We start from the raw sequence: 64690 nt of genomic DNA, 5'->3' as shown, positions 1-64690 counted from the left end.
GCGATCGCCACCCCGCCGTCATGCTCTCCACGCACGAATTCCACCCCCGCGATCGCGGAAGCAAGGCGAGCATTGCGGCTACGCCAGCAGCTGCACCTACGCAGATTTGGAAGGAAATCAATGGATATTTGATCGCAGATTTGAAGGAGAAAGAAAGGAAACCTACGCAGATTTAAATTTCATATTGTAATTTCCAAAATACCCTTGGCCTATTTTATATAATTAAAATAAATAATATTTGTTCCATTAAGATGTGTGGCTGAGATTTGTTCTCTAGTTATACACTTAAGATTAGTTATATCTTGATCACTACCCTATATATATATATATATTTACATCACATAATATAAAGATTCCATAAGATTATTAAAAATTTGATGTTCACCTTTTAATAATGTTACAAGTATTGAAATAATGAGAAAACCCTAGGGGCAAAAAAGTAATCACACAGTATGTCACTATATAATTCAATCAATCACACAGTATGTCACTATATGATTATAAACCAAATGGTGGCCCGAACATCTTCGTAACCCATGTTAACAACCAAACGACTCCTTAGAGTCTAATATAACAAAAAAGGGGATGAGTTCTGTGACAATAGAGACAGAGGTGGAGGAGAGGGAATTGGGATAGGCCTAGCCTAGGCTTACTAAACAAATGGTAATGGATTCTATTTTTATTTTTTATTTTTTATTAAGATTCAAAGTGTTAGTTATTTGGTTTACTAAACAAATGAATTCTGTTTTTTATTTATTAAAAGATGCAAAATGCTAGTTATTAAACAATTAAAGCAATTTGAGTATAAATAAAAAAATTTAAAAATAGGGTTACGTTTTGATCGAAAAGAATCTTGATATTACCAGTAGTATTCCTACTGATGGAAATTGCCTTTTGCGTAGAAAAGTTTATAAATAAATTATTTGCAATAAAAAATTCCAATAGAAAATAAGTTTAAACTTTAGGGCAAGATTAAATATAAGCCCAATTAGTATCTTGGCCCAAGTATGGTATCCCACCGAAGGTACATCTGTATAAAATTGGGCCATTGTAACGAAATACATTTTCTTAAAATGCTTTTTTGTCTTTTTATTGTTCCGATTTTGTTTTTGTGGATACTAGTTGTTCATGGGCATAATTCATTCACCATTTCTCTATAATAATATATTGGTTAGGTTAGCTTGAGTAATTATTGATAAACATAGAAAACCATATAAAAAAATATTAAAATAGATTCCACACAACATATACTAAAATTATTTTGGACTGAAACTCAACAAAGAGTAAATTTGGTATTAGGAATTAAGAATTAGGAAGTAAAATATATGCTTTAAAATACTATATCCGTCCAAAAAATAAGATAAAGTTGTAAATGACACAAGTTTTAATACACAATTGATAGTAAAGTAATAAAGAGGAAGGGAAAAGGTGGTGGAAGTAGTGTTAGTAGAAGTAGTGTTAGTAGATTTTGAAGTTCATATTTAGAATGATATATAAAATTAGTATTTGTTTAAAACTTTCTATATTTAGAATAGTTCTAGTTTTGATGGACGGTCTAAATGATAAAATTAATCTATTTTTTTGGACGAACGGAGTACTAGATTTTACTTTTAAACATTATACAATTTTATTCCATCTTAGAAGTATTCGATTAAATATATACAACAATTTTCAAATTTTGATAATAATTTATTAATAAGAAAGCTATGGAGGTTTAATTTTCTTAAACAAAACTAAATTTGGTTAATAAGATCAAAAATACAGATTTTAATAAATTTTGCAACTTAAAATTAAATAATTAAAATAAAAACTAATACTCCCTCCATACCATCGAAAATGACTCACTTTCCTTTTTAATTTGTCCCAATCAAGATGAATCATTACTAAAAATGAAAACATCATTATCTTTATTCTTTACTTTATTTCCTCTTACTTTATTTTCTCAACTTAACACACAAAAAAAGTTTCATAAAATCCCATGCCACCTAAGGAAAAAGTCATCTTCCTTAAAACTAAAGGAGTAATAAATAATTATTAATATATTTTAACATATTTTTATTATTTAAAATATAAATTAATATACACAAATATTCTTTAAAATGTAGTTTCATTGAACTATATTATTTGTACCTAAACTTTGTCATAATATCAAAAGATTATTCTAGACAAAAAAAACGACTCTCTCTATGCCTGTTAGATAGAACTCTTTCATTTTTAGTCCGTCTTGAAAAGTAAACATAGAATGTTGAAAACTCATTTCTCTCTAATAAAGTGAGACCATTCTCCATTAGCAATACTTCACAAATTTTTTCTTTCTATATTTGTCTTACTTTTCAATTATGCATTAAAATCCGCGCACAACCAAATGTTCATATTTTTCAGAGACGGATGAAATAAAATATTCTTTAGGAGCTTGATGGTATTTTGGATAAAAAAGAGTCTAATAAGTGCAAAACCTTCAAGCAATATTACATCAAAATCTAGAGACGTGTCTGCATTTTGTTTGTCAGGATATTGTCCGTAAAAGTAGTTTTATTCCTTAATTTTCAAATTTTGATGCTTGCTTGATTCTTAATTAAACTGGAAAAGTGATTAAAATTCTAAAAACAATTAAAGTTATACAACTTTATAGGATTATGAATAATAATAATAATAATAATAATAATAGTAAATAACTATAATTATAACATTTATAATTGTTGCTCCCTCCATCCCACTCTAAGTTAACCTTTTTTCCTTTTGAGATGTCACACTCTAAATGACATATTTCTAAAATTAGAAACATTACTCTTCTTTCCATAACTCTTAGTTTATTCTCTCACTTAACTAACAAAACAACACTAAATAAAATTCCTTGTTGGAATAGAAATGCTCCACTTAGAGCATCTCCAAATGGAGAGGTAAATGGAGAGATAAAGTCATATAACTACCATATTTGTCTTTTATTCATGAAAAAAATGTTCCAATGAGAAGGTATTACACTTTATGTTTTTGAATGCATTTTGGACTATTATTTTATTTTTTAAAAAATAATTTATTTTTTTATATACTACCTTTTTTTTCTTTGGATTATGTTACTTTTTAGAAAGGTATTTTTCATTTTTGAGTAGGTGAATAGATTATATACCTTTTCTTCTTGAGATGCTCTTAGACTGGGATGGAGGCAGTATTATTATCATTATTAAAGTATTAATTAATACTTCCTCCGTCCACGAAAAATAGGACACATTGTGAATGACACGAGTTTTAATGTGGAATTGGTAAAGTAAGAGAGAATGAAAAAAGTAAGAGATAAATAGTGTTAGTTGAATGTGTGATCCATATTATTAGTAAGAGAGAAGTAGTGTTAATGGAATGTGGGGTCCATAATATCAGTAAGAGAGGGAAAAAAGTAGAAAACTTTCCTTTTATAAATGTGCTCTATTTTTTGTGGACAACCAAAAATGGCAAATGTGCTCTATTTTTCATGAACGGAGGGAGTAATTTATAAATATTTATGATATAATTATTGAAATTATGAATCCTATTAGTATTATCATTATACTTTTAATTACATATTTTTATCAAAATATCTTAATATATTTTAAAATTATTAAATTTATTATTATTATTATTATTATTATTATTATATTAATAAAAATTTTAATTATTATGTAAACTAGTTAATTGAGTCATTAATTCAATTACTTAATTGAATTTAATTGTTTATGAGTTTACTTGATATTTTCAAACAAATGATAAGTAATTTATTAGAATGAAATCAATTTTAACTTTATCTATTGTTATTTCTTTTTAGTGATTATTCGTAGCTTATTTTGATATCTATATTAATTAAATGCAATCGATAATATTGTGTTTGTACATTTTCTAATTTATTAGATTATCATGAATAAATAAAATTATAATTTTATATTAACAAAATATATTGAAGTTATCATAATAAAATTAGCATTATTGTTAGTATAAAGGTGATAATATGGCATATGTTTCAACACTTGTATATAATAAATCAATTATTGTATTTTTTTAGTATTTAAATCAAATATAGAATTTAAATTTTGATATTTTTTCCGAACAGAAGAGAAGAGTATTTTTCCGTATCTCTTAAAATATTTAAGTTCACATAAAAGATAGACTGGGTTTTACTGAAGTCGGGAGAACCAAAATATGGTAATTTGACCCAACTATTTTATTTTTAGGAATCATATTACTTTTTCTACTTTTTATCATTGAACCAAAACCATGATTTTAATAATTGGAATCAGATTATTTTCGTATATCACAATTCATATCAATTAAACAGGATTAATTGTAGGGATATTTTTTAGAAAACAGAAATTGCGTTTGATATTATGATAAAGTTTAGATATCAAAACAGGGACGCGGTTATCTCTTAATAAAAATTGGCTGTCTAAAACGCGCTGTTGATAATTTTGATGCCTTAATTGAGATATATACATTGTTGAAGGACTGAACTGCTATTCGACCTCTATTTTTTTTTTTCTAATTATCAGTCCAAAACAAAAACCCCAAATCACAATCATAGCAAATTCACAGCTCACCTGGTATAGTTGAATCGCTTCCCCAATTCGAACATGGCGATTCCCAGGCGATCGCTTGCTCTGCTCGTAGCTGTATTCAGCACAATCTGGCTGTGCGAATCGAGTAGCGACACGAACCGCGTGTTCTCACCGTGCGGCGATGCGGCGGTGCAGAGATCCGATGGCTTCACCTTCGGAATCGCCTTCTCCTCCAGAAACTCCTTCTTCTTCAACACCTCTGTCCAGTTGTCTCCCTGCGACCGCCGCCTCGGGCTTTCCTCCAGCGCTCAGCTCGCGGTTTTCCGCCCGAAAGTGGATGAGATCTCGCTCCTCACAGTCAACACCTCCAGCTTCTTCCCGGTACTATTAACTCACTTGTGATTTGGATGTAGAATTAGTCGAATCATAGCACGATTTTATCTCGCCCAATTATTTCGATTTTCCTTGTTTGGTTTACTCTTCTGGCTTGGGAAATTGGTCTTATATCATCTCTTTTACTCGCATTACCGTTGGGGAATTGGAAGTTGTTAGATTGATGATGATAATTGAAAAAAAGCGGATTCTTCGTTATTGGCATTTGTGTATCCATCTAGGCCTTCATCACGGAAAAAAATATACATTACTGATTGGAATATAAAATTGATGATGGTTTAGAGAAACTCTACCCTATGACAGCGGGTAATATGTCACATACATGTCTTCTTTAGAGAAACTTTGCAGTAATAACATACAAGATGGGTTTTATGTGGGTGTAATCAGATTTGGAACCGATGCCTTGTAAAAACTATGTATGCTTTGGTCGGAGGAAGGAAATGTTCAGTGTGACCTAATTAATGAGACATGGAGTGCTACTGTGTCGGATATTTGTATATGCATATGCCTTTATACATATAATAGGATTTTGATATCTCACTCGTATGTAAAATTTGGTGAGTATACTTGATATGATTTTTGGTACTATTAAAGGGGACTGGAACTGATGTTTATTTCCGACTCATGTTTATTTTGTTTATCTGAATGGTAGAGGTAGAAAAAGAATTCATACTAAACCTGTAACAAATTTCCCCGAGTTTTGAACACTTATCTTATGATCTTTAACTTGTCGTAAGAGATGGTCGAGTGACTATGTAGTGCTAGAAATCTAATTTGGTTTTAGGAGTCCAATATTAGCCCTCAACTTTTTTCATACCTCGGACTTTGTATTAATTGGTCATTTTACCGTGTAAAGGAAAAACCTAGTTTTGTGGGCCCTGACCTTCATAGCTCCAAATATTTTGATTTACTTGGTAGTAGTTTTTGATTTTTTTTCGTATCCTCTAGAAACAGTTCGTTACCTACCTAGTGCCTACATGGTGCAGTTTGTGTTGCATCCAACTTTAGTGGTTTGAGTGATTTACTATGACTAAGACCATCAATTATCTGCTACTTGTTAGTTTCTTTTACATCATCTGCATTAGCTCCACTATGTTGAGAAGCCTACTTTATGTCTACAACTTATAATACTGCAGTTTCTGAAATTGATGAAGCCATGAGGTCAAGATATGGTTGTGCACTTCGTAATGAACCTAGTTTCAGAATTTTATAGTACCTACCTGGTTTCATGTAAAATTTAATCAGAAAGATGGCAGTACAAAGGCTTCTTAAGTATGCGCTTGCAACTGTGTATTAATTATTGAGTTTCTGTTACAGAAAACTACACTACTGCACCTAATCAAGATAGGAACCATTAGGTTACCATCTTCCCAATGATCCTAAAACTGCTAGTTTTCAGTTAGGTAACTGAATTCTGATTTATGCATCATATTAACGTATTTCTGATTATATCGATAGATTGATCGAGTAAATGAAAGATAAAGTTGTCTCAGTACTATCATATTCATCAATTTTTTATGCTCGTATGTTACTTATGAACAGCATACCAAAGGGTATTTTGTACAATATAAGTTTACTCAGAGTACATTCTTATTTAGGTTTTTTGTGATGCTGTTGAATTAACTGCATCTAAAATGAACGTACTTCTTAAAGCTTTCACCAAAGCTTTTCTATAATCTTGTTCCCAAGCAATGGTGTTTAAGATATCTGGAGTGTGCTTTTTAAAATAAATTATTACGATATTGGAGTATTTTTATTAATCTAATCTGCCATAGATCTTTCGATACTGGACTTCTAGCAGGTTAGCGTGATTTAAAATCTGTTATAATATTTTTGTTCTATCCTCACCAGGATTCTGTAGGTGGTTATATGGTAGCATTTGCTGGCCGAAAGTATGCTGCAAGGTCCATTCCTGCCTTTGTTGCGAATACTTCATATATCGTGACCAGTTTCACTCTGGTAAGAAGTTAACTTTTGCAGCACAGTTGCCTTCCCTTAGGATTGTATATCCCCATGTCTAAGCTGGCTATAATCGTGACACTGCAGGTTCACGAATTTAAAAAGGGGAGGCTTCAAAACTTGTACTGGAAAAGAGATGGCTGCGCTTCATGCTCAGTAAAATCGAACTTCGTCTGCCTCAACAATCAAGACTGTGCCATCAGAACTAACAGCTGCAAGAACAGAGGAGGAGCTGTAGATTGCAGCATCGGGATTCAAGTGGCGTTCTCTGGCACAGACAAGCACGAATCAGTTTTCAACTCGTGGTATGAGGTTAAGAACCTCCGTCAATATTCTCTGTTCGGCCTCTATTCCAATCTAAAGGACTCTCTCACTAGTCAATACAACAGTTTCTTCTAATTGCGGCGCTTCAAATGCTTGTACATTTTCTTGTTGTAATTCTGCGTTTAAGTGTGTCGATTGAACTTTGCGGCTCTCTTCTCCCCCTGGACTGCGTGTTTGTAAATCTAGTATTGTCTTCTGGTAAAATTATTCATTTTGATTTTCATCTAAGAATATATATTACTTGAGACTTATAATGTATAACAGTTGAAGAATTCTTCATATTTTATGTTACTATTTTGGTTAACCAAAGTTCTCCTATTCTAAACGGAAAAACTCCATGAATATTTGAAACCGCTGTATCTTCTTCAGGCCATCCACAGTGGGGCGGATGATAGATCGGGCGCGCTATCGTCCGCCATTATGGCTCCGCAGACTACAGATGATGCGTCGTCCGCGCCCGACGCTTAGTCCGCGGACGAAGCGCGGACGATAGGGCATCGTCTGCCCACTGTGGGCGACGCGGACGATGGTGCGGACGATGCAACGCGTTTTAGTTTTTTTTTTTTTTTTTTAATTCGAAAATTTTGTTATATATATACTCCAACTTCACTTTTCATTTGTAACTTTTCGATTAACTTTTAAACTCTCAAATTACGCTATAAAATGGATTCCGGTGGATACTCAAGTCCTAGTAGCCCATTGTTGGATACGCACAACGCCCTTATGAAGTGTACGGATCCGGCCAGAGCCGAATTCCTCCAGAGGTTGATCGATGAGTTGAGCCGGAAGTTGGGGCTTTTTAGGATAGTCAATTTTTTTTTTATTTCTAACCCGTGTAACTTTTTTTTATAATCAATGAATTTTTTGTCGTTCTTAGTTAATCGTTGTGTGTTTTCTAAGTTTGAATTTATATATTTGAAAACATTTAAATTAATTAACAAAACAATAATAAAATGCTTAGGGCGCGCCTTAGGACGCCCCACTGCAGGTGGAAGAGGAGAAGGATAAAATGCTGACATGTCGGTATATAGGGCGAGCTTTAGAGCGCCCCACTGTGGATGCTCTCAAAGCCTTTGGTGCAACTCAGCCCGAATCATCATAGTCTACTGCGAAGATCTGCCACTAAATCACCTCTACTCATAAAAATTCCTTTAAACACAAGCATGTTTTTTATCACAACTTTCCCGATAAGTTATTTCGGTTAGTTTCTAATATTTAAAGCTGTAGGTTGGGTCGGATAATAATACAAATGCGCGGTACTCTTAGCACCATCTCCAATGGTACACTAAAACTTAAAATAAGATAGGTAATTAGTTACAATAGTACTCAAAAATCAATCCCATTTTTGGATTTTAAGTGAAAAATACATATCTTTAGGTTTACACTAAACCAAAATAAAAAACTTTTTCAAATTTTGTGAGTAAAAAAGGCATAATGTAAAGAATATTCTTTTAAGTTTCAATTTAGTGTAAATAATTGGAGTAAAATCATATTTGGTGTAACATTTACACTAAAATAGGTTTGAGTTTAGTGTAAATGGTTAGATGCTCTAGTCCTATTGTATTTATAATAACTAGTTTTACCACCCGTGCTATGCACGGGCCAAATTATCTTCAGGAAAAAATAAAATATGTTTTTTTTAAAATAAAATATTGTTGAATTTTTTGAAATTCATCAATAAAAACTATTGAAGTATTGTATAAATATGATTATTAACATTTCAAAATCATACTCTTATTACTACATCTATTAATCTATCGATCCACTATAACAGAAAGATACGAGGGAAAGAAATAGAAATATAATAGGATATACAAACAACAGATAGATAAATACTAAACACTAAACTAAATTAAATACTTCATTATAAATTCAAACAACAACACATAGAATTCAAACATCTTCTTAACAAAAACGTTACAAATATCTCTCTAACACAAGTAATTCATACATTTTGAAAGACTTCTTTGTATACAACATTAAGAGTAGAATCACTTCTACTGTCAATCTCATCCCCACAAACTAAAATTTTCAATCCTTCACGACTTGTGACTCTAGATATAGCAACATAAAGTTATCCATGACTGAAGACCGATTTTTTCAAAAATAATCCAACATGGGACAATGAATGGCCTTGACTTTTATTAATGGTCATTGCATATGACACAGCCAGAGGAAATTGGCGTCGTTGGAATTTGAAAGGTAGCCTTGGATCAGACGGTATCAATGACATGCGCAGAATCAGAACCTTATCACCAATATTATGACCCCCCAAGACACGCGCCTCCAAAACATAATCACCTAAAAGGGTAATGATCAATCTAGTGCCATTTCACAAACCATTAGAATGATCTATGTTTCTTAACAACACCACAAGAGTTCCAACTTTCAACATCAATTCATGATTAGGGGTACTCGAACATTTCAAACTATTCAGAAATTCAACAAAATGAATCTCAACAGAACCATTCGAAGTGGAATCTGAATTTGAAATGCTATCAGAGCTCAAATATACCAGCCCTGGAGACTGGTCCACCGAAATCATGAATTGGTTAACCTCATCAACAACATCAAGCGTGGGAGAAAGTATAGCACGATCATGCAAACAATTGCTCAACTCTTCTGGATCCATATAGGAAGGGTATATTCTTTCAACAATGGTTTTAAAAGGATCTCCAGAATTTGACAGAACAATGTCAGAAGGAAGATCTATAACGACTTCACCATCATTCGGACCACCAACAACTCCATCACCTACAGAAGCAACCCAAGATGAAAATTCCTTCAACTTAGAAGCTTCAACAGAAGATTCGACACTCAACAGTCTCATGTTCCTAGTCAACCTCAAAACTGTACAACTACTCCAAAGATATGATGAGTTAATGGTGACATTCACAACATTCTGCCGACTTCCTTCAAGCACAACATGCAAAATTTATATAAAATCACCACCAAAAACTATAGTTTTTCCACAAAATGGTTTGTGCATACTGGACTCACTACACACACGAAGAATATCTCTAAAATTCCTATCAACGGCTTTTATGCAATGCTTATGAATCATCAGTGCTTCATCCCATATGACAAGTTTCAACCTTATGATAAGCTCAGCAATATCAGATCCTTGTTTTATATTGCACATAGAATCTTTATTAACATTGATAGGAATCTTAAAGCGTGAGTGAGCTATTCTACCCCCAGGTAACAATAAAGAAGCTATGCCACTGGACGCCACATTTAACACAATACCTCATGTCGAACGAATCCCTGCTGAAAAAGACCTCCAAATGAATGCTTTTCCAGTACCTTCATAACCATAAATAAAAAACATTTTTCCTTCAGTCGAATTCACAGACGATATTATGGTATCATGAACATTAAGTTGCTTATCCGTGAACTTTGATAGAAATTCCAAGTGTTCTCTCCCTAAAGCTTCACGATCATAAGACAACTCATCGCTAATCAAAGTTTTCTAAAATGATTCAAAATACTGCAGTTCTGGATACGACATACCATGGTAGTCATGAAAACTTTTACCAACGTTCAGTAGCAATTTCTCAATGTCGGCCAACACAATATTATGAACTTCATCATCACTCAGCACCAAATCTGGAGAACAAAAAATATGTATGTAATATTTTGTATATAAAACAAAAATGTTTAAAAAATACAACAAAAATATTTTAGTTCAGAAATACATGGTAGATTCCTTAACTTTCTTTGATTATAAACAACATCATCACATAAATGTTTCCAACACTTTTGCCATAAAACATCCGGTCGAGATACAGATTCTGATGACAACAGACTTACAAATAGCAATCTCAGTGAATGCGCAGATGACCAAAAAGAAGCCTCAACAATTCCATCAATATATTCCTTATCGTCATCCAACAATCCTAAAGCATAGCATGCATCTCTAAATGTGTCATACTGAACATCATTAACACATCTAAGATCCTCATAATATGTAGCTCCCTTAACGACATTCAACGGTAATACATATCACCAGATCCAGGAGCAACATAAAACAACCTCCCAACCGAATAACATTGTTTTCAAGGTTGCCAATGATCCTTCCTCCACACAAACTTGGTTGGAAATTCACCATATGTCAAATTTCTCCCTTCAGAATATACCTTATTTGGCTCCATCCAACCTAAGAACTTACTCTCATGAATAGTCCTACGATTGAAGATGTTATCCAAAGAATCGGCTTCATAAAAAATGACATGCTGTTCATTAGGGAGATGAAAACTCAACCGTTCAACCGAAGGATCCTTGTATTGAATTTCAAATCCAAAAATTCTCCAAGCAGCTTCACGTGCAGATACATATCTACAATCATAATACAAACTAACTTCATCCAGATTCCTCTCAGCACCATCAACACCAGATTGGAAAAAAGATGTCGTCACCCTATCATAACCCTTATGTACCTATTTGAACAAATACTTGATTGAACGCGACTGATTGCACCACTCAACATTAATATGACCACCATATTTCACAAGGAGAAAATGATTGTGAGGCATAACATATCTGTTATCCAAACAAACACCATCCTTCAACACAACCCGACCATTATCCCTACGACTGTAAATGGGATAACCATCATCATCAAATACTGTATCAGAAACAAATTTCTTCGGATAATACTTAGTACAACGTCCATCACACATGCAATGAGATGATTTTCGAACCACACCACACGGACCATGCATCATAAGTTCTTTAACGCACTCATAATAATAAGGATCAATCAATGGATCATGAATTTTAGCAGATATACTTTCATCAATGCATCGTGGATGAGGTTGCTTATCCTCATTGCTTAAAAAAAGCAAAATATATGCTTGAGGAAATCCATACTCAATGGTGTAAATAACTCCATCACAAAAAATATAAAGAATATAGTTAAATTATAAAATAAAATCCATAAATTCATCTTTAAAGTGAAATTAAAAAATATAAAAATGAACATGCTTTAACGGTTCTAAATATTTTCCTAGTCTGAACATCCCTTATGAAACCATCCAACTTCACTTTAAACATCCTACTGACGATATCAGGGCGATCATCTGATTTTAGACCCCTCGACCCAACAAAGCTTTGAATCTCAGGCCACTTAGGATTGCAGGTAAATGTTATAACAAGATTTGGATATCCAATCCATCTACATATAGCCATCGCATCTTGATAATTTTGAATCATATACCGGGCACTACCAACAAAACTGGAAGGCAATATAACACGTTTTCCATGTCTGGAACTATCGGTTTCACCACGTAGAACGACATCCTCTAACCCGCTGTAGATTTCAGCACGCAATTTCTTCTGTTGCATTCAAACAAACGTTAATCGCACAAATTCAATCATAGTGTCACGCCCGCATTTTTTAAGGATAGAAAACACGGTTGATCGCGACTAGGGGAGGATTAAAGAAGCGGGAAGAAAGGGAAAAACAACATAACTCGACCATAGCTCGAAACAAATGGGAATAGCTCGAATAAAATCAGAGTATCTCAACAATCAACAACTCAAAAATGAATATTATCTCAGCGATACAAGAACTCAAAAGAAGGACAACTACTCAGCGGAAGCATTTGAGAGAAGGAATATGCCACGTGTGAAGACATGACACATTCTAAACACTTAAATTTCTTCAACGGTCTTGCTCAACACCCACCGCACTCGTCACGCTCAACCTGCAAATTTTTAAAAGAAATGTAGGGCTGAGTACTTGATGCACTCAGTGGACTCATGCCGAAAACAATTTATAAAAAGTATTTATTATGCCACCATTGAGTGACCTCGGGGTTTTAACTTTAGAAATTCCCGAGACACTAAAATCATTTCCATTGTAAAAATTCGGTTGATCAACCATTTTCCCATAGCTATCTACCATATCTGATCCATTGATGACAAGGAATGTGGCCACATTCCAAGTCACTAGACCGGCCGACCCAAAAGATGGCTCACGATCCCCATTGGTGCACACTAGCCTGACTAGGGACTCACTCCCTAGTCAGACCCGAATTCGATTATCCATAGATGACAAAAGCCACATCAGATAGGTTCCATAGATAAAACAAAACAAGGCATGACAAATATTCACAACATTTTCACATAAAAATATACTTAGGGCATAACCCTTATTTAAAAAGAAAGCCCACCTCGTCTGCATAAAATCTTATCTTGCATTCTCGAAAACGTGTGTGAAGGCGCCCATTGATTTAATGTACCCCGGCCCAATCTTCCATTTTATTAATACGGCCCAAAGACTAGATTAACTCCAATCATCTCCTTTACTAAAAACAATAGGCCCATATCTATAAATTAATTCACATAAACATTTAAATAAACAAGGCACATAGTTTCTTCAACTTTTTCTCATCTCACGTGAAATCCAAAGAGGGGATTTGAAGTTTCCAAATTCTTTTCCTTCTTCTTCTCTCTTCCACCTCTCTTTCTGTTTCCATTTCTTCTATCTTAACATTTAGAGGAACAAATCTCCAGATTTGAGCAGCAATTTTCTTTTCTCCCTCGCTTCTTCTCACCGCTACTCTCTCGGTCCCGCCCAACCCAACTGCTCATCGCCGCTGCCTCCAGCTCCTTAGCCCAGCGGCATTCCGCTGTTGCCATGACTGTTAGGAATAATAGCCGCTGCTGACTTATCTCTCTTCGCCGGGACGCTGTCACTCGCCTTTCCTCTTTTCTCTCTTGCATTGCAGCAGTGCCGTGAGTCGTAGTTGCTGTTGCCGACAACTCGTCGCCGCTGCACTGTCGGAGCTTCTTCAGCCCGCTTCAGCGCCAATCTCTTCCCAATTGATCTTTCTCTCCCAAACTTCGTTTCTCTTCTCCCTCTCTTTCTCTAAATTTCTAACTCTCTGTTTTTTTTTCTTGGAATGGATTGAATTTATGTGTAGAAAGATCGTGGGATTGATTGGATATATATAGGCAAAACCGATAGATATTGATGGATTTGGTGGTTGGAGAGATTTTAGGGAAGATGGAGGTATGGGTAAATCGTTTGGTAATGGGATTTGGGAGAAATATATTTGACCGAGTAGTTGACTGCAAATTTGGAATAAATAATTGATTTTTGGGCTTCTCAAAACTGGGCTCAAAAGAAATAAATAAAATGTGTTTTGGGCTCATAACAATTGAGTTTGGAATTGGGCTAGGAAAGAATAATTGTTTGGCTCAAAAAGTAAAATTCTTCTCTTGACAAAAGAAACAAGGTCGAAAAATTTTCAAGTGCACAAACAACGGTCCTTTCAAAAACACAATAAAAATGGTAGAAAAAATCGGGGTGTTACACATAGTGTACGCATCCACAATAAATTGTTGATACAATCGCCTCGAACACATAATAATAGAACACTCAGCAACTCTATCATGCATGTGGTACGAAAAAAACTCTTTAGGGCTAACTCTCTTTCTATTGCTCGATACGGAGGTGGAAGAATCAGAAAAACCTATAAATTCTGTATATCCATCCTCCCCATATGGGAACAACAACGGATATTGTAATGCAAGATAAGAAGGATGAAGTTCACCAATCCTTTAAAGCTTTCCTGACCGTTTTTCAACAATAATGTCTCTATCACCCAATGCGTGGTCAAAATCGCCAACCACAAGCATGGATACCTCAAAAACAGAAGGTAGGTTATAAGTCCTTCCATCCCTACCTCTTTTACCAAGCAATCTCAATTTCACATTTGGTGGATTATCTTGATTGATCATTTCTTTAGCCAAACGAAAAGACTTCACCAACACATTATACTCATCCAAAATAAATTGTAGGTCACATACAATATCAGAATGAAGATTATTAGCATCATCTCTATCCCTGAAAAAATAATAACTACATCAAAATACAATATAAAAAAATTAACTAAAATTTAACGCAGAATTCATTTAAATAAAAAGACATACCTCACTGAGACAGTTCTATTATTGATCTCATTATCTGTATCATATATATACAATTGAGCAAACTTGGGAAGTTCACCATGCAACGGGAGCATACTACCAATTAAGTGGTAATTTTGACCGTGTAATCGAAAAACAGGAGGAGAACGACCGGTGTTCACACTATTATCAATTTTACCTCCTAAAGAAGTAAAACAAAACATAGAATTATATGAACAAATGTTTTTCAAGAAGTGGTTACTTTTGGCATCGTTAAAGAACATCAAATGCAATAAAACATCAGGTGGTCTGATCATTAGAGGAATCTCAATATTCCCATTCATACAACAAAGGGAATATCTCGGACTCTTCGGTTTATTCGGTTTTCCAAGACGTTCCTCGTACCAAAACTACGCACCACAATGCGAACATGAGAACAATGCGTCACCAATATCCCAATAATCTACAGTTAAACATTAAAAATCAGTTTATTAGTATTTTTATTAACACATTTACAAATGAATATAAAAAACAAAAACTAAAAAGCGCTATGATCAAATAATTGGTTAAATATAATAATTTTAATTAATGGTTAATATAATAATATTAAAAAAATAACAATAAAAATAGTTATCAATGTAGTATACCCACTTCGTAATCTTACGCAAACATTAAATTAATAAAATTCCATCTCAATAGTGATAAAAGATTACCTCCACATTGATACAACGGAGACGAAACAATAATGCTCCCTTTCATAAGAGATATATTCCGTTTAACTGGTACAACATCACTTATAATAATAGGACTTTCAACGGATCCACCAACACATGCTTCAAAAAAAATATTTAGTACAATTGAATAAACGAAAAAGAATTCAAAAACTATTCTATTAAGTATCATTAGAAACAAAATTTTTCTTATTAGCCCACGAGCATGCCCCTGACAAAAAATATATTTTTAGAGATGATTGCTCAAAATAATGGTCGGGTTTGTTTTTATTAACATTTTTTATTTTAAGCAGAAAATATATTACAAAACACTCCTTATTTAGTAATTGCTCAAAAAAAATATATTTAACAACTGATCGATCAATATATGTATATATATATACTTAATTATAATAATGGCTTTCCAGTTGCTTTGTGAGATCCAAGGTGGCAAAAATTTTGAAAATTGAAGGCTTTTCTATTGACATTGCTCTTTCTAAGTATGAGCTATACTACCTGATGTTAGTATTAATATCAACAATTACCATTTATATTTGTATATGAAATAAATGAAACTGTGCCCTATAGCCCATCCCAAAACCAACCAGGCCTGGCACCAGATGGGCCCACTTCTATCATTGATATATATAAACGATATTATTCTTAATAACTATGAAATATTTATAAAATAGTACAAAAAAAGCTCTAAGCAATACCAAGTTATTCTTAAAAGGTTTTAAAAAGTACTCCTTATTTAGTAAATACATAATTTACTCATTATAAACTACAAATACTAAATACGTAAATTCAAAAACACAAATATCTTGTACAATTGAATTAAACAAAAAATAATTTAACAAATACTTCTATTAAGTATATAGAAACACCAAACTATTATAATTAACTATAAAATTTTTTTATAAAATAGTTTAAAGTAGACTCTAAGCAATACCAACATATTCTAAAAAGTACTCCCTCCGTCCCCGATTAGGAGTCGTTGTTTGACTCGGCACGGGTTTTAAGGAAGTGTTTGAATAGTTGGTGCAGTAAATGGAGGTAGGTAGTGAAATGTGGGACCTCTTTGACTTTTGGTATAATAAATTTAATTAAATCAATTCAATGTTCAATTTTAATTTTACAAATGCAGATTCACTGCCTCAATCAATTCAATTAAATTTAATGGTGTAGTGATTAACTAAATTCCATAATTAAATTTGTCTTACCAAAATTAAATGAAAAAAAGGTGCAAAATCCAATTTCATGCCAAAAATTGAATCGAAAACCACTCACAAATTCACTGTTAACTTGCACTCTAATTTCACATCAGCAAGTTGCACTGTAATTGCAAATTAAATCAAAAAACAATGTCACAAATTCAAACTCCTCCCAAAAATAGAGAGGGAAAAAGCCAATTTCATTCCATCGACGACGTGAGCTCCGCCTGGATTCAGCTGTGACAGCGTGTTCTCCATCCCCACTATATGCGTCATCACACCTTCCCTCGACAGAGTCGACTCCTGGTCGTGATTCCCCAGCACCGCCGCCCACGGGATGCCGGAGTTAACTGTAGGACCAAACGCCTGGTTCATTCACTTCACCGCGTCGCTCGCATCGAATCCGAATATGTTATCCCCTGCAACCAACAGCTAATTTCAGCAAATCTGTCGGCAAAATCAAAAGCAGCAAGGGTTAATTAAGTAACAGACCGGTGAAGACGATGAGATTCGGCTTCTCGGCGAGGATCAAGCGGCGGATGAAGGAGGTGGTGTTGAGATCGGAGCAGCTGGAGGCCTGGCGGAGCTCACGTCGTCGATGAATCCAGGAGGGGGAGAGGATTCATGAGAGAGGGTCGACAGTGAGAGAGGGTCGAGAGTGAGTGAGTTTAATCGAGAATGAGGGGTTGCATTTTCTTTTTTTTTAGTGTAAATAATGGCATTCTTTGTAAATTTTGCTAAACATTAAGGGTAATTTTGATGTCCAAAAATGGTAAGTGGTAGAGTGACTCTTAATGGGGGACATCCCGAAAAGGAAATTAGCGACTCTTATTCGGGGACGGAGGGAGTACAAAATTAGACTACTATTATGTATACATACAAACCAAATTATTCCTATTAACTATAAAAAAATTATATAAAAGTTCAAACAAAACTCTAACTAATACCAAGATATTCTTATAAGGTTTTAGAAAATACTCCTTAAATAGAAAAAAATTTGAATAAAAAAGAAGTGTCATATTATTCTTCGAATATACTCCGTAATAAATAAAAAACTTGAATAATAAAAAATATGTCATATACTTTAACAAAAATGATGAAAACTAATCCATATTCTTTTAAATCATATTATGAATAAAATAACTTCACAAAGACATAATCTATTCATATTAAAATAATATACTAAATACATACATTGCAAAATAAATAATAATTTTAAAATATTATAGTTTAAATAAAAAAAAATTAATTAAAATTACACAATAATTATAAATGTCAATACACTAATAAATACTCCAATAAAAATTAAAACACATACCCAAACAAAGAATAAAAGTGGCCCAATCGGATTTGTTAAATTGGACCATCATACAAAAAAATCTTCTTTAAAACATAAAATTTACTCATTTCAAACTAAAAATACTAAATACATACGTTCCAAATTATACAATACATCTAAAATATTAAGGCTTAATGCAAATATAATAATTATAATTACATAATTACATAATAATTATAAAGGCCAATAAACTAAGGGCTAATAAAAATTAACATTCTCAAACATAGAAAATGAATGGCCCAAACGGATTTATTAAAGTGGCCCATTCCACATTAAAAAGGCCCAAAGAGCCAGCGCAAATATATGGCATTAGATTAGTAGCAAATTAATTCAATTAATTACACTTTAACTAATCAAATTACTACACTTAGGAAATAGACCATAGATTATACAGGCATATAAAAGCCTTTTTCTTCACTTTCCACTGTCGGCGCCGTTTGGTAGACAAAACCCTAGAATCGAAACCTACACTTCATCCCGCCGGAAAACCGGTGCCGACCACCAAATCGCCGCCATCGCGATGCCAATACACACGCTATCTACACTTACCGACGAAGATCCTAACATTTGGAACTAATCTACCCCAGTTTTCGTTCTGAAACCCTAGAAGCGGATCCAATCATTCTCGACGCGATTCCTTCCATTCGACAACGATTTGGCCAACCTCATCGACGACGGAATGATTGAAACCCATAACCTCAATGAATCTTAGCAGATGGTACACAAATTGAAGGATTTAGCTTTCGATTACAGGTATATTACATATATTTCAAATTTTTTGAAAAAAGGTATAAGATTTGGAACGAATCTGACATTTTTCATAAGTTATTTCTCATAATCGGAGAAACAGTGAAAAATTCGGGGGATTCAAGGATGAAATCCAAAAAAATTGCAGAAACAGACCCAAACCCTAGGATTGCTTGCCTGAAGAGATAAGTCTAATTTTACAATCGAATTATGCTCTGCCTGGGTATATTTGCATGATAGATGTTATTGACAGACTCTATTTTATGAGATCTAGACTGTGACTATGAATTTTGTCTAAAAATTTTCAATATTAGCTTTCAAGATTGATGCAAATTTGTTACCTACACAGAATTTTACAAATTTTGACCAAAAAAATTAGAAAAATAGTGGAAAATGATAGGAATTGATAACAGGAATATTAATGATTCAAATTTTGGATTGAACTTATTTTACAGTACAAAATTATGGGGATTTTGTAGATTTTGCCAAGAAAATTTCAAGCAGCAATGGAATATATGATTCACATCATACACTTTTTCTATTTTGGCAAAATAAAAAGACTGCAATTGTTGATTTGCATTCTATTTCCTCAAATGAAGAAGAAGAATAATAAAAAAACAGATTCTTTGAGATTATTAACATAAAATGCAAATTTTATTACAAAAACTTGTGCTTATACTTGGTTTTGACATAATGAACATTGAAAACCAATGGAACAGCCACAAAGAGGTAGGAAAGATAGCTATATCAGAAAACTAATCAAAAATATCAAAGGTATAATCCATACCTGAAACTTCAGCTGATAATCCTTCATAGGAACAACTCTTTAATATTGTAGACCTCTTCAATTTTTTCATTGAAAACACCTAAATATGTAAACAACACTGTCTAGAAAGAGTAGAATGAATTACTTAAAGAAATGTGTTCTTAAAAAGGTGTTAAGTTAAAAAGTATCACAGATTCCAAAATGACCTTTCACATACCTAATCCTGGGGTTTGGGAACTGGAATGAGTTTAAATTGGGCTAATATACTTCTAAACATTATCAAAAGGACAGAAAAATTTACATATTTCTATGTAACAATAACTGCTTATGTGCATTTAGAAAGAGTTTTAAAATGAAGTATAATTCTAGGAAGAAATAGGTTTTAAGCATATGTACAAAGGTTCAAAATGCAATTCCTTTATTCATACTGATAGTTATTTATTTTGAATAGGTACCTAAATGATGGAAGACACCATATCAAGTAGAATTTGAAGAAGATGAATATGGAGGAAAGAGGCATGTTTGATTTAAGGTATTACTATGAAATAATGATCATCACAGTTAACTAATTATGCATGTTAGGAATCAAAACTAAGTAATTACATAGTTTTGCTTCAAGGAAGATTTAATCCACTCTTTGACTATTAATGCATATACTAAGTTAAAACACAGAATGTCTAATAGATATCTTAAATGGATTACATATATTTAAAAGTTCTATAGACTCAATCTGCATGTATACTAAGGCTGTCATTCATGGATTAATAATTAGTGATACATGTATGAAGAATAGCCTCAAATAACTTCCTAATTTCAAGCCTTGCCTGATAGAATTGCTGTGATATTTTAATCCCTGCAAATTATGATTCATTCACTGAACTGACCATCTTTGAAGACTTAGCATAAATTAAAATTAAAAATAAGGCTAAATTTATAGGTGTTAAACAAAAAAACCAAGCCTAATGCCTAATCTGTAGTAATTAAATACATTTCCAGTAATATCAAAACCATAACTCACTATCTGTTATTTTATAGAAGATTTTACACCATTTTATACTTAAATGTAATCAGAAAAGGTAAAAGTTGAAAAGGTTTAATGCAGAAATTGTCCAGATCATATACTATGCATGTATCTTTATTATTCTATGAATGTAGCTTTTAAGACTTAGGAAAAATTAAACATAAGGCTAAATTTATATGTGTTGAAAAAAAAACCAAGTATATATTCCTAATCTGTAGAACCTAGACACATAGCCTCAATTAATGTCAAAAGCCATAACTCTCTTTCTGTTATCTATTCTAAGATTTAAATAACTTCTTAATCTGTAGAACAAAGTATATATTCCTAATATGTAGAACTAAGACACAGAGCCTCAGTTAATGTCAAAGCCATAACTCCCTTTCTGTTATCTATTCTAAGATTTAAATTTCTTCTTAAATAAATCTGATACATGGCAAAAACACAACAAAAACATCAAATTATGAACACAGAAGAGTAACCCAAAAGAAGAATTCATTAAGAAAAGGCATAACACATGAATACAGATAACATTCATCTTAAAAGTGCTAAATAAAACCAAAAGACAAAGATGAAGATTCTGATAAGTTCAAAAAGATGAGGCAGAAATAAAAAAAAACACATAGATTCATAAATTTTTCCAACACTAATCACCAAGAGAGATGTCCTGACTATAGCTGACAAAAGCTTCATCATCTTCTTCAATCACATTTACTTTCTTCATCTTCTTCTTGATCTTTCCAAAAGACACATCATCACAACTATCAAACTCATCTTCCAAACACCTCTTCACACTTCCCTTAGCAATCCATTCAATCTCATTTGCCTTAGTAACCACAGATAAATCAGGAGTGACAAAGCCCTTACCAGACACCTAAAAAGGAGGTTAAAACAGAATTACAAACCACTACAATCAAAATGGAACAATAGGTCAACTTAATATTTAAAAAAATACCTCTACAATATCAGCACCAAAGAGTAAATCAACAAACTTCACATCAGAATTGAAAACTTGTGATCCAATATTCAGAGGAACATGCTTCGGGATGTTGAAAATTTTGTTAACCGTACGGATATCTACGATAATATTCCTTGCTATTCCCGCTTTGAACCTTAAACAATACCTCTTGACCCAAAAGCAGCTCCTCAAATTTTTTAGGAATATATTCCATAACATTATTCTGTAATAAAGAAACAGCCACTAATGATACAAAAATAAAACCCTATTATTCTGATGTATAATTATTACACATATTTGAGTTCATTCTTTTATTACCTCCATATTGCTTCCAATCAAGTCAGTCACCCTTTTACCAATTAATTAAACAACTTCTCTATCCCACAACAAAAGGGATGCATTACTTGTGTCATCAACAATGTTGACTACAAACCTGAACCTAAATAAGAGAAAGAGAAAGAGAAGGTTAAATTAATTAACTTCTTGCATTAAATAATAAACAACAACTAAGTCAGTGAAAAAACAGGAAGCTTAATATACCTTTTAACAACAACATCATAATTCTTGATGCAAAAATCACATCTAAACTTCTTGTCATCCAACACTCTAACTTTCTTAACATAGGTTTTACATGCTAGATAGTACCACTCTCCAAAATGAGGCTCAATTGATTCAACTTTACCAAAGACCCAATAAGAGCCATCCGGTTTACCAACATCAGAAATAAACTATTCAACAATTAAAAAGTGAACATTTTGGGTGACAGAGTAGCTCATCAATATTTATAGATGTATAATTTTTAAACCTAAACCCTTCAATACCTCCAAACAGACAACATCACTAATAGACTTGACATCAAGATCACCGAACTCCCTACTATGCTTCACTCCAGTTTGATCCACTGACCCTTGTGCAATGAAGGTATCATCATTTTTAATCCTAAAAATTAGAATTAATATTTGTTAGAAGCAATATACATCCAAGTATAATCTCTAAGATAAAAAGCATAAACACTACAAAGGTGTATAATATTCAGACAATTAGACAGAAAAATAAACTTTGAAAAAGATACTACCTCTGCCTAAACTCCTTGAATTCATCCACATCAGCATTAATTAGGATCTTGGATGCTTGAAAATGAGTGGACACACCAATCTCACCTAAATATATGGCAAACAAAATTTATAAGTAAAGTTTCAAAATATCAAACAGAATATAAATAAGATGGAAACACAACCTTTGAAAACATTAGCCTAGCAAAACTGCACTATGATTATAGGAACATTCCCTTCAGCCTTTTTCAATTGAGACAAAAAATAATCCACATTGGAATTCCAAATTGTACACAATATCTTATTATGGCTGTTGAGAAAGAAATAAAACTAGTTTAAAAAACAGACTAAAAAATAAAAGGTCATTTAGAATCTGGTAGTGAGACTTACTGCTCATCATTTATTTCCACTTCAATCAACCTATATCTACTTTGCTTCACAATTCTTCCAGGTACAGTGATAACAATAATGATATCTGCCATGTTATAGACTTCATTAATGAACCAGAAGATTGTAAACTAAAGTTTATCAAACAAAAGATATAATAGATGTTATACCAAAAAATGATGGCTGCTCTTCATTCTCATTGCTTGCTATATCACCAAATGGTTTAAATGAAAAGAAATTGCTGTCAGGATCTTTGACCTCATACATCTCTGTTCTGAAATTCATAATGAGTCTATAAAGGTGATTAGTAGCTTTGTTATGAGACTGTTGTCCCTAACAAAGAAATTTTTCATATAATAAATGCCTCATTCATAAAGTTTATGTTCTAGATTCTATAGCACTTTTTTTGGATATGTTGCTTGAATGTATGTACCCTGAATATGAAGGAAATAAGCAATCAGATATGTGTGATATGATAAATAAAAGATTATATGTGTAACTCTTTAATTAATAGAAACATAGAGATATAGAAAGTAATTTAATTAAAGATAAGTAAAGATTTATATTGTGTTAGTCATTTATACCTTTGAATCATGAAAAACACATTCTGAATTGATATCTTTGTTGTCATCAGGAAGACCTTCAAAGACACCAACACAACGGACTTTTATGACAGAGTTTGTGATGACAATATGAAGATTTTACACCAAGGTAACATAGGGAGCCATACTTCAACAGGACACTGTTAGAAAACAACCATCTAGATTTTAGTAACATTTACATTTATCTAAATTAGTCATATATCTAAATTATTAATAACTCTAATCTAATGCAGGTCCAAAAGATTCAAAAAGAGGCAGGAGATGTAAAGGAGAACATGATACTACAGCAGAGGCCAGTTTCAATAAACTAAACTAAAAATACTACCAAATATTAAGAGCTATTATGTAATAAATAAGATTTTTTGCAATAACAGACACATTATAAATAACTTTTTTTTTTGCAGATACTCATGATTCCACAACATGAGCAGTCCAATAATAATGAACAATGACATCTAAGAAGTGCTGGAAAGAAGAAAGCTCCCAAACAGGCAATCTAATCAACTCTATAATACAGTTGATTCTTTGGTGTATAAACATTGAGTATAAACATATAAGGTACACTAAAACTCCACTTAATGAAGATAACTGTATATAGTATAGGAGATCCATCTAATGATGAAATTAGAAGAATCTATAGAAAAATCAGAGAGTATCCAGAGAGTATAAACTAAAATATTTCAACTATAAAATGGTTTTGCAACTGATCTAAACTGCAGACGCTTGCAGATAGTTAAACATGGAAGGTACACTAAAACTCCACTTAATGAAAATACTTGCTTATAGCATAGAAGATCCATTTAATAATGAAATTAGAGAAATGTATAGAAGAATTACACTAATAGAAACTAACATGTTGATACATCAAAGAGTATCCAGAGTACAAACAGAATTATTTCAACTATAAAAGAGATTTGCAACTGAGAAAGAATAAGAAAGAATCAGAAATAATGGAAGAGTCATATACCAAAAGAAGAATGGAAGTTTATGATGGTCTGAAATATGTTGCAGGGTGAGCAAAGAAGAAGTAGAAGATGATATTTATAGAAGTATGTTTGCAAAAACACTGCAGAATATAAACAAATCAGCTTTGGAAAACAAATGTAATGATTAGTAAGACCTTTCATATAACAAATAATAGAAAATAACAGAGAAAACAAAGAATTAACTAAAAAAAATATTATACAACGAATCATAAAACCATGTTTATATTCTTATATAGGTTATTTATTGGGACTTCTATACAGGAATAAAAATATTGTGAATTTTTATGCATTCTGTATTAAATACAGAGCCCATTAATTGGGCCTCCTGACAGCCATAATAAATGAGTAATAAAATGTATTTCCCTATTAATATCAACCCTATTTTGCAGGAGTATCAACAATAAATAGAAGAAAACCTAATGAGATAACAGCCGCCTCTCATTATCAAGATAGAGGAGAGAGAACTATAGCTGCAACCAATACAAAAGAAGACATCTAGAGGTTGCACGCCTATAAACCTCTTCAAATCTGCAAGATAACACCAGAATATGTCAGAAAAAAGAGGAAGAAGAAATGATACCAAATACATCTCATATTGAAGGAGAATGAGAGAGAATAAAAGGATGCAATCATTACAGCAAGAAGGCACAATTGCTTATGCACGCTTGAACCTTTTTGCTTCTATACTCTACAAAGTAGATAACAAAAGATGAAGAAAGCACTACTTCGAAAAGGTAACTTCATTTTATAGATTATACTTTACCATATAAATCATTTTTACATTAACATACTTAACAACATATGATTTTATTTGTAGGATTTAAATACCAAAAACTTTTAAACAACCAAGAGAAGTATTATCCAGAATAATATCAGCACTCTTCAATCAGAATAGGTACTATACTTCTTTATTACTACACTGTTTTAGATCTACACAATTCAAGTTCAACTTTAGATGGTTTTAAAAACCATTAATCACTACATTCTTTTGCTATTAAGATACTAATACACAAATGATTTCATTTGCAGGATAAATCTTTCAAAACATTTGCAAGACAAAAAAAAGAATTATAGCAACTAATAACATCATTTTTCCAAGAAAAGGTATGAATCTAATATATTACTCTACAAAGAGAAGTTCAAGATTACATATTTAAAATTAGCACTGACATCTATGTATTACAGAGCAGATTTCGAATTATGCAACAGTCCAGTGGCCAATAAAGTGCTACTTTGGATTCTCAGTCCATCTAATTCTATAAGAGGTATGGACTTCTTTTCTTTTTATTAGTTGCACATGAATGAATAATAAAAGTATAGATGCAACATAACTGACCTATGATCTATACATTATAAACATAAAACCATTACAATATAAGAATAAAAAGGCATACTGTACAGATACTTTCATGCATGATTCTCCTCATCAAATCCAATAACATTATTCATTAATTTAGATAAAGTTTTTCATAGATTGTTGATATACTCCTCATTCGGTGTTTGCAATTTCTCTTAATGCTACATGATAATCAAGTTTGCATACTTCTTATATGACTTTTAATCAAACATTTCAGATTTGCTATAACTCTAGATGACTTCCAAACTAATTAACTTTGTTGATGCTTTCTATTCAATGTTGACATACTACTCATCCTCTCTTTCCTATTTTAATCTTTGCTATATGATAAACAAACTTGTATGGATTTCATGTATGACTTTTACATATGCATATCATATTTGCAATATCTCTAGACGGCTTTCAAAATTCATATGTACATAATGTTTATATTAGGCTGTTCATATTATACTTATACAAATGCAGCTACCTAAATTCCAATTCATATTTTAGTTGTGAAAATGAAGCTATATTATTTTTTGATATGGTTCATGTCATATATGTATGAAAGCTAGTATATTTTTCTTGTGTGTTCAGGATTGGAATTGCACTGCATCCTGGTGTAATTATGTATATATGTAATTTTCTATAATATCTATTTATTTGTAATAGAATAGGGTTAACTACACAAACCAAAGAAACCTATAGATAAAAAAAAAATACTACTAACAGAATACAAACATTGGAACCATAAATTACTTTTATATTGAGTGCAAAAACAAAAACAAAAATACATGAAATAAGAAAAAAAAAACAAAATGAGACTTCATTTTCCCGCCCAAATCAGTGCCATGTGGCATGCCAAAGAATTGACACTTTATATTTGTATAGATTTTCGCATTTCTTTATGACCACTGACTCTCGGAGTTTATTTACTAGAAGAGTCCCATTACCTTTTTCTTTTTCTTTTTTCTTATTATGAGTTTTTTCTTATTACGAGTTCTAAGAAATGTAAGTTGTAATTGTTAGTGGAATCTATCATTCATATATTAAGTTTATAAGTATCTCCAATCATTATATTAAACTCAAATCCGTTTTAGTGTAAATATACACTACACATTGATTTTACTCCAACCATTTATACCAAACTCAAATCCAAAAGAATATTCTCCCCTCACCTACTTTTTATATTTTTCTATCATACATATATATTTTTATCTAAATTGCACACTAATCCCATGACACTTTGTCAATAACTGAAATTAAATTAAATAGTTAAATATAAGATTTATTAATTAATACAACTATATATGAAATTTATTTTGACAATTAATGATTAATGATTCTGTCAATTTTAAATTAAAATAAACAATCCTTAATATTTAAAATTATGAACGTGTAGAAGTTCTCAAATATTAATGTACATGTAGTATTAATTTAACTAATGTGTACGTGTGTGTAATTTAACTTATAATATTAATTTAACTTTTTTCCAATTTAACGAATATGGTTCCAGCCCACTAATTAATAACTAACCAATTAAATTAGATTATTATTCATATCTTCTTCTCCACGCCGCTTCTTCATGTAAGTTTTTCCGTCGTAGGATTTTAATTTCTATTCCTTTCTTATTCTATTTTTATTATAGATATAAATTGATTTGGGCTTGAAGGATTGGTTTTGCACTGTTGGAGTTGTTTCTCTACTCCCTTTTATGCTTAGCAGTACTATTGTCTATTGGAGATAATGAAAGTACTTACTTATCATTTACGACAAAATGAAATATTTGATGATGAGGTGAAAAAGAGTGAGTAAGAACGAAATATAAACGTGAGCCTCATGTGTTTTGATCGTTGCTGTAGGGACAAAAGACAGGACCAAAATGTATCGATCAAGCCAAAGTTAAGTAAGGGTATAGCCGCGGTTTGGGGCGGAAGCGGGGAGGCTTATAGTGGCGTTGGTGTCCGCCCCCGGGGCGGACACCGAAATGGGGGCGGTAGGCGGCGGACGGGCTTCAGGCGACTCTCATGGTTTTAAACTATGCATTGTTATTACTAGTTTTTTTTTTATTTTAAGAAAGTTACACCCAACAAAAAATCATGAATCTCAGAATCATATCTGTAACGTAGCATCATCGCATTAGTGAAGAAATCATTGTGACAATTGCATATAGCGATTATTAGTTGGATAAGTCCTTGAAGTAGGAACACAAAAGGAGAGGAACCAACGATTTCATGTGTTGTTATTAATAAAGATAATCTTTTTTCTTCCTTTTTCAAGAAAATGACTCTTCCACTGAATTACATGAAATAGGCTACCTTAATGTATAATGATACCCTTATTAGTTCATATATTTTTTTAAAGAATATTAAAACACATTAATATGTTAGGGAATAAAACAATGATGGTGGTGGTGGATTATATGAGTAGTGATAAATACTATATATCTAAATGAAAAACATTAATATTATAGTCAAAAGTTAGTAGCCAAATTGTCGGAAAATAAGCTAATCATGAGTAATATATGCGCTTAAGTTAACGTGCCCCAAATTTTCGTGAGGTGATAATGGAAATGTCCAAAATTGTGACTAGCAAATTATAATGTGATTTTATCTATTTATAGAGACAAAGAAGAGAGATTAAAGAGAACAATGAAGTACCTGATTTTTTTTACATTGTTTTTGGTACCCGTTACAAAAATAATCCTAGGTACCAAACATTTGATTTTTTATTATGGATGACATTTTAAGAAATTTCAATTAAATAATACCAAACATTTGATTTTTTTTCTTTCTTATTTCATTTTTTCTTCTTTAATTTCTTCTTTCTTTTTAGTATTTTATCTTCTTTTCTTCTTTCTTTTTTCTCCTTAGTTTATATTTCCTCTTTTTTCTTTTCTCTTCTTTTCTTATTTCTTTTTAGTATTTTATAAATATATATCTAATTACATTTATAATATAAATCAAGAACTTAACACTTAATTAAATTAATTATTTAAAGTAATTAAATTAATTAAATATTTTTCATTAAATTATTTTATATTCGTTGAAACACCTAACTAAAAAAATTTATTAATTACTACTAGTTTTTAAGAATTATAACAATAATATCATTATAGTAATTAAATATACTTATAATTTCATCTATAACTAAGTATATTTGAATGATATTAAAAATAAATTAATTATTAATTTATAAAATCAAAAAAATAATATTAATATGGATTAATAATAATAGTATAAAGAGTGAGGAGAATGGGAAAAAAGATATTATCACTTTTGGTACTAGTTTTGTGTATGTTCAAAATATTCTCTATGATACAAATGAGAAATATATTATTTGTTTAAATGATATTTCAAGATGAAAATTGGATAAGTATAAAAAATGTAATTTATCGATACAAAAAATGATACTACAAAATAAAGAGCAAGACCAATAAAGATAGAGAGTAATCGGTCGGGCAACTTTCAAATTTGGGAGGGCAAAAAGGTCATTACGCGGCTCAAGTTGAAATTTTCATTTCTTGCCATTCCCCTCCTTTCTTCCCAGTTTTGATTTCTCTCTAAAATTAGGATACAGCGATTAATCCTCTTTCTCTCTCTACAGATTTCCACGGAACACGAAGCTAATCTGAAACAAATACCGGAAGCACACATCGCACAACGCTTCTACGGCTGCGAATTCCTCTCCGCTCCCTTCTCTTTACCTCTAATCTCCTTTTCTGCCGGAAAATTTCTTTTACCAGCCACTTTCCGACCTAATTGATTTCGCAGTGGAAGGCATTTTCCTGGAAGTTTTTTTTTATAACAGAGCTGCTAGGTAATTGAAATGCATTTATTTCTTTGATTGCGGGGAACTGATTGGGACGATTAAATTCGGATTTAATGCCTTATATCATTCTTATGGAAAATTTGGGGATACTGTATTGTTTTAGGGATAATATTTGACCTAGAACGCTACATGTTTTTCTGTTTTGCAGCAACGAACCGATAACCTGCTAGAAATTTGTGTTTTGTTGTTTACTTTTTTTATTTTATTCACCTAGGGAAGTAGTGGTGTTTCGATTTATTTGTCGAGTATGGTGGAATTGAGGGTTTACTAGACCCGTATTGGTGGTCAATGGAGTCTGGCGAGATAAAATGGTGTGACCGCGACTTCGATTGCAACGATCCTTTGATGATGGAGAAGCGAAAATGTAATGAGCTTGAGGAAGAAACCTGCCTCTCCGCCCAAGGGGTTATCACGCAAAATGCCCGTGTAGAGCTAGGAAATGAGTGTACAGCACTCCGTGAGATGGTGATCAACCAGCAGCAGACCATTGACGACCTAATTTCTGAGTTGGAGGAGGAGAGGAATGCTGCGTCCACGGCTGCCAATGAAGCTCTCTCGATGATCCTGAGGCTTCAGAAGGATAAAGCAGAGATTCAGATGGAATTAAGGCAGTTCAAGAGGTTTGCAGAAGAGAAAATGGCTCATGATCAGCAGGAGACGTTGGGATTGGAGGATATGTTGTATAAGAGGGAGGAGGCCATACAGTCACTTTCATGTGAGATTGAGGCCTATAGACAGAAGATGATGAGTTATGGGCTCTCAGAAACTGAAGTTGATGGAGTCGTCCAGGCTATGAGCCGGAATTTCAGCATGATTGAGGACATCGAAGGTCAATTTGACTATGTAAATGAGATGTACCCTCCTCTCAGGTGCAATGTGAATGAATCACAAACCTGTCCAAATGGTGATGATGAAATGCCTGATATTGAGAAATACGCATTTGGGGAAAATCCACATTCAAGTGACCAATTGAAGGATTTGGAGTGTCGAATCAATCAATTGGAGAAAAGTCCAAGAGCCATTTATCCTGATGGGGAACTAGTTAATTCAAAGACTGTGCTTGAAAAAGTAATCGTTGGCCATTCTCCAAGAGCTATGAGCGCCAGGAATGGCCCACAGTCACCTTTTGCAATGGCTAAAGAAAAAGGCCCAGAGTTTTCCAGGTATTATTCTCCAAGGTTTGCCAACAGCTTCAAGAAATCTGTATTTTCCTATATTGAGGAGAATCCCAGGAAGGCAGATTCTGCATCAGAATATGGAGATGAATCGTGCGACAGAGTCTGCACAATTGATTCTGTTCAACAGGGACCTTTCAACAATCGAGCAATGAGTTGCAATGCTTCTCTTGTTGGTGGTGATGAATATATGGGAACTCTGAAGGAGATGAATATTTCCAGTTCTAGAGACCTTGAGATTCAAAAGTTATATGCAAGACTTAATTCTCTTGAGGCTGATAGAGAGTCTATGAGACAAGCCATTATCTCCATGGGGACTGAAAAAGCACAAGTAGTACTGTTGAAGGAGATAGCACAAAACTTATGCAAAGAAATGTCTCCAAAGCATACGCCCTTGAGGAAGCAATTGGAGACTAGGAAATTTTCCTTCTTGTCAATATTCAAGGTAATGCTGATTACAATATTTGGCAATATTTCTGTTCGTTCATGTCTCCCCATAATGTAACTCTATGTTTTTGGCATGACTTGCCAGCTATGCTGCATTGTCTTCTGTTACCCCCATTGGTTAAATATGCACTTAATGAGATAGTAGATCTGATTGTATACCCTTCAGGGTAAGGCATAGGCTCTATCCCTCCAGTAGAATGTAGATTTTTATCATGCTCTTAGGGGCAGTTTGGTAGGGTAGATGAATAATCTATCTTGGAGTTATATGACAAAAAATGACCTAAAATGTTATGTTCTTATCATGTTTTGTTTATTTATCTTCTCTACCGAACTGTCCGTAATATAATCTTTGCCCAACTAATAGCGCAGCTGTGCAGTACATTCTATATATTTCTGCTCTTTACTAAACATTTGCTCCTTGTTGCCTATTAGTAGCACAGTACTTCATCAGTTTTCAATTGTTGGGGCAATCACCAGAAAAAATAACAGTTTCTCGTTTATTTGCTGTTATCATATTGCTATGCCTGGTTTCATCTCATCAGTGGCTTGTTATACAGCTCGGCTTGTTGGATATTTACAACATTTTGATGAATACAAGAGTTCACACACTGTTATAGTATAAAGCTCTTTGGAGTTTGGACCATGTTAAGAAGTTTCAATTACATTCACTAGTGTAGAAGTGATTACTATTTGCCTCATCTTATATTGCTAATGCCTTTGCCTTTTAAATATTAGTTTCTCTTTTCACCCCGATGATATGTTATCTCATTAGCTGCTGACCATTGTTTACTCGTCATTTTCAGTGGATTGTTCCTTTTTTTAGCTGGAGGAAAAGAGGCCGAAGAGCCAGGTAAGTGCATATCCATCAAACTCTAAACGATTGACTTTTTGCTGCATGCGCTGCTGCTTAAAGGCTACTTTTCACTTTACCCATTGAAATTATTCACCCCTAAGCTAAAAAGCTGATTATATATCACCTGACATTATGTATAAGTCAATTATGTCCGGATGACAACCTCTATATATAGAGCTTTTAATTCTAAGCCAACCGGATTTTGAAGATAAAACAAGGAAACATTACAAGTGGATTAAAACAAATCTTGCACTGATGCTCCAAAAAGTGTGGTGCACTTGATTTTAGGGAGCATTTGTGCTTATGAAAGTTGTTCTTATTTTCTCAGGTATATGTTCGGTTTATCAGCCAACAACATTGGCATGTTAGTGCTTTTAGACCGAAGTCCTCGTGTGGGGTTATGGAGGCATCATTTCATTACAAATTCGCAAAACTAAATGGAGATCATCAAAATGGATGTAGTTTTTTCTTCAAGTCCTAGTTGCAGCTGGATTGATCGGGTGCTTGGTAGCCATCGTTCAACTTTACTTGCATTCTTTTAGTGATGTTGTTAGTTGTCAAATAGTATATGAATACTCTCTCTCCTTAGCAATGTCGTCTCTCTTAGCTGCTCCACATCTGTGTATATTTCATTTTTGGATGACCTCTCAAGTTCATTAGTACTTGCTTAATAAACCATTTTTCCACCTTTGTTTAAATTTGACTCTTCTGATTTGCAAAGCCTTATTTGTTTAACCATTTTTATCTTATTTTCTTTCCACATTTCGTCCATAAAATGATAGGTTATTAGGTTAACACTGAAAAAAGTGAAGTGTTTCTCCGAGAAATCGAAAACAAAATGTGATTGACCAGAATCTACAAACAAGCAATTCCATACTCAGATATGAAAGAGCTTGATCAATCGGTGATAGCAAGGCTGTGTAATAAGTATCACCATACTTCAGTCCTTTTAAAAAGGCAGAATGTCTTTGAAGGGAAAGAGTGGTGTTCGGAATGCCAAAAGAAAATTCATTCTCTTCGATTTGCATACCTGCCTCGGCTTGCTGGGGAGGTTGGTTATTCGCTGCGTCTAGACCAACATTCAAGCCAATAGATGTGGACTCCGTCACGAAACTGCATGTGTATCACATCAACTAATCAACATTGTAGAAGAGCTAACTAGGCAGGCAAACAGATAAAAATGGGAGGTTGAGATACCTGGATTGAAAGTCGCCCCCATTAGCGTGCAAAGTATCGCAAACTCCAGAAATTACCCAAGGCGGTATTTATGCATCCCTAATTTCAATATTATAGCAAATGCCTGGAGATGAACTTCTCATGGGTTCACTATACATATTAGAGTCCTTTACCTGAGAAGACATGTGCTCAACCCTTCTAACCTGTTTGCATCTGACCTGCACAATTCACATGTGCAGCAAATGCTGAGACAGAGAGCAATGCCATGGAAATTAAAATATTCACCAAGAGTCTGTATTTTTCTTTTTAACTTCCTTTCTTGTAAAATTTAAAGTGGAAATCAAGAGGTAACTTTTTTCTAGAAGTTATCATGGCATGCTCTTCATTGCAAACATTCAAACAAGCAACTGTAATTGATATGGTGTTGCCTTATTAATGAATCATGATGCATTCTCTAGGAAAACATATATAACTAAGAACCTACCTCAGGAGCACACAGTGCAGCATTTTCAAAAGGAACTGGGGAATATAGAACAGGTACATCACTACTCAAAGGAGTGTAAAGGGATCTGGAACCAAAGAAATGAAGAGATTTGAGATGATGAAAAAATCAGATAAAACTTTATAATATGCAGCTTTTTTTCTTCTTTGCCATATAATAAGTAAATGAACAAAAAAATGTCAGATACTAACCTATAATTTAACAAAAAATCATACAAAGAATGGACATTCCTCCCAGCAAACATTAACAAAGATTGTGGGGTATTATCAACTCCAATCATGTCTACTAAAGTGGAGTTGTATATCATCCCACCCCCAAAGGATAAATCTCGAACACTCTTAAAAGTATTAGTAATACATTTGTCGGATGAGTTGTTAATTTGTCTTGAAGTGTCATTGCCATCTTCTGAAGCAACAGTGCCCTCCAAACTTCCAAGTACATGAAGAAAACAAACATTATCGATCACAAAAGCAAAGATATAACTGGATGATAATGATTCATTCAGAATACTACATACCATGAGTTCTGCACTTCATGTTTATCATTTGAATCTGAAGTGACTTGAATTCTTCATGCTTCCAACACACTTTCTAGGAATATTTTCCTGCAGTTGTCAACAGACAATATCTTGAAACATTACTAGGCAGATACTAGTCTCTACCATCTCATAACAAAATACTCCCTCCATCCGGCAACAGGAGTCTCATATTTGTGGAAGGTGGGAGAAGTAAATTATGATGTAAACGACATCAGCAAAAGGAAACAGAAATTTGACCTAGACCAAAATTTTGTAACCTTGAGAATTTCCTTTCTGCAAAATAGCCTACTCGATTTAGTGACGGGAAAGTGTTCATCCAATGTTCTCAATCGCAACGCTTTTAATGGATCAGATTTGTTGCTCTCAGAAACTGCTCCATCAGCATTCCTGAAGAAAGAAAGAAATGACTTCAAGGTATCTATGGTAATAAAAGAAAAATAGGGAATGCATCCACCACATGGAACTAGTAGAGGTTCCGGAATCATTTGAACCCTCCAGTAAATTCTTTTTCTTCAGTAGTTCCCCCTGTTGAGTAAAGGAAGAGTATTAAGTTACAGTTCATAGCTAGTTATTGCTTCTTGGTTTTTAACAGATACATCATACATACTATATGAAGGATTTTGGACCCATTGTGCATATCTTGAGAAACACAGATGTAGAAATTAGAACCATGTAAGATCATTTCTTTGGCAGTGTACATGAGTGCAGAGCAACCAATGATGAGTACAAAGAAATTCTGTCCATGATCACATATCAATCTCCATCTATTTTCTTGCTTCTTAACATATATCCAACAGCACAGTATTCCTGTTTTTTGCTCAGAAATGGATGCAGGACCCTTTTAGTTTCACTATAATATCAATCCTAAAGGCCAAACATGAACCATGAAAAGACAAGTGGAATGGGATAACATTGAAGCTAGGTGCCACAATCATATCTAATTAATTACAAAAATGAGAAGAAACACTTGGAAGTTACTCCTCCACCATTCACCGCATTTATATATAGTGTCTGTTCAGTTTGAAAGATCATATCTCATGATTGAATACGTATTATGTTTGGTTCATGAGATTGTATTTCACAACTTAATCCTAGATGCATAATCATATGGTAATGAGTCATAACCACTTCCATCCAACTAAAATGCTCACAACTTAATTCTACTTATATGATAATACGAACAACACCTATGGGAGTGTTTCGTTTGCAAGATTGTATTCCGGGATTAAATATGTAGTGTGTTTGGATAATGAGATTCAATCCGACAACTCAATCTTAGATGGATAATCATGAGATAATTAGTCATAGCTATCCCCCAATGACTAAAATAATCTCACAACTCAATCCTAGATTATATCTTAGTATTATTTTATCTTGAAAACCGAACACCACCTATGTGTATTATTTTATCCCAATCCAGCCTCTAAATAGCAATCGTTGAATTGTATTATCTCAATACCTCAAGGGCACCAGCAGCAGCGATGTAGAGTGTAATTAAAAAATAAGCATTTAAAGATTGGCATCACATAATCGAACATATCTGATAAATGAAGTCAGTATCTTATGCAAAAATGTTAAACGACGTTGAAAGAAGGAGACGTTACCCTCAACTCCGAGGGAGTTTTCCGCTTCAATTTACTCTTCGGAACTCCTCCAGAGTGAAGATTATTAGGCATCGGCAACTGACCAACATTACTCATCCTATCTGCAAATAATACGAAATTCAATGATTAAGATCCACGCACACAATCACAACTCAGACAAACTCGTCCTCAGTCTAGGGATCAATTACAGAAAAAAAAACAATGAGTATCAAACTAAATGAGGATTATTGACGTGGATAGTCGCAGTTAGAGATGAACAACAACGACAGCGAATCAGATTTTTGCATAAATCTTTCGAAGAATGTTCGGGTGATCGCGGAGAAACGGGAATTTGGCGAATATGTTTGGATTGATTTGAATTATTTGTTTCCCTCTTTTTCATGTATAAATAGGTTATGGAATTTTTATATCAAAACTAAGTCCGGCTAGAGCTCGATTTATTTGAATAAGATAATGTAAAATTACAAAAATTCCCAAAAAATAATTAATTTTAGCCCTATGTTAAATGAGGTTTCATATGTTTTTTAATATTTAATTAATTTAAGTAAGCATTTCATTTGAGTAAAAATATATAACTATATGGTAGTATAACCATTACAAAAAAATGATTTTTATCCGTCTGGAGATTAATATACATGCATGCATTGGGAGAATCAGAAGAGAAGAAATCGAAGCTTCAATTTGATTCCATAGCTGCAATTCTGATCCGAGTTGACTCACCCCGTTACTCTCATTTCATTTTCGCCGTTTCTCTCATCCAATCCCTCAGATTTTCCTTTTCCGTAAACGTGTTTGATTTTTCAATTTTGATTTGGCAGCCGCAGTGAATCTCCTCGATTGGGATTCTTCATCTCCATCGGCGTCGCGAATTGGGAGGGGGTGATTGATCCAATTCCCCAGAAATTGGATTCGGATGGAATCAATTAGGGCACGTTTCAATGGTGAGGGATCTCCATAGATCGGTGGTGGTATAGCATTTGGATGGGGAATACATGCGCAGGCCCAAACACAGGGAAGAATGGATTCTTCCAATCCATGACCGCCGCCATCTGGAAGCCTAAGCAGGGCCTTCCGCCGCCGGATCAGGAATCCGTCGGCAGCAGCAATAACAATAACAAGGAAAACTCCGTCAAATCTGATTCAGCCGTCCAGAGCACCCCTCCCACGCAGATGGTCATCGCCCCCGAGGAGCCTAAGAAGCCGGAAACTCAACCGCCAAAGCCAGAGCCAACCAACACCAATGATACTACGACCGCTGCTGCTGCTACTACTACTACTACTACTAATAATAATAATAATAATAATAATAAGCAAGGCGATGCGGCGAAACAGCAGAACAAGCCTACGCAAATAAAGAGAGTGGCCAGTGCAGGACTGCAGGTGGAGTCAGTTCTGCAGCGGAAAACGGAGAATATGAAGGAGAAGTTTACTCTTGGGAGGAAGCTAGGCCAAGGGCAATTTGGGACCACGTTCCTTTGCATCGAGAAGGGGACGAACAAGGAGTTCGCTTGCAAGACCATTGCTAAGAGGAAGCTGACGACGCCTGAGGACGTGGAGGATGTGAGGAGGGAGATTCAGATCATGCACCATTTGGCGGGGCATCCCAATGTGATCTCGATCGTGGGGGCCTTCGAGGATGCTGTGGCGGTTCATGTTGTGATGGAGCTTTGCTCTGGGGGGGAGCTCTTCGATAGGATCATTCAGAGGGGGCATTACACCGAGAGGAAGGCGGCTGAGCTGGCTAGGATAATAGTTGGTGTGGTGCAAGCTTGCCATTCTCTTGGAGTTATGCATAGAGACTTGAAACCTGAGAATTTCCTCTTTGTTAATCAGCAGGAGGAGTCGCCGCTTCAAACCATTGATTTTGGCCTCTCTGCTTTCTTCAAGCCAGGTGCTCATTTACCAACTTCTTTTTTCTGAGGTTGAGTTATAATTGTTGTCTTCATTGTAGCATTTTGAACAATATCTTGATGTGCCTATGCATTGCTCTGACTTGACCCTCTAGCGTTAAATCCAACGACTATTGCGTTTATACATCAACGACTAGTCATGCTTAATCATGTGCCTGATGAAGTTCTAATTTGTTTACTTAGGGGAAACATTCATTGATGTTGTCGGAAGCCCTTACTACGTTGCCCCAGAGGTACTGAGGAAGCATTATGGCCAAGAATGTGATGTTTGGAGTGCGGGAGTTATCATCTACATATTGCTATGTGGAGTTCCGCCATTTTGGGATGGTAAGCATTTATTCTTGATCCCCATTAATAGTTGCAATCTGGTTTCTAGCATGCTAATGTATGCTTTGTTTCAGAATCGGAACAGGGAATTTTCGAGCAGGTTTTGAAAGGTGAACTTGACTTTGTTTCGGAACCCTGGCCTAACATATCTGAAAGTGCAAAAGATCTTGTCCGGAAAATGCTTGTACGAGACCCAAAGAAGAGGCTCACAGCTCATCAAGTTCTTTGTAAGTATATAAAGTCACTATTCTCTGATCTATGTTGAAACTGTTGAATTGCTCGTGAAGATACAAATAGGCTCCAAAGAAATGTGGCTATCTACATGCTAGCACCTAATAAGATTTTCCACATTAAAGTAAGAATATGTTGTGTTCAGGCCATCCATGGGTACAAGTCGGTGGCGTTGCTCCTGATAAACCTCTTGATTCTGCTGTTCTAAGTCGTCTGAAGCAATTCTCTGCGATGAACAAGATCAAGAAGATTGCCATCAGAGTGAGTTCTTTGGTTCTTCCCCTCCCCTTTCTCTGGGGATGAATGTGTTACTTATTCACATCTCACGGAGAACATTATTTAATTGAACCGATACAATCTTCATCAGATAGATATATGTATCATTCCTTTCATTCAACTCTGCAGGTTATTGCCGAGAGCCTATCTGAGGAGGAAATTGCGGGACTAAAGGAAATGTTTAAAATGATCGATGTAGATAACAGTGGACACATCACCCTTGAAGAACTCAAGAAAGGGCTATCCAGAGTTGGAGCCCACCTCAAAGACTCAGAAATAGAGAATCTTATGCAAGCTGTAAGTTGATTTGATCATCTACATTAGTAACCAGGTTAGAGTGGTTGGTTGTTGTTTTGATCTAACTAGATTTTGTTGACAATACAGGCTGATTTCGACAACAGTGGCACGATAGACTATCGGGAGTTTGTGGCAGCAATGTTGCACCTAAATAAGGTGCAGAAAGAGGATCATGTATACGCGGCCTTCTCGTATTTCGACAAAGATGGCAGCGGCTACATCACAAGGGATGAGCTCCAGCAGGTCTGCGAGCAATTCGGAATAGAAGATGTCCACCTGGACGACATCATCGGGGAAGTCGACAAAGACAACGTACCTCCCACTCTCTCGACTCATACAAGCTCTGGATAAACTAATGTTGGATTAAACTTGTGTTGTTTGTTTGATTGTTTTAGGATGGGCGCATCGACTACAGCGAGTTCGTGGCGATGATGCAGGACAGCAGTTTCGGGAGCAAGGTAATACAGAGTAGCATGAGCTTGGGAATGAAGGGTTCTTAGAAATAAATACTTCTAGAGTAGTAGTATGTTTGTTTTTGTTCAGTTTGTGTAAATTTATGTATCAATGCAAGAAAGTAAATTGACGAATCTTCTGCTGTAGAGATTAGTGATGACAGTGAAGTTTCCTGGACCCACTTTAGAATTTTGTTAGGTTGTTTTCGCTTTGAAATTAAATTGTTGTCTGTGGTTTACAGTTTACATAATGGATCAGCAATTATACAAGTATTGTTCAAAGTTTATGTTTGTTTTCTGAAGTATATGTTAGAAACTATTAAAAAAAATACTACTCCTATATGATAGATACATGAGGTTTCACCTGAACTCAAGTTCGAGTTTTGGTCCACTTAAAGAAATTTAATTACTCTTTTTTTCTCACAAACCGATATTTTTCAACATCTACACAAAGGCAAATTAGTTTTCCAAACAAATATCCACGCTAATACATGCATGCTTTCTCCAGATCTCTAAAAAATTGTTCCATTAGAAAATGTTTTTGAAATAAAGAAAAATCAGATGCAGAAATGTGGGAGAAAGGGGGAAATTATCCAATTAACGGTTTATTTATTAGAGCACTAGCAATGGGGCCGATCGCAAGGGCCGAGCGATCGGCCCCTCCATCGTCTCTCATAGGCCTCCATTGTGGGGAGGAGGCCTATCTCTCATCCCTTTCGGCTCCGCCCCATGCCCGATCAATCGCCCCAGCCGATGGCATATAGGCTCCGCATCGGCCATGCGATGGGCCTCCATTACGGAGGCTCGGCCTGATGGCGTAGCCGATTTTCATTTTTTTAAATTATTTTTTAAATTTTCCTCACCTATTATAAATACCTCAATCTCTTTTCCTTCATTTCACACACTCACATCCATCTCTACTTCACATTTTTCTCACTAGAAATGTCTTTTAATTTCACTTCAATATTGCAATACATCAAAGAATGAATTTATTATGTAATTTTATTTATATTATTTAGACATTTATGCTTTATTTAGTTTTTAAAATGAAATATGTTTTTTGCCGTATATTACGTTGTCTTTAATTTACATCAATAATTAAAAGTGAAATAAAATAGTGATGATGTGGAAATGAGATGGGCTCTAAGATAGGCCTCTGAGATAGACTCTCATTCAGGGAAATAAGCTCTGAGATGAGCCTGCTGACGTGACAGGAAAAAATGGAGATAGACTCTGAGATGGGCTCCGGAGATAGGCCACCATTGCTAGTGCTCTTATAAACCTTTCCAACGATCTCATCGCCATTTCTGCTTATCCACTTCTGTTCTTTCTGTAGATAAACTTTAGGTTTTATAATCGGATGCAGGAATGAAAATCATGGGACCGGACATTTGGGATAATTTGCGCTTACTTCTTTAGTCCTCAACAAATAGATAAAGTTGTAAATGATACAAATTTTAATGTGCAATTAATAAAATAAAAAAAGAGATGGAAATAAGTAGGTGAAAGAAAGAGAAAATGTAGTTGAATAGTGTTCGTTGATTGTGAGGTCCACATTACTATAAGTGTGCAATTGATTAAAAAAATTTCATATTTAGACTTAGATCTAATTTTGAAGGACGATAAAAGATAAAAAAAATAGTCGTACAAAACTAATCTATTTTTGAAGATGAGGGTGTGTTCTAATAATTATTGGTTATAATAGTATGTAGTAGTAGTACTTTCTTCTATTTTGTGAAATCCTAGCTAAATTACTATGAATATTCATATCTTAAAAACAATTCAAAATTGATTTATTAAAATTATACCGAAAACTTCTTGATCGATATATTTTTTTATGTAATCACCTCTCTTTTATTTGGCAAATCTATTTTGAAATACTCTCAATTTTCAGCATTAGAAAAATGTTTATTTCTTCTTTCACCAATGCAAAAAAATTAAAATTGTTAAAAGTAAAATCGTAAGTTCATGATTTTACTCTATTAATTAAATATTAATTAGTGTATTATCAACAATTGAAAAAATGAAGTAGAATGAAAATGAGATTATTTTAAATAAATGAAAAAGTATAAACAGAATTACCTTTAATTAAACTATAATAAATCGATCAATTACATAGTTCGAAGCCTCCTAATTAACTAATTTTACAAAATAGGTCAAATATTCTAATTCGTTTTTAACTTAACTATTCAACAAATTAAATTAAAGAAGATTGCTTCGTTTTTTTTTGTCGAGACTAAGACCATTATTGCTATAATGAAATGGAATAAAGAGAGAATAAAATACAAATGAAAATGAAATGAATAATAAGAATTAAATTATTATTCCTTGATTGTTTCCTTAACTTTTCTTAAATATGAAATATGATCGTATAATTGGAAATGATAATATTAATATTGATCAAACAAAGTACTATAACTATGTGATTCGATTAGTGTGATTTATAAAACAAGTTACTCCTAGTTATAAAAAAAAGTAAATATAGATAAAACATTTTAATAGTTTAGTTATGTATAAATAGGTTATATGCCTGTAAATTCACGAAGTTTTAACATTTTCTGTTTTTTTACCTAAACTTTATTTTTTTAATACAAATACGTGAATTTTAAATTTTTCTGATTTTTTTTCTAAATTAAAAATCAAAGCTGATGTGGCATATTCAAACTTATGTGGCATATTACAACTGCATTTATTTTATTTTATTAATTAAAAACTTGAAATTAAACTTCCATATCATCATTCTGCCATCAAACTTGTCTCTCGCTCTCACTTTGTTCTTCCCGAATTTCATTTCAAATTTCAAAAGAAACAATATTTCTCTTACAATTTCTAAGCTTGTTTGTGAGGGTTTGGGAAGCAAGAAAGGTTGGAGTTCAAGAAAATGATGGAGGGTCTCAGTGCCATTGTGGAAATCGATTGAGAAAACTGATGAATTATGCAAGCAGCATTTGGAGTAGCTTTTTATGCTTATTTTGGTTTTTTTTTTATAAATCCATTTACTCAAATGAGGGATTTGAAAATGGTAAATGTTTGGGAAGAATGAAGATAGCAAGAAATGAAGAAAAGACGACAGAAGCTCATTTGATGATATGGAATTTTAATTTCAATTTTTTTCAATTGATAAAATAAAAAAATATAGTTTCAATTGCCACACATGTTTGAATATTCCAGGTCAGCTTTGATTTTTAATTTAGGGGAAAAATAAAAAAAGTGTAAAGTTCATGCATTTATATTTAAAAATTAAAGTTTAGGGAAAAAACAGAAAATGTTGAAAGTTTATGTATTTACATACAAATAACCCAATATTTATAAATATGATTAAATAAACAGTCATCCCTTGACATAACAGCTCAAAGATTATACGTATGGTCATTAATATATATAGGAAAGAAGGATTTAATCCAACCACCCAATTCAATAAATATAGGGTTTGTAGTTGAATAGTAAATTGAATTGATTTTAAAATATTAGATATAATTTGGTTTCCGAGTTTATAAACTGAGATCTGAAAACTTGGATCTCACTCCACACACACTCTCTTCTCTTCACCAAATTTGTTAATTTCACAAATCTGTGAATTTAATCGCATAGAAAAATGAGTCTCCGGCTTGTATACGGATTGGTGTTTCTCTCTTTCTCCACCGCTTGCTTCCTCGGTCTCCACCTCATGCTGCAGCCGGTTTTCTACTACACATCCTAATCACCGCGACGGTCAGTCAATTTGATTGTACAAAACTTACAGCATATGTAGCATTTTTTTTCCGGAAAAACAGAGGAGGAATCGTGGATCCTCTGTTTTCAGCCATGGATTTGTGTTTCTGTAGATTGAATATAGCGGTTTTAATTTATTATTTTTGGATGTAATATTGTGATGGTGTAATTGAATTTCCGAGCACCGCCGCTTCTCTCAACATTTAATGATCAACGTGTTTTAAAGTCTAAATTTGCCTGCAGTCTCAAACATTAAACTGTGTTGGTTCTCTTCTTACACAATATGTTTTTATTTATATTTAACTTATTAATTATTATGTTAAAATTTGTTTAATCGTTAATTTTATATAGAACGTTAAATATAAACTATAATTTATTGTCCATGACTACAAATTAACACATTTAATGTGTATGCTAATATTTTAGAGTATGTTGATTAAGTGTAAACTTTTTTATTAACTTAAATTGGCCAACATTTTTGCTGTATGTATTCTGTATATCCATAATAAGAACGGTACACATACCATTATAATAAAAGAAGAAATGTTTTACGATTATTACATGTATAATTATAATGTAATGCGTGTTTATGTTCTCCACGACTTCAATATAATGGTTCACGCCTAATTAATGTAGTTGATATATTATGTTATTAACGGATTCAGAAATGATAAATATATGTAATTGTTGATGCACACCTATTTATTTGAAATTCCATCTTACAACCCTAAAAGTATTTTGGCAAAACACATTTAGAGTTTCTTATATGAATCTATTTATTTTATTATATTCTTTTACAATTTTTTAGTTTATTAGGATCTTGTATCAATTTGTTTCATTACACAATTTTTTTGTTTCGTTAAATTTTTATATGTATTAATGCAGAGGCGGACGCAAGAATAAAGTTTGGCAGGGCTTTACTAAAATTTCTCATACTCTCTTTCGTCTATAAAAAATAGTCTTGTTTTACCATTTTTGGATATCGACTAGTCCCATTTCTAAAAATGGAAAGTTTCTTTCTCATATTTTTATCTACTTTTCTTTCTATCTATTTTACTTTACCTATTTTTTCTCTTCTCTCTTACTTTATTTGTTGTCCACAAATTAGACTATTTTTTTGTTCCGTCATCTCTTATATTTTACTCTCTTCATCTATTTTACTTTATTCTCTCTCTTACTTTACCATCTCCACTTTAACCTTTAACACATCAATTTCTTAAATCATGTGCCAAAAAAAAAACACACCAGCTATCTTGAGACGAATGAAGTAAAAATTACAAAAAAGCATAAATATCTAATATATAAAATTAATCCAGTACAAGTTTAACAAAAAGAATAATATAATTCATGTTCTAGTTGTGTTTGTTTTGCTAAAACAATAAATATTTAATACGTAAAAATGCATAATTATCTAATACACTGTGATTTTGTAAACTACTTCCTTCATTTCCTAAAAATAGAAATTCTTTACTTTTAATTTGTTTTCTAAAAATAGAATCCCTCCATTCAGGAAATGGATCCCACGACCTTTTAGTATTAATTTCATTACTTTTTTTTAATAGACTAATTTGGATTAAAACTCGTATTATTTCTAAAAATTTTATTTTTTAAAAATAGAGAGAATGAAAAAAAAAGAAAAAGAAAAAATTGACTATCACCTCACCAATTACTAAGTTGTAATTGTCGTTTGAATAAAAACGTTAAATTTAGGAAACAATTTAAAAAATGTTACTATAAGTATTTAAAACTTAGTTATACTATTCATAATATTTGGAGAGCTAAAAGTTAGATCGTGCAACCATTTAAGTAGGGGTAGGGATTGACTTTTTCAACTGTTATTATTATATTCATTTAAGTTTTAAGAAGTTTTATTTATTTCTATCTTCTTCCTCATCCCAATTCTCATTGTTTCAAGAAGTTAAGTTTTTTCTGTAATTTTATCTTTCAGCCCCTCCTTTCCACTAAATCTCTTTCCCATGAAACCTAAAAGATATAAATTTGGGAAGGGCTGAATATAGAGTATTTTAATTTTGAAAAAAATTATAATAGAAATTTATTAAAAATAAAAAGTTTGGGAAGGGCTTAAGCCCCTCACCTCCTCCACCTGTGTCCGCCACTGTATTAATGTATTTTAAATTTAAGAGGTTCTTTGGTTGGATATTTATTTAACTGACTTAAGAATGTAATTAACTTTTCATATGTTAATTAATTTTTTTTTCTCTTATATATGTTAAAACTAATTCAGCTAAAATATTGACTCAAGAATCATTGTAAAAATAATAAATTTATTGATATTGTTTGTTGCATTTCATAAATTTTCATTGTTTCGATGGTTCTTGAGTCGAATTGCAGTCGAATTAATTTTAAAGAGTGAATTACATAAATGGTTCATGATCTTCGGGGTTTGAACAAATTAGTCTCTGGACTTTAAAAATATCATGAGACATGGATGAACATTTCGGTCCCAAAAATTCCCTTCATACCTTGGCAGGCATTCCAGTCCCAAAATCGCAACAAAAAAAAGTGAAAAAGTACCAAGAATGTGATTACACCATAATTTTCAGGGATATCTCATAATATTTTTAAAGTCCAGAGATTAAATTTGGTCAAACTCTAAAGACCGGGATCATTCATGTAGTTTACTCAATTTAAATAGATAATAGAAAAAGGAAAAATAAATAAATTTAATTAGCAAAAGAAAAGTTAATTAAATTTCGAACTTCGCCAAATTAAGATCAAACCAGATATTCAACTGCAATATCGACTAAATTTGAATAGTTTTTTTTTATCTTAGTTCCCTTTGCATAATTTAGGTGAGAATATTCGTGCATATTCCACATCCTCTCTTCTTACTCTTCTATTTCAGAAAAGTTCTTATTTTAGATGTAAAAATTTCTCGCCACTATGCTTGAGTTGCCCAGTTTATCAAAATGTCCATCTTGTATTCCAGTTTAATTGCTTTCCTATAATTTAATTTTAATTGCTTTCCCATAACAAATACGACCGTTTTTTGGTTTGACACCCTAACTTACCATACACTTGCTAGTTAATTTACCACCCGTTCCAAAGTAGTGGAGTTTTTGGTATGTTTAATGAAAGTGGAATCATTTCCTTTTCTAGCAAAAGTTAACACATTTCTTCATTCTTACATTACTCTCTCTTTATTTTCTCTTCATTTATCAACCTTTTTCATTTCTTACTTTATTCTTTCTTTACTTAACTCAATTAACATATTTTTTTTAAAAAAATCGTGTGTCAGAAAGAAACTCCTCCACTACTGTAGAATGGAGGGAGTAGTGTTTTGGAAAATAGGAACTTATAAATATTGGTGAAAGGAGGAACACGTGCAAGGTGTGTGATCAAATACTAACTTTTTACAGTAATAACTAATAACTAAATATCAATTTTGTATTTTTAAAATATCAACACAAAGATATAAATTTATCAATCTTCTTTTATTGATAAACTTATGTCTTTGTGTTGATATTTAAATTTACATGTTGTATTAATATAATTATATTTTTGTGTTGATAATTTTAATACACAGAATTAAAAATTACTATTAGTTATTACTGTAAAATAGTTAGCACACTAACGCAACCCACACTTGCAAACCTCTTCTTTTTGGGAAACAATATGCAATAATACAAGGGCCTGAACCAAAAATTTGTAAAATAGCCTAATAATAAAGACTATTAATACAAGGAACTCTATAATATTTTGCCAAAAGTTAATTTATAGTTAGTTCCATTCTTTGTAATCTTTCACCATTGACATTGTTTTTGTGAATGTGTTCTAAAAAGTTAAAACTATGTTTTATATTCTCTCCATACTAACTAAGTTGAATCGTATTCTTTTTTGGAATGTCCCAATTAAATTGAGTCTTTTTTTTACAAAAAACAAAACATCTAATCACTCTTATTTTATTCTATCATATACTTTACTCTCTCTTTATCTTTCCTACTTTATTCCTCTATCCTACTTTTCAACATAATTTCTTAATTTCCATGCCCAAAAGTTTTACTCAACTTAGTTGAGACTGAGAGAGTGATAGGGCTCGTTCCAAGCATGGTTTAATAGGGTTTATTACACTAATAAGATTGGTAATGTGCGAAAAAGTGGTGAATTTAAGTGTGCAGGAGATAAAAAGAGTTGAAGCGGCAGAGTGTAGGAACAACTTTATCAACTCGAAAAAGGAGATAAAAATTACCAGAGCTGAAGACAAATTGATCAGTTGGAGACAAGCGGGGCAGTGGAGCCTGGCTAGCTATCAAGTTGATCAAGAAGATCTCACCACATGAAGACATGATATGATTGAGTTGATCAAGAGGAGCTCACCACATGAAGACATGATATGACTGAGTTGCTCATGACTGAGTTGATTAAGAGGAGCTCACCACATGAAGACATGAGATGGCATAGTTGATCAAGAGGAGCTCACCACATGAAGACGTATCTGCTGGATCAAGTAGATGGTGCAAACTAACCGATCAGATTCAGATTAAGCAGAAATGGAGCAAAAATGCAGAAAAGTTGCCTAACTGGTCAAGGAGACAGAATGACGTACTGACATGAAGATCCTCAATTACTGCAAGGGTAAAATGGTCAAATCGGAGGAGAAGTTTCCTTAGGGTTGAAGTTGAAATTGCTCTATAAATAAAAGCTTTCCACAATGAAGAGGGGGCACTTAACGCTATCGTAGTTTAGGTAGGAAGCTCTTATAGGCGCTTAACGCCACCGCTATCTTAGCTTAGTTTAGATAGTTAATTGCCTTCTTAGCTTAGCTCTGTAGTTTCAACGGAGGAATTGACCACTCCGACGTCGGGATTACATTTCATGTTTCAAGACTTTGGTGTAGATTTACAGTGTGCTGGCCGTTTCAACGGTAGAATTGACCCCTCCATCTTAGAAGCTCCTTCACACCTTGCTTCCTAGTTAGATTAAATGGTTTCAACAGGAGAATTGACGACTCCGTCATTGGATTTCGGTTTATTTTCAGTTTTATGAATCTTTGGTTTATTTTCATGTTGATGTTGTTATTTACTCATGTTTCTTGGATGCTTTTCGCAATTGGTCGCTTAGATGTTGAGATCTAGTTGTTGCGCAGGATTTGCTCAAGATTCATGGAGTAGATGTTCTTGTTTTATTCTAGTTTAGAAGTAAATTGTGTTCCGAAGCTTGCTTATTTTCTTTCTGCAACTAGTCAATCTCGATATTGTTTTAAGCTGCAAATCCATTACTCATGTTTCTGAAATGATTTCAATCATTTCTTTGTCTCAAGTTGCCATTAGTTTAGGAATGTCCATGCCTAAGTCTCTTTCTCCAGTTAATTGCTTCGCACAAAGCTTTCAAAACACTCTTCCATTCATGTTTTCTTAGTTAGATTTAGTTTAAGCTCTCAAACTCAGTTTTCATGTTTAAAGTTCAAGTTTTCCACTCTAGTGTTTAGGTCCACGCTCAAGTGCTTAAGGATTGGGGTGGCTAACACCAACTCCGTGTCATAGAATCGATCTCGAGTAGGTCCCCAGTCCCTATGGTTCGACCCCGCTCTTGCCGCTTATACTTAGTAATATTTGTTGCACTAGTGTGAAACTATAAATCTTGTTGAAAGGAGGGACATGTTGATACGAGACATTAATGTCATATCTTCCATATCTTTTATTTAGTTATCTTTTGATTCATAGTATCTTTTCATATATTGTTTTCTTGACATTATTGCATGAGGTGCCGAGTTCGAGCCCTCTTGACATCAGTTGCAATTTTCTCCTATCTATAATATAGGAGTTTATTTGTAATTTCCTCCCTTATATATGAGTTAATTTTTTTAAAAAAAGAAAAAAAGCTAGTATTCTATTATTATAAATAGAGATAGGTTGTTATCATCTTATTCATTCAACCAATTAATGAAATCATTATTTCGCCCAACTTGGCTTGAATCACAAAACTCTAATTCTCTATCTCTGCCGACGAGAACCTCTCTCGCGCCCAGCACCCCCTCTGCCGGAAGTCTTCACCGACCCAAACCTCTTGGGCGCTCGACGACTATGGTCTCTGTTTCTTGTGTGTGTGGAATTCCGACGTTGAGGATCGCTATCCCTTAACAACTGGTGCTTTCATCGTGAGCTCACCCTCCACAACACCGATCGAACCATAGCTACGTCACTGCCCGATGGGAATCCACCCGCGCACAGTAACTAGCCACACCGCTGCCCGACGGAATCATTCCGCACACCCTCCGCAGCACCACCATCACCGCTGCATCTCTTGCTCATCCTCCATCTTCTATCAACCACAACCCAAACCTCACAAAAAAAAAACAATTTAATCCACCACCACTTTTATCCCTTCATCAAAGCCGAAATTTTTTTCACAAACCATGGCTACCACCAACTCCACTTCTCAAACAAAAATCCACCAATATCAGCCCCTGCACCAGATACACCCTATTATTGCAAAACTTGATTGCCTACTGGACAGGATGGAATCCCGTATTGACGCAGTAGATCGGCGCGTGGACAACCTTCGTCAGAAACAATACCGACAGAATGGCCACCAGCTACCGCCGGCTCACCGAATGGGGTCTGTCCGGACACGCCGCCCCTCCTGTTGGGATCCTCCCAGACACCGACCACTACCAAGCTTCCAGCCCTACGACCCACCACGTTCATGGCAGCCCTCTTGTTGGGAACCACCGCCTCATCGTGCATCGCAAGGATACTCGGATTATGATCAGCCACCACCATGTCCGCCTAATTGTTGGGATACACCCTGGCGGCAAACCGATCACTTCCGGCAGCAGCGCAGCCCACGCCCGGGCACACAACCTTGGCAACACTCACCCCCAAGTTACTGGCCCGCACAGCAGCGTCGGCACGCCTACGGGAAGCAGTAGCAGACACACGCCTATAGGCAGCAACACCAACCTGTTGCTGCACATATAGAGCCCCTCAATCGGTTATTCCCGACCTCGACATCAATCAAACCCAACACCGGTCTTTGAGCATTCGTCGTACACCTGCACACTTTCAGACGCGGCGCTGCAAAATCCCAACGCCGAATACCAGCCACATGAGCCACCAGCGCGTATGGAGCCCCTGGACTATATTTTCCAACCCCTGCCGCAGCCACCACAACCACATTGCTGTCAGAATGCAGCAGATGAGGAAAGATGCATTGGAGAAGTCATTACTCATACACATTCACCAAACCTTGACGAGTGTTTGGATAGTTATGTGTGTGGATATGCACATGAATTGAGAAACCAAGATGAAGACGATTCTTCTTCATCGAGTTTCGTTGCGTCGATTGGGTATTCATGTGAGGTTACAAGAGATTTTGACTATTATTCTAAGCGCAGGACGGTGGAAGAGGAGCATTGTGAAAACTTGGGCAGTATGCTTTTAATGGACTCTAAATCCGAGACAGATGTGGAAGATGTATGTGGCCATGATGCTTCTAATTCGGATGCTACTAGTGTATCGATTTCGTCTATTGCCTTGCTGTTAGGTTTAGTATACTGAAAAGCATGTTTCGAGCGAGTTCGCACGAATAGAATCTTGCTTGTGTACGAAAAAACTCTACAATTCACTTTTGACCCGATTCAGTATCATTCAAGCAGTTTGCACGAATAGAATCAATATATTATTACATTGTGTTTGCTTGTGCGTTTATAAGATGTTTAATAAACATTTAAATGCATAAGAAGTAAACAAAGCCTAAGTCTTTTGCTTAGTAGACTGGTTGTGGGCGTCGTCCACTTTAAGGTAACTACAGTCGGTTCTATGCAATGCTTTGCAAAAGAAAAAGAAGAATTTCACAACCTAGATAGGCTTTGGCTACCTATCGTGAAAGGTTGCAATGTCAGTCCGATTATTTCTAAGCCTTATTGAAATAAGATGACGTTGGTGTGGTATAGCACTGAATGGATCTAACAACAAGACGAGTCTTTATGATATCTACTGAAAGACGAGGTCTTGATAATTAATTTCTTAATCTACATACATTAGCATTGAGCATACGACATTGAGTATCTACTATTTTGACTTACCAAAGGTGCGGGTTTTTCGTCACCCAACGATCCAGGTATATTGGGTAGTGGTGATCATTATCTAGTGGTGCTAGGATTGCTATTAGTGCACGAGGTGAGTCTCGTTTGATAATGTCCTCAAGAGGAGCTTGAACAAGGTTTTATTATTCGGAAACTGGCCAGTTGGAGTTTCATTACTCTATGAATAATAAATAAGTGTTTCTTGCTAAGTCTACTCTTGGAATTAATAAGATGTTAATTAATTAAGTCAATAGCAGACTTTAATTAATTAATGGACATTTATATCTTAAGCGCGGGAAATAAATAATAAATAAAATGGAAACCCGGATTACTTATAATTTCGGATTTGGATGGGGAGTTCAATATTACGTCTGTAGTGGCTGCTCGTAATATTCCAATATAAGCTTGTATTAAATTGTGGGTTCAATTTAATTAGTAAAAGGCTAATTGGGGGAGCCCATATCCAAAACCTTCCATAGATCCCTGACTGGGCCCAATATGTAACTATTATAAATAGGAGAATAAAGGAGATAGAAAACACAATTTTTTATGAAAATTTTTGCCCCTTCTAATTATTAAGAGGGGGACGATTTTTCCATTGAATTTCTCCTCCGTGAGATCTTCAGCTCCTCCTCCGTGAGAAAGTTCTGTCTTCTTTATTCGAGTCCTAGTGTTTCGATAAGATCAGCCCACACTGATTTCGGAATACAGTTCCGGACACCAGTCAGAAGATCCGTGGTCTAGTAATGAAGATCATCGTGGAGAAGGCGCGAGCAATCGACGATTCTTTGGAGAATCAAATCGGTAACTCTAAACCGTATAATTCATGTTTAGGATTTATATTCTATGAGCATGAATTATTTGCGTTCTAGCATGCAATTCTGTGTTAACATGTGAATTGATTAATCCCGTAATCTGTCAAATATATCCTATGTCTGATTTATTTGTTTTGTACAAGTCTTCCGCTGTGCAAGGGGCTCCAAACCCCAACAATTGGTATCAGAGCCAATTTTTGGCTCTGATTATGTGGATTAATTTCATGTTATGTGAATTGCTTGATTGCATATTGTTCTTCGTTACATGTTTTATTTAAATAATAGTGCGAATGAACGAATCCTTCACGACGAGGGAAAGGGCTGTGTGGAGAATTAATTCTCACCATGTACGTAATCAATTCCTGGCTACGTGAATGATGGAATACAATTTATGTTTGCATTCATGATAATGGTAATGATTACATATAAGAAATCTTTCGTAAGAGAGTATGGAGTTGGTAGCGTGATTTGTGGAATTCGCGGCTTGGGGAAGCAGCGCCCTTGCGAACCTTCGCGAGCTGGGCAGGCTGCTGCAGCGGATTTCGGGCAGCATCAGATCAACCAACAGAGGCGATTCCCGTTCGCCTTCGGGCAAGATATCAAGTAGCCCAAGCTCTCGAGCTGGGCACCTTGCGTAACGCAGCACAGCAGCCCCGACGCGGCAGTTACGCAGAAGAGATGACGCAGCAGCAGCGGCGATCGGGCGGCGGCGGGTGCGACAGCAGCGTCGGTATCCTGCAGTGCAGCGCCGGCGATTGGACGACGACGGAGCAAGGCTGGCAGCGCTGTCAGGCAAGCTGTGACGCTGGGCAAGCGATCAGCGAGCATAAGCAAGCAGCGCCGACGAGCGACGTCGACGCAGCAGCGTCGCAGACGTCAGGCTCACCGAGCTCGCGAGACGAGTGCGGTGCGTGCAGCGGTGACGAGGACGACGCACTAGCGATGTCTTCACGCAGGCCGCAGCGGCGAATTTCGAGTGGGAGTACGATGGCGCAAGATTAGGGTTTACCCTATGCGTGACGTCGAGACGCCTCGTTCCGTGACTTCGATTTCCAAAAATTGATTAGGGTTTCACCTTGGATTCAATTTTGGAAATAATTCAAGATAAATATGGAAATAAGATTTGAATTTATCTTGTGTGGATTTTATATATTATATGAGATTTGATTATGAATCAAATTATGGATTAATTATATTCTTTCCTTATTTAATGGATTTATATGGATTTCATTCCTAGATGAATGCTAGTTATATTTGGAAAGTAATAATCTAATATCATATGGATTTATATGGATTTATTCCTAGATATATCCTAGTTTGATTTAGATAATGATAATATTATTTTATTCTTATCCTATGAATTTATATGAATTTATTCATAGATAAATTCTAGATGGATTTGGATAGAAATAATATAATATTTTATTCTTATCTTATAGATTTATGTGGATTTAATCCTAGATGAATCTTAGATAGATATGAATAATTATAATATAATATTATCTAATTCTTTGGATTTATATGGATTTACTCCAAGAATAAATCCTAGATGGATTAGGATTAATATTTATATTAATTTATTTTATTCAATGGATTTTAATAGATTTAATTCTATTAAAGACAAATCCTAGATGGATTAAAATAAACATTAATCCAAGTTATCCTTATCTTTTGGATTTATATCCTGGATGGATTAGGATAAAGATGATATATAAGAAAATTCTTATTTAATTGGATTTAGATAAACTTATTTATCTAAGAAATCCTAAGTAATGTATGATATATTCTAGATATCTATTCTAAATAGTATTAAGATTTGTATAAATCTTGGTTGGTTGGATTTTATTTATCGTATGAATTATGATGGAATCGTTTCTATCTAGTAGTATCCTAGAACGATTTAAATAATGATAATCCTAGATCAACGTTATCTTGAATTGAAGGATTTGATTTTATCAAAATAAAATCTAGAATGATCCTAAATGGATTTAGATAGTTAACACTATCTTGATAAATCCTAAATGATTAAGGATGATAATTATCCAAGATAAAACATAATTATTTAATTGATTCTCCCTTGACTAGATTAAATAATTATCATTAATTATCCAGTGTGTTTAAATGCCATGCATTAAATGGATTTATCTGTTTATTTGATGTTTATCTTTGTAAGTGGATTATCTGCTTTATCTGCTTATGTGATAATTATGCAAAAACCATATAAAATATCTAAGCGATAATTACAACAAGTGCGTTGTATATGGTCTCCATCAATTGGTCTGCAATTTATGAAGTTTTTTTCTAATATTATCGCCACCTGCTCTGTGGGGACAATAATCCTAAGAAATAGCGAGTTCATGAGGGCGGATTTCTCGAAAATAAATAGTATGAACTAGAATGTGGTTTCCAATATTATCGCCACCTGCTCTATGAGGACAATAATCCTAAGAAACTGCGAGATTCAGAAGTTCACACAGAATTTATGAGATAGCTTGATCTTGTTAGCAGCACATGAGCATTGTTATGGGAGTGTGTTGTAGAAATGAGACTCTGTAATGCTAAATTCGGTGGTCTTGCTTAGGCAACATTAGGCGGCCATGCCACTCTGTGGTCTCTGGACTATTCGTCGGTGTTGTGACCAGTAAAATTGTAAAATTTTAATGCGTATTGACTTCCTCTGGAGGGTACAAAATTTTAATTTTACAGTTGCAAGATACATAATTGTTTTGTGGTTATTTGCGATTATGTATTGAGCATAAGTATGTGATAATAAGTTTATTTGCCAAATGTTCATTATGTCATTCATATTTTGTCTGCGATCTTAATGGAATAAACTCGAATGCCAAAATTATGTGGACTGGAAATGTAAATGGATAAGATTCTCATCGCTAAAACTGGGAGTTTATACTCAATAATTCATGTCCTCCATTTCCTCAACATAATTCTACGAAGATTGTTCGAGAATGCTTTTTGCATGTACTTGACAAGTTCTTTGAGGAATAAGGTCAAGCTATTTTCTTTTAAGTAGCACGACAAGTCTTGGTTAGTGACGATGAAAGTTTGATATCAATAGAATCTGTTAAGATGATTCTATTGGAATATCCTAGAGGGACAAAATGTTTTGAGGAATCTTTTGATCACTCAAATAGTTTTCTGACTCAAGTCATCGCCTAAAGTAATAAGAAATGACTACAAGAAGGTTTAACTGAAAAGTAGAAAACCTTCAGAATATTAGTCGTTATACTACTGTTAGAGGAAAGTAACATGATAGATGACGAATTCATGAAGGCTGCATTTTTCCTAAGTCCTAGTTCATTTGAACAAAAGACTAGATATAGAAATGGGAGAGCCTGAATTGTCATCAAAGTTTGTCTAAAGCGAGTGAAGATGCTTTGTAAGTTGGATTGACCTCTTTTATAGAAGGACAATGACTTACATGACAATGCAACTTCTAAGTAAGAGATCTTGATCCAGTTACGATTTTGTTGCAGTGGGAGCTTTTAATGCTCAATTATTGTTTTATGGTTGATGTTTAAGGCATCATAGTATTGAAACAATATAGATGCAACAAGATTGAGTAATAAACAACACATCGACTTCTTAAACAATGAATGATAAAGTGTTTATGGCTCTTAGTCTTAAGGCCAAGAAAATACTTAGTTATTGTTCAAACTGATCTAGACTATCAAGTTTTTAACAATTTGTTTGTTAAATAGCTTGAAAGTCAAGAATGTCTATCTGATGCACTATGAGTTAGAATTCTATGATTCAGAAAACTTATACAAGTGCGACATAGAAAGACTAGCAAGTCTTAATGGTTTACACCATAAGAAGACGAGCAATGGGTTATGATCAGTAGTGGGAGTCTAATCTCCATTAACGAATCCAAGCATTCTTTCAAAGAATGGGATAGTTATGTAAGAAGGAATCGAAGTCTTTCTAAGACAAGTTTGATCAAGTGATGAGTTGTACTCATGAAAATCTTATCATTGATGGGATAAGCGTTAGATATAACGAGATACACCTTAAAAAAACTACCATCATCAGTACCTTCTACAAAACACGAGTTGTGGACTACAGTGACTCTCGTCTAGCACATCTCAAGGTGTAATGTTGTTCCAACGCATGTTGGAAAGGTATCCAAGTAATTGGAGTTGAGTACTGAGGTATGTTTTAAGGTTGTCCCAAATGATGTAAGATTATAAGTTCTGTAATCTTCAAAGATATAATTCTTGTATGAAGATCAAGAATGGAACTAAAAACCTAACATCGTGATAACTCTCAGGACAGAGAGAGATATCGAATTTTCCACATTACCAAGGACTCATACCATTAGAAATTTTGCACTAATAAAATCAACTTCAACCCCTAAGATTGTAAGAACCATATCGTAGTGGGAGCGTTCCTAGGAACATAACAAATTCATGGGTCTAAGAGTGTTGCAAGACTCGGTCTTAGATTAACTTGAACATATTCCCTATAACTACAATGTACAATTGGTTCATTTGGATATTCATCCTTGGAAAGGTGATAGATTCCAAACAACAATCTTAAATAGACAACATGTTTAACAAGACTTGCAATACTACCTACAAGTTGTGTCAGTCAGTGGGAGCTAGTACATTTGCAAGTGTAAATGTGGATCTTAAATGGCTAGACAATGACAATGGGCTATGCCCAAAGAGAAATATCATCTTCTCGCTGTTTTTGTGCCAAGATTTGTTCGATCCTATTGTCTATCAGCACTCACATAATTAGAATGTATGTATCATGATTGTCAAGACAACTTTCTATTAATAGAAGTCTTGAAGAAATCATCTACATGGAACATCCTAATAGGTATGTAATAGAGGGCAAGAAACACATGATTGGAAGCTTATGAAGACCTTTGTGGTCTTAGGCAAGCATCTAAATCAGAGATAAGTGTTTTGTCGAGATTGTCAAATGTTTGGAATTTGACATGTGCTCTTTAAGTGTGTAGTATGCACAAGGAAGTTGAAAGTGCATTAAATATGGTATTATTGGTACTCTACGATGATGAAATCTATAAAAGTTACAAACAACTAAGATTGACATCTAGCGTAGGAAACTGGTTGTCTACCCAGTTTAAGATACATGATTTAAGAGAAACTAATTACATTCTAAGCATCTAAGTCTTTAAGATTGCTAGAAAGAATGTTGAGATTCTCTTAGGAATCCTATATCTATACATAGCTAGGAACATTTTAGCATTGGAAATTCCATGAAAAGGTTGTTACCTTTCAAGATGGAATTGTCTTGTCTCTAGATAAGTGACGTTTGACGCTTAGCTATATCTATACATAGCTTAGGCAAGCATCTAAATCAGAGATAAGTGTTTTGTCGAGATTGTCAAATATTTGGAATTTGACATGTGCTCTTTAAGTGTGTAGTATGCACAAGGAAGTTGAAAGTGCATTAAATATGGTATTATTGGTACTCTACGATGATGAAATCTATAAAAGTTGCAAACAACTAAGATTGACATATAGCGTAGGAAACTGGTTGTCTACCCAGTTTAAGATAAAGGATTTAAGAGAAACTAATTACATTCTAAGCATCTAAGTCTTTAAGATTGCTAGAAAGAATGTTGAGATTCTCTTAGGAATCCTATATCTATACATAGCTTGGAACATTTTAGCATTGGAAATTCCATGAAAAGGTTGTTACCTTTCAAGATGGAATTGTCTTGTCTCTAGATAAGTGTCGTTTGACGCTTAGTGAGAACAAGAATTATGAGACTAGTTCTGCAGATAGATGTCTCATGTATGCTATGATGTGTACTAAGTTTGATATTAGTTGTGCTTTTGCATAGCAAGTATATATCATATTAACCATGGCAAAGGACTTTGATTGAGGTAATGAATATACCATAGTACTTGAAAAAGACTAATCGCTATATTCTAGTTTACCAGTCATTCATGTAATGTCCTTGGGGTTACACTGACTAAGTCTTATGACTAATCAGTGATCGAGTAAGTCATCCTCAGTTTATGTGTTTACATTAGGAGTATACTCCTAGTAGCTTTGATCGTAAGTTTGGGTATATCTATGAGTATTTTTACTCTAGCAAAGGCTAACTCAAGAGGAACACGAGATCATAAGTTAAACAATCACATATAGAGATGAAATTAATTAAAGATCAAGTACGCAGCAAAGACATAGTGACGCAAAAGATATTATCAGAGAACAACTGAGCAGATTTTTCACAGAAAAATGCCTTTGTGGCAACATGTTTCAAACATGATGTGAAATGAATGGTAGTTCGATATATCTAGCTCCAATACCTGCTTTGTGTATAAGTGGGAGAGTTTTTGGCAGTGGGTATACTCGAAAGCATGTTTTGAGTATAAGTGGGAGATTGTTAGGTTTAGTATACTGAAAAGCATGTTTCGAGCGAGTTCGCACGAATAGAATCTTGCTTGTGTAGGAAAAAACTCTACAATTCACTTTTGACCCAATTCAGTATCATTCGAGCAGTTTGCACGAATAGAATCAATATATTATTACATTGTGTTTGCTTGTGCGTTTATAAGATGTTTAATAAACATTTAAATGCATACGAAGTAAACAAAGCCTAAGTCTTTTGCTTAGTAGACTGGTTGTGGGCGTCGTCCACTTTAAGGTAACTACAGTCGGTTCTATGCAATGCTTTGCAAAAGAAAAAGAAGAATTTCACAACCTAGATAGGCTTTGGCTACCTATCGTGAAAGGTTGCAATGTCAGTCCGATTATTTCTAAGTCTTATTGAAATAAGATGACGTTGGTGTGGTATAGCACTGAATGGATCTAACAACAAGACGAGTCTTTATGCTATCTACTGAAAGACGAGGTCTTGATAATTAATTTTTTAATCTACATACATTAGCATTGAGCATACGACATTGAGTATCTACTACTTTGACTTACCAAAGGTGCGGGTTTTTCGTCACCCAACGATCCAGGTATATTGGGTAGTGGTGATCATTATCTAGTGGTGCTAGGATTGCTATTATGTTGAATCGTGCACGAGGTGAGTCTCGTTTGATAATATCCTCAAGAGGAGCTTGAACAAGGCTTTATTATTCGGAAACTGGCCAGTTGGAGTTTTATTACTCTATGAATAATAAATAAGTGTTTCTTGCTAAGTCTACTCTTGGAATTAATAAGATGTTAATTAATTAAGTCAATAGCAGACTTTAATTAATTAATGGACATTTATATCTTAAGCGCGGGAAATAAATAATAAATAAAATGGAAACCCGGATTACTTATAATTTCGGATTTGGATGGGGAGTTCAATATTACGTCTGTAGTGGCTGCTCGTAATATTCCAATATAAGTTTGTATTAAATTGTGGGTTCAATTTAATTAGTAAAAGGCTAATTGGGGGAGCCCATATCCAAAACCTTCCATAGATCCCTAACTGGGTCCAATATGTAACTATTATAAATAGGAGAATAAAGGAGACAGAAAACACAAATTTTTATGAAAATTTTCGCCCACTCTAATTATTAAGAGGGGGACGATTTTTCCATTGAATTTCTCCTCCGTGAGATCTTCAGCTCCTCCTCCGTGAGAAAGTTCTGTCTTCTTTATTCGAGTCCTAGTGTTTCGATAAGATCAGCCCACACTGATTTCGGAATACAGTTCCGGACACCAGTTAGAAGATCCGTGGTCTAGTAATGAAGATCATCGTGGAAAAGGCGTGAGCGATCGACGATTCTTTGGAGAATCAAATCGGTAACTCTAAACCGTATAATTCATGTTTAGGATTTATATTCTATGAGCATGAATTATTTGCGTTCTAGCATGCAATTCTGTGTTAACATGTGAATTGATTAATCCCGTAATCTGTCAAATAGATCCTACGTCTGATTTATTTGTTTTGTACAACTCTCCCGCTGTGCAAGGGGCTCCAAACCCCAACACTTGCTTGGTGAAAAACATGGAGTTGAGGAGGATAGAGCTGTAACTCCTGCAGACCACCAAGTTTCAGCTTCTAAAGAAATATATTGGTCGTGCAGCTCCGATGTGAATATCATCCTCTCAACAGCGCCTCTGCCTGATGCTGCATTATTGTCGGATGTCGACGGGGATTTCAAGTGTTTGCTGCAGGGACATACACACAACGAGTGGGATATCTGCTTGGTAAGCAATCATTCCATGCAAGAATATATAGGGAGACGTTCAGTTGTTCGGTATGCATTTGATCCAGGAGGAGACGCCTCGCAATAGCTTTTGCTGTCAACTCTCGTCGTTGGTTCGTGGTTTCCACCTTGAGGACAAGGTGGATTTTAACCGTGGGGGAGTTGATACGTGACATTAATGCCATATCTTCCATATCTTTTATTTAGTTATCTTTTGATTTATAGTATCTTTTCATATATTGTTTTCTTGTTCCATAAGCTAGTATTCTAGTATTATAAGTAGAGATAGATTGTTATCATTTTATTCATTCAACTAATTAATGAAATCAGTATTTCGCCCGACTTGGCTTGAATCACAAAACTCTAATTCTCTATCGCTGCCGATGAGAACCTCTCTCGCGCCCAACACCCCCTCTGCCGGAAGTCTTCGCCGACCCAAACCTCTTGGGCGCTCGACGACTACGGTCTCTGTTTCTTGTGTGTGTGGAATTCTGACGTTAAGGAAGGCTACCCTTAACACACGTGCAAAGGCCCTCTCTTCTATTAAGAGAGTAGTACCTTACACACGGATTTTATTAGTAGAAAATCATGTAGTATAATTTTATATAAGCACTCCAAAATCTTACATAATCAGTGTTGCACATTAATATAGTAAAAATAAGGCAAAATTCAGGAGAGAAATGTATCCACCTACTCTCTTTTAGCTAAATTCCCCTCATGTTGCTTCTACCCGGATCTCATCAACGTTTTTTCAGTGAATCTTCGGGGTTTGAGTTTGTGTAAATTCTTCACTGGCATTCCCTTGTGATCTTTTGTAAAAGCGTGCATTGTGTGCGGCTACTGTAACTGTTTGCTCTTCCTACAGGTTTGGGTTTATTATATCTCTTAGATTTGTAATCTTGTGTCGTTTCACCTTGTATTCTCTTTTGTAATCGGTTTTTTAGTGTGAAACTTTTCATCTCATTGTTTATGTTGTTTACCACATGAATGACATATTTATTTGACACCAAATGGATTAGACTGATCCGTTTGCTACCGGGGATAGGATGGATGGATGACCCATATCGTTAAAAGCTTGATAATTTCCTTCAAAACAACGTCACACATGTTCGAATTTTATTTTGTGTGATGATCTCTATGCTACTTGGTATCCTCCTCCAAACTGATTTAATGCTTGCAGTTGCAGACATCAAAACTTATACCCAGAATTTGGTCAATGTCCCCGATGTTCTTTCTATGCCTTTTCAACATCTGGATGAGCTTTTCTTCTTGATCACTGCAGATGATCATTGGAAGGGTCTCCTTCTATCCGAAATAGACATAGTTAAGGTTCAAAGGTAATATTTTTAACTTTAACTTAGGTGGATGAATTTTTCCTTTGGAATTAGAGTGGGCAATCCATGAAAAATGGGTAATTTGCAACCCAAATTGCTATAATTTGGAATTGGAAAGCTGAGCTGAAAAGCAGGGCAGCCGTTGATCTCATCAACACAAATTATAAAATATCGATGATATTCTTCGAATAATCCTAATTTTTCTCCCTAGAAATAAATAGAGAGAGAAATTAAAAAGGAAAACACAGGCCCAACCCGCCGTGTTACGCGGTGGCCCACATCTTCTCTCCGGCAATGGCCCATCTCTCTCTCTTCACCAATTCCGTCAAACTCATCTGACCATTTCAGGTCATTTTTCCCCTAATTTAATCTCACACAATCTCAATTAGGTCAAATTTCAAATCGCGAAGGAGGGGAATTCAATTGAAAAATTAATTCCGAAAAAGGAGATCTGAAAATGACGAGACCGATCAGGCTGCAGAGGTCGTATTCGGTGGGGGCGCGGCGGCAGCCGCTGCTGAACAGCGAGTTCTCGTCGAGCGGCGGGGTGAGGGTGGCGGAGATGGCTGGGGGCACGACGGCGGAGTGCGCGGCGGTGTGCTGCTGCTGCCCGTTCGGGATGCTGAATCTGGCGGTGCTGGCGGTGTACAAGTTGCCGGCGGGGCTGTGCAGGAAGGCTCTGCGGAAGCAGCGCCACCGCCAGCTGCTGAAGGGGGGGATCCTGCGCTTGCACGGCTACGGCTGCGACGACGACGACGAATACTTCCTCCGCCTGCATTCCGACAACAGCAGCGTCGTCACCACATTTGAGGCCGGGAATGGTCAGGTGATTGAGCTCGAGAAGCATATGATGGATAAGTTCTACGGCGCCGGGTTCTGGCGAAGTCCGTCGCAGAAGAGCGATACCTCCGAGCTTACAACCGTCACGATCTAGTAAAATCATAGTATTTCAAATTTAATTATACTAATTCAAAATGTGTAGTGCCTATCAACATTTGATTTGATTCTGGTGGTTAACATACTGATTTTTTTTAAAGATGTGTTGATTTTGTAAAGGAAGTCTATATCTGGTGTTTTGTTATGCTGGATTAATGTCTTTTTTTTATTGATATTTAATATTTGACGTGTTTTGCAATCAATATAAACTAAATTCTAGTTTGTATGGCTATTTATATTTAAATTACTTGATAGAATAGATTGTGGGGTTATAATCAATGTCTTTATTTTTATTTTTTTTGTTTTTTAATCAAAGACATCCAGTGTGGGCGGGGTTTAGGCATACCCTCTACCTGTGAATAAGATCAAAATATAACGTTTCAAAACATGATCCTAGGATCCAACAAAAGAACATGAAAAAATAAACCAGAGGTCCCACAAGTCGGGATCTTCAATGCTATTAAAGTAAAACTAGAAACTAGATAAACAAAAGGAAAAAACAAATATGTAATGATGAGAACTACCATGAGAACAAAATCAAGCCACATCTCTGCGTCGGAAACGGAAGTTAGGATATCCCAGCTGGTCCATCATAACAAGCGTCTTTAGGTACCGAGGCGCAGAAACTGAATCATAATACGTCCGAGCAGGGGTTTGGACCCCCTACCTGCAAGAAAGTCAGCAGCACGGTTTCCTTCTCTGAAGATGTGTGAGAATCGAACCTACCGCTGAGAAGTCATACTCCGGATCAAAGCCATATGATCTCTAAGATCCGCAAAGCCAAGCTGTCCAGATAACAACAAGGTAACCAGAGCCGCTGAGTCCAGCTCTATCCAAATGTGTGTAGAAAACTCCATAGCCATCTCCAAACCCCGAATAAGAGCCATAAGCTCCGCCTTAAAGCTCGAAGATGCAGCAACCGGAGAACAGAAGGCCCGCAGAAGACCTCCATCAGAACCACGAACCAATCCTCCCTCTCCCGCCTCCAATGTCGATGTAGAGAAGGCTACATCAGTGTTCAACTTCACCCAAGGGGCATCAGGAGGATGCCAAAGGACCATGAGCGAACGCAGAACACGCTGTCTGGGAGAAGAAGACATGAAATCAACCGACGACGAACATCCCCCCCAGTGAGTCGGGGTGATCCTGCTGGCCAGCACAAACATATGCAGGTGATGAGTGACCTGCCAAATAACATGAGACTGACGGAAAGGGCGACCGCGGTGCTTGCAGTCGTTCCTCTCCGTCCAAAGGAACCAAACGATCAAACAAGGAACTAGAGAACTAATGTGCATGGCGGGAGCCCTAGAGAACGAGGACCTCCGCTAGTGACCTCGTCTAAGTGCAATATCAGTGCTCGTGTGAATCGGTGTATGCGAGGAAGGAACCAAGTATCGAAATACTCCCACACAGAAATCGCCGACTGACTCGAAAGAAAGACTCAACAGAAGGAGACCGACAATACTGACATCTAGAAGATAATTCAATACCCCGCCTCTACAACTTCTCATCCACCGACAACCTACCAAACAACAACCTCTAAATGAACACCGAGATGGTGAGGGGTCAACCCTCAATTCCAAATCAACCCAAAAATTTTCTGCTTCGGCAGTCTCATCCGGATGCTCTCCCAGGCTAAGGTCACAGAGAACTCGCCATGGCTAGTCAGACTCCAGCGCCTCACATCCTTCGCCCCCAACTCGATCGGCGTGGCTCTAATCTGGTTGATCGCATCGAGAGGTACGCCAAACCTGAAAGACAAACTATGCAGCATATCCTCATCCCATGCATGCTCATGCCGGTATAATGCAACAACCTAGGATTGAGGAGGGTCATATCCCGGGACGCACAGA

General features: G+C 34.7%; 5 protein-coding genes and 2 long non-coding RNA genes across 12 annotated transcripts; 5 read left to right on the top strand and 2 right to left on the bottom strand.

The window, feature by feature from the left end:
• Window positions 1-4509: 4509 nt before the first annotated feature.
• LOC121799281 lies at window positions 4510-7500 on the top strand. Its single transcript, XM_042198602.1, has 3 exons — window positions 4510-4901; window positions 6765-6872; window positions 6960-7500. Exons 1-3 carry the CDS (start codon window positions 4596-4598, stop codon window positions 7269-7271), a joined length of 726 nt encoding a protein of 241 aa, XP_042054536.1. The 5' UTR covers window positions 4510-4595; the 3' UTR covers window positions 7272-7500.
• An 18429-nt stretch (window positions 7501-25929) lies between these two features.
• LOC121800547 lies at window positions 25930-28154 on the top strand. Its single transcript, XR_006050540.1, has 3 exons — window positions 25930-25996; window positions 26078-26157; window positions 28091-28154. It is a non-coding gene; the product is annotated as an uncharacterized LOC121800547 (long non-coding RNA).
• Window positions 28155-29789: 1635 nt separating this feature from the next.
• LOC121799123 (myosin-binding protein 7-like) lies at window positions 29790-33232 on the top strand. Of its 3 annotated transcripts, none has more exons than XM_042198466.1 (4): window positions 29790-30047; window positions 30274-31679; window positions 32485-32531; window positions 32863-33232. In XM_042198466.1, exons 2-4 carry the CDS (start codon window positions 30348-30350, stop codon window positions 32969-32971), a joined length of 1488 nt encoding a protein of 495 aa, XP_042054400.1. In that variant the 5' UTR covers window positions 29790-30047; window positions 30274-30347; the 3' UTR covers window positions 32972-33232. The 3 variants fall into 3 exon arrangements, with proteins under 3 accessions (XP_042054400.1, XP_042054399.1, XP_042054398.1); XM_042198465.1 differs by having other exon boundaries at window positions 30208-31679; XM_042198464.1 differs by having other exon boundaries at window positions 29790-31679.
• Window positions 33233-33321: 89 nt separating this feature from the next.
• Window positions 33322-36741, bottom strand: LOC121799124. 4 transcript variants are annotated; one of them, XR_006050150.1, is made up of 8 exons: window positions 36355-36741; window positions 35208-35275; window positions 35008-35137; window positions 34730-34816; window positions 34404-34640; window positions 34195-34279; window positions 33732-33928; window positions 33322-33647 (listed from the first exon to the last, which is right to left on the bottom strand). It is a non-coding gene; the product is annotated as an uncharacterized LOC121799124 (long non-coding RNA). The 4 variants fall into 4 exon arrangements; XR_006050149.1 differs by having other exon boundaries at window positions 35008-35275; window positions 36355-36455; window positions 36587-36741; XR_006050148.1 differs by having other exon boundaries at window positions 34988-35275.
• A 228-nt stretch (window positions 36742-36969) lies between these two features.
• On the top strand, window positions 36970-40129 carry LOC121801202 (calcium-dependent protein kinase 20-like). Its single transcript, XM_042200655.1, has 7 exons — window positions 36970-38245; window positions 38448-38591; window positions 38666-38818; window positions 38968-39083; window positions 39228-39395; window positions 39483-39707; window positions 39791-40129. The coding sequence occupies exons 1-7, from the start codon at window positions 37336-37338 to the stop codon at window positions 39893-39895; spliced, it is 1821 nt and encodes a 606-aa protein (XP_042056589.1). The 5' UTR covers window positions 36970-37335; the 3' UTR covers window positions 39896-40129.
• Window positions 40130-62358: 22229 nt separating this feature from the next.
• LOC121800824 lies at window positions 62359-62835 on the top strand. The gene has a single exon (XM_042200326.1). It carries the CDS (start codon window positions 62359-62361, stop codon window positions 62833-62835), a length of 477 nt encoding a protein of 158 aa, XP_042056260.1.
• A 724-nt stretch (window positions 62836-63559) lies between these two features.
• On the bottom strand, window positions 63560-63898 carry LOC121800823. The gene has a single exon (XM_042200324.1). The coding sequence runs from the start codon at window positions 63896-63898 to the stop codon at window positions 63560-63562; it is 339 nt and encodes a 112-aa protein (XP_042056258.1).
• Window positions 63899-64690: the final 792 nt, after the last annotated feature.

Source organism: Salvia splendens, chromosome 4 (genome assembly GCF_004379255.2).
Source record: "Salvia splendens isolate huo1 chromosome 4, SspV2, whole genome shotgun sequence".
NCBI lineage: Eukaryota > Viridiplantae > Streptophyta > Magnoliopsida > Lamiales > Lamiaceae > Salvia > Salvia splendens.
This window is presented reverse-complemented; position numbering and strand designations above follow the sequence as displayed.

Coding starts and splice junctions, on each gene's coding strand:
- LOC121799123 (XM_042198466.1), top strand. CDS start 30,348: ATGGAGTCTGGCGAGATAAAATGGTGTGACCGCGACTTCGATTGCAAC. Junction 31,680..32,484: donor CCTTCTTGTCAATATTCAAG/GTAATGCTGATT, acceptor CGTCATTTTCAG/TGGATTGTTCCTTTTTTTAG. Junction 32,532..32,862: donor AAAAGAGGCCGAAGAGCCAG/GTAAGTGCATAT, acceptor TTATTTTCTCAG/GTATATGTTCGGTTTATCAG.
- LOC121799281 (XM_042198602.1), top strand. CDS start 4,596: ATGGCGATTCCCAGGCGATCGCTTGCTCTGCTCGTAGCTGTATTCAGC. Junction 4,902..6,764: donor ACACCTCCAGCTTCTTCCCG/GTACTATTAACT, acceptor TATCCTCACCAG/GATTCTGTAGGTGGTTATAT. Junction 6,873..6,959: donor TCGTGACCAGTTTCACTCTG/GTAAGAAGTTAA, acceptor GTGACACTGCAG/GTTCACGAATTTAAAAAGGG.
- LOC121800823 (XM_042200324.1), bottom strand. CDS start 63,898: ATGGTCCTTTGGCATCCTCCTGATGCCCCTTGGGTGAAGTTGAACACT.
- LOC121800824 (XM_042200326.1), top strand. CDS start 62,359: ATGACGAGACCGATCAGGCTGCAGAGGTCGTATTCGGTGGGGGCGCGG.
- LOC121801202 (XM_042200655.1), top strand. CDS start 37,336: ATGGGGAATACATGCGCAGGCCCAAACACAGGGAAGAATGGATTCTTC. Junction 38,246..38,447: donor CTCTGCTTTCTTCAAGCCAG/GTGCTCATTTAC, acceptor TTGTTTACTTAG/GGGAAACATTCATTGATGTT. Junction 39,084..39,227: donor TCAAGAAGATTGCCATCAGA/GTGAGTTCTTTG, acceptor TCAACTCTGCAG/GTTATTGCCGAGAGCCTATC.